This window comes from Microtus pennsylvanicus, chromosome 10 (assembly GCF_037038515.1).
Source record: "Microtus pennsylvanicus isolate mMicPen1 chromosome 10, mMicPen1.hap1, whole genome shotgun sequence".
In the NCBI taxonomy this organism is placed as follows: Eukaryota; Metazoa; Chordata; class Mammalia; order Rodentia; family Cricetidae; genus Microtus; species Microtus pennsylvanicus.
Genome location: NC_134588.1, coordinates 27,144,141 through 27,208,831, shown reverse-complemented (window position 1 = coordinate 27,208,831; position 64,691 = coordinate 27,144,141). Strand labels below are relative to the sequence as shown.

Here is a 64,691-nt window from a genome sequence, read left to right as displayed (position 1 = left end):
CAGAGGTTTAGTCCATCACCATTGGGGCAGGGGGCATGGTGGTGTGTGGGCAAGTGCTGGAGCAGTAGCTGAGAACCACACCCTGATTCACGGGGGGAGAACAAGACAGGCAAGGGCTTCTGAAACCTCAAAGCACACCCAGTGGCACTCTTCCTCCGACAAGGACACACCCCCTAATCCTTATAATCTTGTCAAACAGTTCCACTCCCTGATGACTAAACTCACAAATAAAAGAGCCTATGGGGGCCAGTCTCATTCAGCTGGCCGCAGGGATTCATGGGTTGATAGGATCTCTGGCGATGAAGTCCCCTATAAAAGCTGAAAGACCACAAACAGATGCAGCCCTGACCTTGGACCAGAACTGTGAGGAAAACAAACCCTTCTATTGTATAACCCACCAGCCTGGTAGTCCATTATTAGCAATAAAAGTACTCTAAGACACTGAGCCAAAAGGCTGAGGTGCGTAATGAAGGAGAAGACAAAGGGAAGGGAGGGAATGGTGTCTGAAACTGTGAAACACTACAGAAACAGAAGAAAGGAAACGGATAACAGACCATTGGGTGGCTCTGCAATAGTCTATAGTTACACAAATATTCACAAAAATGTAAACCTTGTGCTGGATTTAATCTTCAAGAACTAATCCATTAATAAAGCATGGAAGACCTGATTATGCTTAGAAAATTAAAATACAAGTGTTATTATTTTAAAAAAAGGACAGGGCAGGTGAGACGGGTCCGTGGGTATAGGAACTTGCCATACAAGCCCGACAGCTTGGGCAGATCCCAGGGGGAACTGCGGAACCCCAAAAAAATGAGAACTGACCCCCAAAAGTTCTCTCTCCCTCCCTCACCCCTCACACACACATGAGATATATATACTATATATAATATATATAGTATAATGTATGCATATATATACTTATATAAAATAAAATTTAAAGTGAAAAACCTTTAGGAGTGAGAGTACACATCTGTAATCCCAGAATTTAAGGGGTAGAGGCAGGAGAATGGCAAGTTTAAGGTCATCCTCAGCTACATAGTGAATTGGAGGCCAGCCTGGGCTGTGAGACCCTATCTCAAAAGAGAGAGAGAGATTCAAGTGTATTGCTTGAAGTGACAAAGATAATTAACATATTTATTTTAATTTTATTTAGAGGAACTAAATAAAGACAGCCATCTAGTCACATGGTGAGTGGGGGCTGCTGTTTGGACGGTGCGTGTAAGCTCAACCTTCAGTCTCATAGACACAAATCAGTGCAGAATATTTAAGTATGAGAAGACAGGGAACAGCGGCAAGAGCCTGTCCTCACTAGCAGTTACCCCAATGTTATGACCTTTAACACAGTTCCCCATGTTTCGGTGACCCCCATAAATTATTTTTGTTTCTACATTATTACTGTAATTTTGCTACTGTTGTGAACCATAATGCATATTTCTGTGCTTCCCAATGATCTTAGGTGACCCCTGTGAAAGGGTCGTTTGATCCTCAAAGAGGTTGGGACCCACAGGTTGAGAACAATTGCCCTAGCGTAAGCACTGAGAATTGAGAACAGTTGGGAAACAGAGAGGGTGGGCAGGACGGGCGGGACTTGTTTGGTGAGCTCTTCTGTTCTGATATATTTTTAACCATGTGCATGCATGACGTTGATATTAAAATGAAGGAACACTATGAGACAGAGGAGAAGGCGGAGGTGAGAGCTTGGGGCTGTGGCTCAGCCTGGGGGCTGGATTCACATGAATCACACGCCAGACTCAGGAAAGACCAGGCCAGGCGGAAAGGCGATTCAGGAGGACCCTGGGCGAGCAAACGCTCTGGTGGGGGCACTGGGCGAGCAAATGCTCTGGTTTTTACAAGGAGACGGAAGGTATTTCTGGAAACTATAGACCAAGTGGCTCAATATAGAATCCTGGCAAAATTCTCACACAGATTATTAAACAGATGGTTCGGGAGTTGTTGGGGGGTTATTTTTATTTATACTCTGCCTCATTCCAAAAAGAGACTTTTGCAGTAGCTTATAGAGCTATGCACAGTACAACAAGACAGAAAAATTAGTGAGCACAGGATCTCAAAAAAGCTAAACACGCGCCCGCAATGACAACACTGGGGACATAAGGCAGGAGCATAGCCATGAGTTCGAATGTGGCCTAAGCCGCATAATGAGAGCCTATCTCAGAGAAGAAAGGAAAGAAAGAAGGAGAGAGGAAGGAAGGAAAAGAGGGAGGGAGGGACAAGGGAAGAAAGGAAGGAAGTAGGGAGGAAGGAAGGAAGGAAGGAAGGAAGGAAGGAAGGAAGGAAGGAAGGAAGAAAGGAAGGAAGGAAGGAAGAAAGGCAGGCAGGCAGGCCCACGTGTGGAGCTGCATGCCTGCAACCTCAACAGTTGTGAAGCAAATGCAGTAGGATCACAAGTTCATATCATCCTTGGCTACACAGTGAGTTTGAGGCCGGTCTGGGCTGCATGAAACCCTGTTTCCAAAAGCAGGAAAAAAAGGAGGGGCGTAGTTCATGCTATAACATGGAGGAAATGTGGAAACATTAGGCTGAGTAAGATAAACTGGGCCTGAAAAGCTGCGTGCTATTTGGTTCCACTTCTGTGAGACTCTCAGATCAGGGACTGGAGAGATGCTTCTTCAGTCAGTAAAATGATTGCACCTCACGCATAAGGACCTGAGTTCAGATCCCCAGGACCCGGGTAAAAGGCCAGATGCTGTGATGCACACCTGTAATGCCAGTCCTGGGGAGGAAGAGCCAGGAGGATCCCTGGGACTTATCAGCCAGCCAGCCAGCCTAGCCAAATAGGAAGCTCTAGGTATAGCGAGAGGCTCTACCTCAAGAAACAATGTGGAGAGTTACTGAACTGAAGAGCACACCTACCATCAACCTGTGACCTATACACACACACATATTCACACATACATACACTCACACACACTGTCACACACAGACACACACACACACTCACACACACACACTGTCACACACAGACACATACACACATACACACACACACTCACACACACTGTCACACACAGACACATACACACATACACACACACTCACACACACTGTCACACACAGACACATACACACATACACACACTGTCACACACAGACACATACACACATACACACACACACTCACACACACTGTCACACACAGACACATACACACACACACACTCACACACACTGTCATACACAGACACATACACACATACTCTCACACACACTCACACACACATGCACACACACACCACATACACTCCAAAATCATGACAGAAAATAAGGCTAGGTAGTGGGAATAGATCACTCAATCTTACAAATATAATCAAACTCATGACTCTAGACACTTTAAAAGGTGAATTTTGTGATATGTGAATTATCTGAACCCAAAACAAGCAATCAAACAAACAAAAAAACTACCACTACATTGAAGGGGGAAAGAAGGGCAGAAATAAGGAGAACTAACTTGATATGCAGCGCATATATCATAAAGTGCTGCGCAGGTGATTGAGAGGGTCCACAGCTTTGACCGTGAGCAGTTACTACAAGGTTGGAAACAGCATGAGTTAAACGATTCCCAGAATCCTTTAGTTAAACACCAACTGGTTGCTCAGGGGACCGCAGTTTTCTCTGGTCCTTATGCCCACTGGAAATCTCTCTATGTGCTTTCCTAAGGAGAACCCATTGCAGTGACATCCCTAGAACTCCAGGAGCCACACAGCTCGCTCTGCCCTGGGGACACTCAAGCTAGACATAAATTCCTAGGGTAATTCACTGAAGACATCTAATGTGGGACCTCAATGGTATGAGACACACAAGCAGGTCTCTCGACATGACTGTGGATCTGAAGCTTAGGTATGGCTCTAACCCCAGCAGCATCGGCTCCTGCCAGTTGTTCTCAACCTGTGGGTCGTGACCCCCTTGGAGTCAACCGCCCTTTCCACAAGGGTCACCTAAGACCATTGGAGATATCAGATATTTACATCACCATTCATAACAGTAGCAAAATTACAGTTATGAAGCTGCAATGAGAATAATTTTATGATTGGGAGGGTCACCACAACACGAGGAACTGTGTTAAAGGGTTGCAGCAAGAAAGGTTGAGCATCACTGGACCTAGACTGTGCAGAGGATCATTGAAGGGCCCCAAAAGTAACACCCAAGGGGCCTCCGCTGACCTTCACAGTAGAACGGAAAAGGGTAATTTAGAGCCACTTACTCAGTCTGGAACACGCTCAGGTAAAATCCTGGTGTCATACACAGCAGGGGAGCCACAGTGAATCAGAGACAGGGCTCTAACAGCCACACCAGCTGTCAACAAAGGATCTATTCAGAGCTGGGAGAACAGCTGACAAATTCTTACAACTTTCAGCCACACCTGTAGCTTCTTAACTGGCAGCCACAGAAGTCCTGATTCCAAGCAGCCCCAGCTCCTGCAGAAGGCATCCAACAGGTAGTCTCGGCAAACTGCCGTGATGCCATTTCATTGTGCATTCAAGTACATAGATCTCCGAGCAAAGATCTGGCTTCTCATGGGGGTGTCTACCTATGGGACAAAAATGCCAGTATAAGTCTAGCCACTAAATGTTGCTTGCTTTGAGCTACAGCCCATCTGGTGTCCTCTCAAACCTTGTACACCGGAGTTACTCAAAGCCAGTCACCGTTATGACGTTCTCTAGGTGTATCAAGTCAAGGCCGGATGCCAGGTCCGTAATCAGGGCTCTAGCAAGCGCAATGCCTAAACAATCCAATAGCCAGATGGTGGCACACACACAAAAAGACAGCTTTGTGTGGTTTCCCGTCAAACTGGATACCTGTCTATACTCCTCTCTATGGTTTATAATACCTTCTTATTCCAGGATTAAACGCCGGACCTCTTCTGAAATTGTTTTTATATAAACACCAGTGAAGCAATAAAACAAGGAACCCATAGGCTCTTACAAATACAACCTAAGCCCAAGACGAGAGTAAGCTCCCCCACCCGAGTGCACCGGAGCTAGAGAGACCATCAGCTCCCCTCTCTGGGGCAACTCCAGCGAGGTCCGCGAAGGAAACAATAGCACAGTGAGTCACTGGCTGGCCTAAGGCTCATTAAGTCCCTTGGCCCATGTCTAATTTCATTGACAAAACAGAGAAGGTCTGTCTGTTCCTGTTAACCTCCACTTGTTATGACTGGCTGAAGACCCCACGCAGACAAAGGTTAACACCAAGGGAGAAATAGAGAAGCTAAAAGTCATTGTACATATAACCAAAAGGGATGCCATAGAAGACGGAAGATTTGTGCCAAACCTTGCTCAAATTCTCTTTGCTGCCACCACTTCGGGAACTGTTAGTCACCATTCTCTAACTTTTGTTTTATGTCTCTTGTCAGTTTGGTTGGTCTGTGTATGTCTGGTGTATGGGTTTGCATGTTAGTGTGCACATGTGTGTGTGGTGGATGGATGCGGATATGGAGGCCAGAGATGTTTTGCTTTTGTTTTTTTAAATTTTATTTTTATTTTATATGCACTGGTGTTTTGCCTGCATGTCTGCCTGTGTGAGTGTGTCTGATCCCCTGGAACTGGAGTTACAGACAGTGTGAGCTGCCATGTGGGTGCTGGGAATCGAACCTTCTCCTCTGGAGTACTCTTAGCTGATGAACCCTCTCTCCAGCCTCCTCTTTTTGCTTTGTAAGACAAGGCCTCACACTGTAGCTCAGGCTGGCCTAGAACTCATTGTGTAGCCCCAAACTTTCGGCAACCCCACTGCCTCGGCCTCCTGAATTCCAGGGTTACAGCTGTAAGCCACAACACTCATCCTCTTTCAGTGCTAAAACGCTTACAAGTTCATGTCTTCCTGACTCCACCAGTTCCAAGTCAAACTAATGCTCACTGGGGGTTGGCTTTCTTTCTTTCTTTCCTTCCTTCCTTCCTTCCTTCCTTCCTTCTTTCTTTCTTCCTTTCTTTCTTTCTTTCTTTCTTTCTTTCTTTCTTTCTTTCTTTCTTTCTTTCTTTCTTTCTTAAGATTTCTGTCTCCTCCCCGCCACCGCCTCCCATTTCCCTCCCCGTCCCCCAACCAACTCCCCCTCCCTCATCAGGCCAAAGAGCAGTCAGGGTTCCCTGCCCTGTGGGAAGTCCAAGGACCTCCCACCTTCTTCCAGGTCTAGTAAGGTGAGCATCTAAACAGCCTAGGCTCCCACAAAGCCAAAGCAAAGGACACTGTCACTAAGACAAAAAGGCAACCCACTAACTGGGAGAAGATCTTCACCAACCCTGCAACTGACAAAGGTCTGATCTCCAAAATATATAAAGAACTCAAGAAACTAGACTGTAAAAGGCTAATCAACCCAATTATAAAATGGGGCACTGAGCTGAACAGAGAATTCTCAACAGAAGAAGTTCAAGTGGCCAAAAGACACTTAAAGTCATGCTCAACTCACCGGGGGTTTTCAATGCTCTTCAGAGACTAATGCCGTCAGTCTGGTCCCCAGGTGAAGAGAAATCACTGTCTCCAAGGAAAGATATGGGCAATGTCCATCTATTAACAACATGGATGATGTCCATCTATTAGAGACATGGGTGATATCCATCTATGTTGCTATCCATATATTAGCAACATGGGCAATGTCCATTTGTTAGCGACATGGGCAATGTTTGCCTATTAGCAACATGGACAATGCCCATCTATTCGCGACACGGACGATGTCCATATATTAGTGACATGGACAATGCCCATCTATCTGTTAGCAACATGGGCAATGTCCATATATTAGCAACATGGACGATGTCCATATATTAGCGACATGGGCAATGTCCATCTGTTAGCGACATGGACGATGTCCATCCATTTGCGAATGGGCAATGTCTATGTGTTAGCGACATGGGCAATGTCCATCTGTTAGCAACATGGGCAATGTCCACCTATCAGCGACATGGACGATGTCCATCTATTCGCGACATGGGCGATGTCCATCTAGTCGTCAGAAATAGCCACAAAAGGCTAGAGACCTGTGCTTCTTTGTGTCCTTTAAGATTAAGGAGGAAGAACTCTGAGGTGTGAATGAAGAGGCAAAGATGCTCGCAGGGACCATTCTAGTTTGAAGTCTACTTCTATGATAAACACCATGACCAAAATCAGTCCTGGGAGGGAAGGGTTTATTGTACCTTTTAGTCTTCTAGTCCTTCACTGAGGGAAGCTGAGGCAAGAACTGAAGTAGAGACCATGAAGGAACGCTGCTTCCTGGCTTGCTCCCTCTAGCTTGCTCAGCTTGCCTACACAGCTAGCCTAGGTCTGACACCATCCACAGTGTGCTGGGCCCTCCTACATCAGTTAGCAATGAAGGAAATGACCTCCAGACATGCTCAGAGGCCAATGTGATGGAAGCCGTTCCTCACTTCCCAGATGTATAAAGTTGACAACCAAGATTAGCCATCATGGGTGCCTCTGAGCTCTTAACTCATATTCTGTAAAAGGAAGATATGTCTGCCCACCTCTCCGGTTGATAGTGTATGTATGAACTATGTCTTTTCTAGACTCCTGCTCTTATTGTGAGGACGAAATTCTTCCAGAAGCAGGATGATGCTATTCGGTCCTTAAAGAACTGGTCTGTGTCTTACACAAGCCAATCTTAAAATGTAAGGAAAGAAATGTCTTAAGATGCCATCCTGGGGCTGGAGAGATGGCTCAGTGCTTAAGAATACTGGCTGCTCTTCTAGAGGACCCAGGTTCAATTCCCAGCACCCACATGGCAGCACACAATTGCCCATAACTCCAGCTCCAAGTGATTTGACACCCTCACGCAGACACACATGTAGGCAAAGCACCAATGCACATAAAAATAAATAAGTCATGTTGAAAAAAATATGCTGGTCTTGTTATTCTTAGAAAATGTGCGGGACTCCAGGCCATCACAGAAACCTGACAATGGGGCCTGTGTTTCTGTTGATGTGCAGCAGACTGAGCCCATCAGACTGATGTGCAGAGGTTATACCCAAGCCTCTCACCCACTCAGAAAAAAGTGTGCTAGGGTCATACTCTGTAGCCTAGACTGGTCTAGAACTCACTGTGAAGCCCAGGCTGGCCCAGTGATCCTTCTGCCTCAGTTTTCTGAGCATTGAGCCCCCATGTCAAGCCTCCGTTTTCATTTTTGTTACTACCAGGACAGAAAGTCTTTGTCTTCCTGGATCACCAGGGGCTTTCCAAATACCAACACAGGGCCACACCGAGTGACTGCTGCCAAGTTCTGAGCCTACCAAGTCATAGATAAATGCAGCTCAGCCCACTAAATCCTCCATGGTGAATATGGGACCTCACTATGTTGTCATGGACACAGCAAATGGTCAATACAGGAAAGGGCAGTGAGGGGCTGGAGGGAACACAGGCAGGCATCAAGGCAGCCCTGTGCTGAGGTGGAGGCTCCCAGATCTCCTACATCAGCACAAAAGCAGAGAGGAGAATACACTGCTCTGTTCAGCGTTTCCTCAGAACTTGGATGAGTAACAGTTTCATCCCTCAGGCCTGTGAGGTACCATCCTCACTCCAGAGCAGCTGGAAGGGCACCCACTGATGCATGGCTGACTGGCAGAGGAGAGGAGCCCTAAACTAGACGAGGCTGGAGCCGGGCAAGGTGTTAAGGACAGGAGCCGGAAAGCCGAGTGCTTCCAAAGCACACACTCTTCTTCATCCCCCACCAACGGTCAGAGATGAGCAACTAGGCTCCTGATGCCAAAGTGGCAGCCCCGAGTTGGCACAGCAAGTGTGTGGCCACCCAAACTCCATCCCACCTCATTCCATTGCTCCACACGGGTCAAGCCCTGCGCTGTGATTGAAAACATGGGCTGTATATAGACCAGGCAAGAAGGCTGATTCCATGGCAACTCCTGAGGAGGATGTGTTAGCGGCTACCACTTGCCGTAGGTTTGTAAACTGGGGCAGACTGAGAGGCAGACGGGCTCCTGGGAAATACCTAGATTTGGAGGCAGATCTGGTCTCAATACACAGCTTCAGTACTATCTGGCTATGTGACTGCGGGCAAGGCACTCTGCCTTCCTGAGCCTCACTTTCCTTGTCTATGATAGCGATAATGATTGCTACCTCACAGAATCACTGTGAGGATTAAAGATCGTATTTGTGCAGACAAGAAGACATTTGCGATACGTGTGTTCTGGCTGGTTTTAACTGTCAGTTTCACAACCTAGAATCATCTGACAAGATCCTTAATGAGGCATCATCCGGATCAGGTTGACCTGTAGGCATGTCTTCAGAGAACGGTCTTGATTGTTAATTGATGTAGGAAGACCCAGCCCATGGTGGGTGGCGCCATTCCCTAGGCAGGAAGTCCTGACCAGCATAAGAGAGAAAGCTAGCTAGAGCAAGCAAGCAAGCAGCATACTTGGTTCTCTTTCTCTCTCTGTTCATGACTGTCAGGGTGCAAGTTAAGTTCCTGCTTTGACTTCGCCACAATGAAGGATTTATAAGCCATATAAATCCCTTCTCTCCTGGGTTGCTTTTCCTCAGGGTGTATTATCATAGAAACAGAAATGAAATTGGAACATGTGAATTTCTCAGAGCAAGAATATATCACAAATTAAAGTAGATATCAAAGGGGCAGGTGCTGTTAACGTATATTTGTCGAAGGCTCATGTATTAAGGGCAGTGTTGGAGGCATGGCTTTAGAGACAGGGTTTTGTCATAAGGGTTCTGCCCTTATCAAGGTATTCATCAACTGATAGACTCAAGATTAGAACAGACAATGGGCATGTGTTGGAAATACGGAAAAAAGGTCACTGGGAATGTGCCCTGGACAGACAAGTCTTGTTTCCAACCACTGCCTGGCCTTACAAAGTAAAAAACTTTGCTTTTGCACAACCTTTAGCCATGATGCTCTGCTCCACCTTAGGCTTGAAGCCCCAGAGCCAGTTGGCCACAGACAGAGACCTCCAAAACCACGAGCCAGGTGACCACAGACAGAGACCTCCAAGACTGTGAGCCAGGTGATCACAGAGACCCCCAAAATCACGAGCCAGGTGACCACAGACAGAGACCTCCAAGATTGTGAGCCAGGTGACCACAGAGAGAGACCTCCAAGACCATGAACCAAGATAAACATTTTCTGTTCTGGATTGTTTCTCTTGGGTGTTTATTACAGCCACAAAAATACAAATAACACATACAGTCTGATTTTAAAACTATGCAAAATGTTTAGCCCAGACTGGCAACACGTATTACAGTCTGAGAATCTGGATGAAGCAGGAGGCTCATGAGGTCAAGTCACTCTGGACTACATAACAAAACCCTGGTTTTTTATTTGTTTGTTTAAAAAAATCAAGCAAGCCGGGGGGGGGGGGGTGGCTCACGCCTTTAATCCCAGCACTCAGGAGGCAGAGGCAGGCGGATCTCTGTGAGTTCGAAGCCAGCCTGGTCTACAAGCGCTAGTTCCAGAACAGGAGCCAAAAAGCTACAGAGAAACCCTGTCTTGAAAAATCAAAAAAAAAAAAAAATCAAGCAAAAGCAATTTCTATAAAAATACCAATGGTATTCTTTAGAGATATGAAAACACTCCTAAAATTCATATAAAACCATGAAGACCTTCCCAAAGACAAAGCAATCCTGAGCAAGGATAATAAAGGGGAGAATCAAAGCCCGACTTCAAACCATACAGCAGAGGAATGACTTTACTACCAGCATGTGGAAGCCGGAGCTAAAAGATAATTAGTTTAAGGCTATAAAGCAAGAACCTCTTTCATCAAACACCTCAAAACAAATTACAAAGCCATAAAAAGCCAAATAGCATGACCTTGCCATAAAAATGGGTACGTAAGTGAAGTGTGGTAAACATACGCTTATAACCCTAGCCCTTGGGAGGCTGAGACAGGAGGATTGCCAGAAGTTCAAGATGCCTTTGGATTACCTACACAGTAGTAAGTTCCAGGCCTGCCAGGACTATAGAGAAAAATGAGATCCTGTATTTCTAAATAAAGAAAGAAAAATACTTTTTAAAAGGTTATGCACAGAAATTTCACATGTGTGGCATTGCAGGCACACACCAGCATTCTCTCCAACACACAAATAAATAAATATAATATAATATTACCTTTTTAAAAAAGAACAAAGAGCTTATAGTCCCTTGTGAAGGGAAGATGGCACAGTAGTTCAACGCAGAGGATTAGAGGTAGGGCCTAGAGCAGAACTGTATAGCATACTGAGCTTGTTTCACTGGACCAGGCTGGCCTCAAACTCACCTCTCGATGCTTGCCTCTGCCTCCTAAATGTGAGGGTTAAAGGTGTGCATTCCTATACACAGCCTCCAGCTTGCTTTTTCATTCAACCCAGCATCACCTGCCCAGGGGTGGCACCACCCATAGACTGGACTTCTCACATCAATCATCAGTCAGGAAAATGTCCCACAGACTTACCTGCAGACCAACCTGATGGAGGCTCCCTTCTCCCGTATGACCCTACTTTATGATAAGTAGACCAAAAACTATACAGCACACTACATTGAAATATCACAGCATACCTTATAGCCGTGATACTTAAAACAGAAATTGAAGATTCTCACATGCAAAGAAGAAGTAGGTAGACGTCTTTAAGGAGCATTTCTTAAGAGATGTACAAATAGCTAATATGCACAGAAGGCACTTGGTCTTATGAGCAGAAGGGAAATGAACACAAAGAGCCCTGAGACTTCCGTGCTCCCCAGAAAAACAGCTAACGCTAGCATGACTTCAAATGACAAATGTTGAGAAGCCCGTGGGACAACTGGAGTACCAATAAGCCATGACAATCTTCACATTAGTATAGATACTTAGAAAAACCACGGTGGCATCTGACTAGGCTGTATATTCTGACCTAACAACTCCATTTCTGGGCATACCGTCCTGTTGTAGGAGAGAGGCTGCTAGTTAGTTCCTGGTTGCTTAGCCCCAAAATAACCACACAGAAACTGTATTAATTTAATCACTGTTTCACCCACTAGTTCTAGTTTCTTATTGGCTAACTCTTACATATTAATTTAACCCATTTCTAGTAATCAGTGTATTGCCACATGGCTGTGGCTTACTGGGTAAAGTTCCCAGCATTTGTCTCTGATGGTGGCTCCATGTCTTCTCTCTGACTCTACCCTTCTTCCTCCCAGCATTCAGCTTAGTTTTCCCGGCCTATCTAAGTTCTGCCCTGCTACAGGTCCAAAACAGTTTCTTTATTCACTAATGGTAGTCATAGAATACAGAGGAAAATCCCACATCACCTCCCCTTTTCTATTTAAATAAAAAAGGAAGGTTTTAACTTTAACATAGTAAAATTACATATAACAAAACAGCTATCAAGCAAGAATTGCAGTTACAATATTTATATCTATTTTATCTTTTATCATGAAAATTATAACTATATATTCTTGAACTCCATCAAAGACTCCAGAATGATGTAATGTTATCGAAGAAAACGGAAAGTGCATTATAAGCAACTTCCAAAACTCTAGAATTGACAGAAACATCTCACTGCCTGGACAATCACCCAAAGTTCTTCTGTATTGTTGGGGCATCAATCTTCAGCCTAAAGGCCCATTGTATCCATCAGACTTTTCCATGAAGCAGGAAATTTTAATGATAGTTCTGCCTATATTGGCAGTTTGTCAGTCACTTTCTTCTGTGCCCTGCATAATGTCTTGCAGACTCTTTCATGAAGCAGGAACCCTGAAGGATGGTCTCACCTTTAGGCAAGTTCAGCAGTCATTTCTCTGTGGGTCCTGCATGTCCAGTTCATCAAGCAGTCCAAGCAAGAGCACTTTCTTTCCCAAATGGCTAACCAACTCCATAAGGAGCCTCTTTAATGCCCATCATCCACTTGAAGTAGCTTGGTGCTGCCAAGAACAGATGTGTCTCACTGTCATAAAAAGTCTTAAGTTCCTAAACATTTTAAATGCCACATTCTGTAGATTTTAGATATATTTCTAACTGAAATATATCTGTATATATCTAGAAAACCTAACTAACATGACTACAAGCTTGACTATTATAGATGACTCTCTACCTATATTTCTCAATTATACACTACATTTTTTAAATGAGCTGCACAAACACAATACCTTAATCAAGAGAAGAAATATACATATAACAAAATTGACCTTAAGTTTATATCAATAAACCAAGATCCATACCAATGCAAATCTCTTTAGCATATCCTCCTTTAAATGTAAAGAAACATTTCCAAACAATATTTGAGAATATGGGCATAGTTATTCTCCAAACTGCTTCCTGCTGTTTATTGGGAGAAGTAATTTTTTGAGGGTGTTCAAGGCAACCTTTCAGGGAGTCTTGGTCCATCAAACCATATTAGTCTAGAAGCAACCCATAGGTTCTCATCCTCTGTGGAGACAAAAGAAGAACCTCTTTTCCAAAGCAACACATCCTTAGACTCAAATTTTGAATTCAAAATACCTTTGAAATATATATGTTGGCTTAGCTTAGCAGTCCCCAGAATCAAATGTCTCTCTGCAGTCAAAAAATTCAAAGAAAACACAATAGTATACATAATCCAGATTCTCTGTGAATTTTCCATCTTTACATGGCTTGTTTTTACTCTATTACTTTTTCTACAAATTTAATATTTATTTTATTATCTTTTCTCCTTTAATCTATGACTGTCTGTACTCTGTCTGTCTTTAAGAACTTTGATTTACTTTTAAAACAAAACATTTCCTTCGTTTTATAACCCTCTACTCTTTTTCTTCTCTCTCCTAAGCCTATGTACATTTATTCAACACTGTGACCCATTTAGAGGTCTTTTATGTCTGAATCTGTCCTATTGTGTACCTGTAATTCTTTATTGTCTTGAAGAGCTTTTAAAATGTTAAGCAGCTTGGTTGCAGTGGCTCTATATGCTGGCTCCACCTCTCTCCACTTTCAATGCGGTGGAGCTACCATTACTGCCAGCTCTGGGACCACCAGGTAGGAGCCCTGCTAAGCACTTTTACTCCGAGCATGAGCGTGCAGCACATAAACCCTTTTTATCTGAGTAATAGCTAGATATGCCATGCAGAGCATTTGCGTGGCCTGGAGATATCTCTGTGTATGCGAGCAGGAACCCACCATGCTTTCCTGCCTGTACACTCCTAGCAGTACTGACCCCACTGCCTGCCCAGGTGGGGTTGCTGAGCTGCGGGCATGGTCCCAGCTACTTTCCCAAGTGGGCATACAAGCACCCGGGCCCACAAACCCCATTCAAGTGTTCCATAGCTGGACCTCCAGAAAGAGTCAGCGGTCACACTGGCAGCATGGCCCAGAAAGCCGGCATTTCAAAACCGATGCTTTTTTCCTGATACCACTGAATCAAAAAAAAACTTTCTTTTTTTTTATTTTTAACATTTTTTTTATTGAGAAAAGGAAAAAAGAAAAGAAAAAAGTTTCCGCCTCCCCCCAGCCTCCCATTTCCCTCCCCCTCCTCCCACCCTTCTCCCCCTAACCCCACTCCTCTACCCCTCCCTCTCCAGTCCAAAGAGCAGTCAGGGTTCCCTGCCCTGTGGAAAGTCCAAGCTCCTACCCCCTCCGTCCATGTCTAGGAAGGTGAACATCCAAACTGGCTAGGCTCCCACAAAGCCAGAACATGAAGTAGGATCAAAACCCCGTGCCATTGTCCTTGGCTTCTCATCAGCCCTCCTTGCTCGCCATGTTCAGAGAGTCCGGTTTTATCCCATGCTTTTTTCAGTCATGGTCCAGCTGGCCTTGGTGAGCTCCCAATAGATCAGCCCCACTGTCTCAGTGGGTGGGTGCACCCCTCGTGGTCCTGACTTCCTTGCTCATCTTCTCCCTCCTTCCGCTCCTCATTGGGACCTTGGGAGCTCAGTCCAGTGCTCCAGTGTGGGTCTCTGTCTCTATCTCCATCCATCACCAGATGAAGGTTCTATGGTGATATGCAAGATATTCATCAGTATTGCTATAGGATGGGGTCATTTCGGGTTCCCTATCCTTAGCTGCCCAAGGAACTAACTGGGGTCATCGCCTTGGGCTCCTGGGAGCCACTCTAGGTTCAAGTGTCTTGCCAACCCTAAGGTGGCTCCCTTACCTAAGAATTGTGCTTCCGTGCTCCCCTATCCAACCTTCCTATATCCCAATCATCCTGTTTCCCCAAGTTCCCCCCATCCTCCCCATCTCACTATAAATGGGACCTACTAAAACTGAGAAGCTTCTGTAAAGCAAAGGACACTGTCACTAAGACAAAAAGGCAACCTACTGACTGGGACAAGATCTTCACCAACCCCACAACAGACAAAGGTCTGATCTCCAAAATATATAGAGAACTCAAGAAACTAGACTTTAAAATGCTAATTAACCCAATTAAAAAATGGGGCACTGAACTGAACAGAGAATTCTCAACAGAAGAAGTTCAAATGGCCAAAAGACACCTAAGGTCATGCTCAACCTCCTTAGAAATCAGGGAAATGCAAATCAAAACAACTTTGAGATATTATCTTACACCTGTCAGAATGGCTAAAATCAAAAACACCAATGATAGCCTTTGCTGGAGAGGCTGTGGAGGAAGGGGTACCCTCATCCATTGCTGGTGGGAATGCAATCTTGTGCAACCACTTTGGAAATCAGTGTTTCGGTTTCTCAGGAAATTCGGGATCAACCTACCCCTAGACCCAGCAATACCACTCTTGGGAATATACCCAAGAGATGCCCTATCATATGACAAAAGCATTTGTTCAACTATGTTCATAGCAGTATTATTTGTAATAGCCAGAACCTGGAAACAACCTAGATGTCCCTCAATGGAAGAATGGATGAAGAAAGTGTGGAATATATACACATTAGAATACTACGCTGCGGTAAAAAAACAATGACTTCTCGAATTTTGCATGCAAATGGATGGAAATAGAAAACACTATCCTGAGTGAGGTAACCCAGACCCAAAAAGATGAACATGGGATGTACTCACTCATAATTGGTTTCTAGCCATAAATAAGGGTCACGGAGTCTACAATTGGTGAACCTAAAGAAGCTAAATAAGAAGGTGAACCCAAGGAAAAACATATAGTTATCCTCTTGGCTATGGGAAGTAGACAAAATTGCCGAGGAGAAAATTGGGATCTTGGGGGTGGGGTGGGATGGGGATAAGGGGAGATGGGGAGAAAAAAAAACTTTCTTAAAGGGGCCACAGCATGCTGCCAGCAAAATGCTGGCTACCAAGGAGCTGTGCTTAACTCTGTTCTTTTGTTACTAGGATTCTTTTCCAAGCTTTCTCAGGTTTTATGTAGATTTTAGTCCACCACATTGGTGCACCAATCTGTTGTAAGGTGATGTGGGATTTCTCTCTGTATGCTGTGATTACCATTAATGAATAAAGAAATTGTTTTGGACCTATAGCAGGGTAGAACTCAACTAGGCAGAGAAAACTAAGCTGAATGCTGGGAGGAAGAAGGGCAGAGTCAGAGAGAAGCCATGGAGCCACCACTGAAGACAGATGCTGGGAACTTTACCCAATAAGCCACAGCCACGGGGTGATATGTTGATTACTAGAAATGGGTTAAATTAATATGTAAGAGTTAGCCAATAAGAAGCTAGAGCTAATGGGTCAAGCGGTGATTTCATTAATACAGTTTCTGTGTGATCATTTTGGGGCTAAGCAGCCAGGAACTAACTAGTGGCCTCTCTCCTACAACAGATTGGTGCCCAACATGGGGCACAAACTGATGACCCTGGGATTAAGAGTCCCATGCTCTACCAACTGACCTAGCTGGGTGGCTGAAAACCAACAAGCAGCCTCTCCAACACTGTCTACCACAAGACAGTGTGCAGGTATTCAGAAGAACCTTGTGCATTGTAGATTCTATTTGGAAACAATCTGAATGTCCACCAAGAATAGTGGGCGAGGAATATGGTGGGGCCATAGAACAGGCAATGCAGAGGAACCAGAGACTCTCTCACAGACATCACTGAACATATGTTCTGGCACTTCTTGGGTGGGCACTAGAATTGTCCTAGACTTCATTCTGAGCAAAGATCACAGGGATGTGTACACACATCAAAATTCACCATGTTATTATTCTTGATACTTGCACATTTTAGTATATGTAAGTGTAACTTCATTTTTTAAAAAAAACAAGCTTAGGTATATAACTCAGTGGAAGAGAGCTTGCCAAGCATGCACAAGACTCTGGGTTCAGGCACTTCCAACAAAATGAGACCACCCAAACCCCCAAAACACAAGAAGTTGCTGTATGCTGCCTGTTTAGAACAGAGAAGCCCTGAGAGTAGTACTTGTCATAATTTCCAGAATAAAGGTGGAAGCGGTGATATACACCTGTAATCCCAGTACTCAGGAGGCTGAAATAGGAGGACCTTAAATTTGAGGCTAGCCTGGGCTACACTACAAAACCTCATCTGACAAACAAAAGACAAAAGCAAAGTACAGGGCTGCAGATGTAGCTCAGTTGGTAAGAACTGAGCTAGTGTGGGTGGCCATCCTCACCCAGCACAGTATAACCAGAGCATGGTGGCACACACCTATAACCCCAGCACTGGGATCCAGGCCATCATATTCAAACAAACACAATAACAATAAAATACCATCTCACTGGAATTTCCAGAACAAAGGAGACAACAGTCGTTAGGAGCCCTGGGGACGTGGCTTTTGAAGTCACTGGCCATCGGAGCACTATTCGAGGACTAGATGATATGAGAGCTGTGGTAAATGGGTGTCTGCCGGAAGTGGCAAGGGTGGTCTGGGAGGCAGAATAGCCAGTGTCTTCAAATAGTGACCGCCATCACTGAATAGTCGATGGGAAAGACTTCTTCTTCCTAGCCTAAAGCACTGATTCTAAACCTCAGCCACCTCCACGCTCCTGGAAGGCTGCTGAGGCACGACTACTGAGTCCATCCTGTTTCTAACTCAGCAAGACCTAGAATCTGCATTTCTGGCAAGTTCTTTGGGCATGCTTCTGCTGCTAGGCCGTGAATGCACTTTGCTAGTCTTTAGTATGCCAAACCAGTAGGGCTGTTTGTGATGCTGTTGACAGTAAGAATTCACAGGGATTGCTGGAGATATAGCCCCAGTAGCAGAGTGCTAGCCTAACACACACAAAGCCTTGAGTTCAGTCCCTAGCATTGTTTAAACCAGGTGCAGTGGTGTAAGCTGCAATCTTAGCATTCAGGAGGTGGAGCAGGAAAATCAGAAGGTCAAGGTCATCCTTGGCTAAGTGTTAAAAAAAAAAAACTAGAAGGACTGGCTTCCCACAGCAGAGAAAGGATTTCTGCTGCCCAATGACTTACGAAAGAATATTTTCTTCATCTCCTCCTCCAAAAAGAATTCATGGGGACTGGCTGCTATGCTGCATACTGGTGACATTTCCTCTCTGTAGGAGTCACCACAAGTCTCCCCATTTTAGAGAGGAGTGCACTGAGTCTCCGTTCTTGCAGATGAGACGCTCCTGGCCATAATCCTGGGCATATTCGAGCTGAGACTGAGTGACTCTGCAGGGTGGAAGTTCCACTTTCCAGTGGGAGATTACATGAGACAATTTCAGACCCTTTGAACTCTTCAAGGTGGGCTGTCTACAGCCAGTACGTCTAAACCTGAGCACATACTAAGCACCAACAAAATAGCAGCTCCTGTACAGTCTCTCCAGAGGGTCTTCAGCTCTCTCTCTATCTGGTGCTTCCTGGCCATCTCACTTCTTCCCACCTCTCCTGTCCTCTGTGGCACCTGCGACCACACCCTCCCCTTTCCAGGCAGGCTGGGTACTTGGACTTCACGTGGATATTTGGTAAAGGAGGCTCTCTGTGCACACACCTGCCTCTGCTCTATTCAAGTTCGTGTGTGGTAAGGTGGCCTAACTACCAGGGTAATGTTCTTGGCACCCAGCTATCTCACCTACCCCCCCCCCCACGCACAGCCTATGCACAGCTTGTTCCACGCTGCTGCCAGCAGGGCAGTGATGTGGCATTTGTGATGACAGCATTGAAGGTGTGGACAGGGTGACCGCATGCTCCAGGTTAGCCACAGAACGGCAGAGTGTACTGACTGACCTTGAACTGAGCAGACCTCTTGGTGCTGCTCCACCAGGTAGGGCCCTGCGACTCTACAGGGCTTCAGGATCGTGCAGATGACCCAGCCGAGCATAGTGACAGGTCCAAGCCTGGGCGCACAGACCTGTTCTCCTTGTATGATATTTTTACTTTGAAGAGTTTCAGTTCTAATAGAAATGGTAGCAAACCCAAGCTGGGTGGTGCGAATTTAGACACTAAGGAATCCGGCAGCAGCGGTGAACATAAAGGAGGGTGGCCAGGGTGTGGTCAGTTTCTCCACCTCCCACCAACCCCAATCCCACCCCTGTGTAAAGGACTGCAGATTGACGCAGCTTCCCAATGAAGTGCAGGATTTCAGTGTGAAGAATTAGGAGACCCGGGCACCCAGCAAGGACCAAACTCCACATCCTTGTCTCCAAAGAGAAGCAGTGAACAGGTAGTAATGGTGGAGATAGTTTACCAGTCCCATGAAGGGACCCAAAGGAGCTTTAGGTGACTTTTGAAAACCAACAGATTTATTTCCAAGCTAGAAACCCTTCACCCCTGAGCACTCTTTACTCCCAGATTCTTCACATTTGGGGGGGGGAGGTATCCTAAATTCCTCCCTGGAGCTTGTGAGGGGTGGGGGCAATTTCCTTCCAATTTATAAGAAAGAGATCACAGGCAAGGTCTTTTGTTTTTGTGATGCTATGGGTCAAAACCAGGACCTCACACATGTCAGGCAATACTCTACCCCAGCCCGAAGAATAGACGTTTAAGTACAGAACCGAGAGCTGGTGAGATGGCTCAGCAGATACGGGCTGATAAGCCTGAAGATCTGAGTTCCATCCCTGGAACCCCCAGGCTCACCAGGATCAATTAAAAGGTTTAAACATACAACATAATGAAAAATAGAGTCAGGTACACATGCTTGTAATCCTCGTACTTGGGATCCTGAGGCAGAAGAGTGGTTGTGGGTTCAAGGGCAGCTGGGTCTGTCTCAAGAGTCATCAAGACCTGTCTTAAAACACAAAAATGATGACAGCCTCTGTTCTTAAGGAACTTGTTTTAGTTGAGCGATAAGGTATAGAAACATAAAACCAAAAGTTGTAAAGAAGTTGTGCAAATAACAGCTCTCAGCTGTGTATCCAGTTCTTACTGTCCTGCTGGCAGGCAGGGCATCCTGGGAAAGGGGAAGGAGCAGGAAGCTGGAACTTAGGGTTCCAACCCTGGGGCCCAAGAGCTCAAGGGGCAGTTCTGAAGCTCTGAAGACCGCCTGTGCAGAGTCTGCAGAAGCTGGAGCGGTCCTGAATGAGAGCAGTAGGAAGAAGTGTAGGGTGGAGGGGAGTCGGGCAGAGTTTATCTGGGAAGGTTCCTAACGGAGCATGGAGTCAAAGAGAAAATTACCATGAGACTAACTTTGGTGGAGATGGGGGTTTCTTTCATTTGCATTTTGTTTTTATTACATCTTCACGTTTTATGTATTTATATTAGTGTGAGGGACAGTGTGGACACATTTCTGCCGCTTATAGGAGCCAGTCTCTCCTTCCACCATAGGGGCCTAAGGATCGAACCCAGGTCACCAGGCTCGGCAGAGAGTGCCTTTACCCTCGGAGCCATCTCTCCAGCCCCTCAGTCTGTTTCTCTTTAAGGCTTTTCATTTTTATTTTATGTGTATGAATGCTTTGCCTGCGTGTCTATCTGTGCAACGCTTGTGTGCCCATTGCCTGCTGAGGTCAGAAGAGCGACTGGAGTCATAGATGGTTGGGGGCTGCCACGCAGTACTAGAAAACAAACCCCTGGTTCTCGAGAAGAGCGGCCACTGCCCCTAACCACTGAGCCATCTCTCCAGCCCCCCAGTTTGATTTTATTTTAAATGCAGGAGGAGGGCACACCTTCGCATTCTAAGTAAGCATCACAGACTAAAACATTATTTTCTCTTTGAAAATAATTTTTATTATCATACATTAGTTGTAGCAATAATGGGTTTCATTATGACATTTTCATATGTGTTCAAAACGCACTTTAACCATGTTCATCCTCCCTATTATTCTCTCATCCCCTCCACTCCCTTAGAACCCTTTCCTCTTCCATATTAGTCCTCCTGGGACTTTCCTGTGTGTGTGTTTGTGTGCATGCTTGTGTGGTATGTGTTTGTGTGGTGTATATGTGTAATCTATTGCTTGTGTGTGTTTGTGTGTGGTGTGTGTATTTGGTGTGTTTGTATGTAATATGCATATGTGTGTTTGTGTGTGGTATATGTATGTGTGTGTGGTAGTAGTGTTTGTGTGTGGTGTGTTTGTGTGGTTTGTGTGTGGTGTGTATGTTTGTGTCATGTGTGTGGGTGGGTGTTGATCCAATGAATTTAACTAGGGTTACTTACAGGACCCCGGGAGGGGGCTATTTATAGGAACATGAGTGACTTACCAGAAGCCACATCACTGAAGAAAATGTCTCTTCCACCTCCTTAGTTAGCAACCACTAACTCCCTAAGGATCCTCAAGGAAGAATGGAGCCTTGTGAGCCTCCCTTCCTCATAAATGCTAACTCTTGAGGAGATTTTAAAATAAAATTGGAACCATAAATCAAATGTGGTGGCACACATCTTTAATCCTGACACTCAGGAGGCAAAGGCAGTCAGATCTCTGTGAGTTTGAGACCATTCTGGCTTACAGAGTGAGTTCCAGGGCAGCCAGGACTACACAAAGAAACCCTGCCTCAGAACAACAATAAATAAATAAATAATAAGATGAAATTGGGGGGACTTTAAGGAACTACTGATCTATGCAAATATTGGGCTGCCGCATAGGTATTGATTGTTTAGTTTTTGAGGTAGCCTAGCCAACTCTCTATGCATCCAGGGTGACCTGGAACTCCTCCCCCATCCTTCAAGTACTGGGAACATAGGCATTTGCCTCCTGGCAAGGGAGAGAGAGAATTCTTAAACTGGCCATGAAAATGGCATGGGAACGAGAACTTTGAGCTGGGTAAAGGCCATGGAAGGTATTAATGTCTTTTATTGGATAAGGTAGCTGTAACAGGCTCATAAAAGACTAACGAATTTTATACCTGTGCATACAGCTCAGCCAATCATGTGCAAGCCCGGAACAGTAGCCTGGGGGGTGAGAGGCCTGTGTCTCTGACAGCCGCCTCCTCCCAGGTACCTGTGGCACTTCCTCTGTCCTTAAGGTCTGTCAGATGAGTCGCTTTGGAGCACTCACAGCTGTGGGATCCGGGCTTTCCTGGCTGCAGTTCTTAGACCCCAGATGAAGTTGCCTGGCTTTTACAGTGTCCGAGCTTGAATTCTTCAGGAGGATGTGGAGAATGTGTGAAGTAGAAGACAAGAAAGAAAGAGGATGAGCCTGACCCTGCTGTCCCCAGTTCATTTTCTGGATCTGCTTCCATCACCTCTGCATGTCCTCTTCCCAGGCAGAGCTCCTCTGGTCTCTAGTTATCCCCCCTGCAGAGTGCATCCCCTAGCTGCCCACCTCCACGCCTGATATCTCCACCCAAAGCCTCGTACAGCAGAGCCTCCAGTGATGTAAGAGGACTGAGCACAGACTCGGTGCAGGGTGTTCCCCTGACTCTTGCTTACTCTCTTCTCTGACTATTTTACTATAGTACAAATTACATGGGATAAAGTGCTCACTTCGTAAGTGTACAGCCCAGTAAGCCTCTACAGATGTTTCTGATGGGTAATGTGGGGGTAAAGGGAGATTCTCTCTGTCCTTTGAAAGCTTGCTAGAATAAACTGAGGAACATTAAATGGGATAAAAAGTTGAACCCTGACACGGGTGAAATCACAGGGGTGTGATAATTTACCCAAATGACATCACTTGGAAGCTTAGATGTCTCTTTCTATAGAGGAGGAGTGAAGAGACATGGACAATTTTAAGAGCTTCTTAAGGGATTATCAGGAAGTATCTGGTTCTGGAGTTCAAATGGGCACAGGGACAGTTGCTATTCTGTGTGCGTTCTGGTCCCCAGTCTTTTGAGATGGACAATGGGCTCCCTTTGTAATCTGGCCTTACTGCTGATAAGGGATTTCCACAGAGCTCTCTCTGTGTGCTTAGGGGAGAGGGGCAGGGAAGGGTTCAGGGAAGGCTGGGGTTAGCTCAGTGACAGAACGTGCATGTAGTATGGAGTGGGGATTGCCCTAACACATCTCAAGGGCCAGCTGTAGAGTGTGAGGCAGAGGGACACACAGAGGGACATTGCCCTGAGTTTGGTCCTTAGCACCAAGTGGGGAAACAGACAGGCAGACAAAAACAAAAGACGGAAAGAGAAAGAGAAAAGGAAAGGGGTGAAGAGGGGAAGAGAGGGGAAAGGGAAGGGGAGAGTGGAAGGGAAAGGGAGAAGGGAGAAGAAAGGAAAGTACAGGCTACAGGGTCCTGATTTCAAACACTTTAAGACTTTTGCTTTCTGTTTAATTTGAATTGCTCAGCTTGCCAAAAAAAAAAAAGCAATATATTGGAGGTATCCTCTAAAAGTCAACAGCAACCTCTATTCAGATCAAACTATAAAATATTTTTATCATCCCAGACACTGGGCTGCTTCCAGTTATCAGGGTCATGGCCGTTGTGGCAGAGAAGCCAGCTGGTAGGTAGGGCAAGGCAGTTGGAATGCACCATCTGGAAAAATCACGAAGAGCTCCAGGTAACCTGGTTGGAGAAGTGAAGTTCCCGTGTCCAGGTCACGTGTGAAATCCCTGCATCCAGATCCCATGTTGGAAGGACTAACAGGTGCAGAGCAGGAGGGTCATTCTGTGTGAGGCTTTGGGGAACAGCTAGCTACAAGAAGGACACTTCGGCTCAGTGAAAGACAGCCTCCCCGAGAGCTGACTCACGATGAAAGCTGGTCTCCAGGAAATGACCAGCAGGAGCTGAAGAGATGGCTCGGCAATTCAGAGCACTGGTTGCTCTTCCAGAGGACCCATATTAGATTCCCAGCACCCACACGGTGGCTCACAACCATCTGTAACTCCAGTTCCAGGTGATCTGACACCCTCTTCTGACCTCCACCGACACCAGGCATACACATGGTGCACAGATATACACGCGGGCAAATCATACATAAAATAAATAAATCTTTTAAAAACATTAAAAATGAGAAGAAAATGGCAAGCAAAGTCTCCATCAGTAGAAGTGTCAGTCAGGAACAAAGCAATCAAGCTATCACTGGGACAACGAGAGGAGGCAGGGGTCTGAACCCGAGGTCACCCTCCCCATTTCTGAGCTTCACTGCTCTAGAATGTTGCAGCAGTGGCTGAGAGGACTCAAAAGCTGGTGATTATGACATTTTTTTCTAGATGGTAACTTTGTACTTTATAACAAGTATTGCAAAGCCCACCCTTACCACCATTAAGTTAGTCCCTGCCATCACCCACACAGAGTGACTGAGACAGCGGGACACTTCCTGGAGCCTTCCTCTGATGAATACAGCCCAGGACAGGACGTGTCCAGGACAGGATGGAACAGGTATGGGGTAGCATTTTGAGGCAGTGTGCCTGCAAGAGAAACTGATGGTCTCCACTTCACGCCAAGTCGCCATGGGGGTCACTCAGCCAATCGCTGTCTGGGAACTTTCAGTCCTGGTACCCCTAGATACAAGCGGGCAAGATGTATTTACCTCCACCACTATTAGAACATGTGGCAAGAAAGACACCAAAGGGCCTTACTGCTCTGCTCCTAGATTCTGGTACAGGTACATCCTAGCTCCATCAGAGGCGGGACCACACACAACCATCTAGGGTTACTGGGGTCTGCAGCAGGGTCCTGGAGCCTAAACAAGCCCCTCCACCACATGCAGACCTTTTCGAGAACGAAAACTCTGGAGGATTATCTCAGAATTACTCTAGAAGTCCTAGGGTTTCTGCCCTCCCTCACTGCACTGGGAAGAAATAGTCTTCCTGCATGTCACACCTGCTATCGGACAGGTGCCGGTGCTGGCCCTCCTATCCCAAAGTTTAGAGTGGAGAAGACCTAAGTTTCTAAGACTGGGGACACTCGCCTACCATGCTGTAGGCCTTAGAATCAATCCCAGAACCTAAAAGCAGCAAAACTATGGTCCAAGTGTCTAGGGGTGGGAAAGGGGGCTCCAAGGGACAATATGCTAAACCCCTTGAGGTTACAAATGAAAGCCACAAGAAAACAATGTACACACGAGACTACTTTTTCTCTCGGGGTGGGGTAGAGGGAGGCACTGGCAGATCCTCGAAGTCTACCTGCGGCACCCCCAGGATCAACTGAAGAGAATTCAGGTCTCCAAGAGGAAAGGCTGAAGTGTGGGGTTCGTGGAGCGTTTGGCGCTAGCCGGCGGGTCGTGCCCGGATGGGTTCCAGCCCAGGTCCCCGGGGACTCGAGGCAAGGCGGGGCGAGGCAGGGCGGTCCCCGCGGCGGGACACGTGCGTCCACGGCGCCCCCGACCGCCGGGCGTCCCCGCGCTGGCCGAGGGCGGGGCAGCCGCTTGGCGCTCCCCTCCTCTCTTCTCCTCCTCCCGCCCGGCCTCCTGTCGACCGCCGCACTCGGCCCTGGGCTCGCTGCGAGCAGCCGGCCGAGTCATGGGCTGCGACGGCCGGGTGTCGGGGCTGCTCCGCCGCAACCTGCAGCCCACGCTCACCTACTGGAGCGTCTTCTTCAGCTTCGGCCTGTGCATCGCCTTCCTGGGGCCCACGCTGCTGGACCTCCGCTGCCAAACGCACAGCTCGCTGCCCCAGATCTCCTGGGTCTTCTTCTCGCAGCAGCTCTGCCTCCTGCTGGGCAGCGCCCTCGGGGGCGTCTTCAAGAGGACGTGAGTGTCGCGCCCGCGCGCCCCTCCACTTCCCCGCAGCTGCGACCACCTGCCCTGCTGGGCTGGGTCTTAGCCCAGGGGCTGCCTCCCTCCCCCACCACATGCTCTCCCGGAAAACTCTCCCGGGACTGAAGGTGACTTCTGGGCTATGTATTTGCCTTCACTCACCCCTGAGAGAGCTTAAAACCGTTCCGCCCTCGCTCTCCGTGCCCACCAGCCAAGAAGTGATGGAATGTACAGAGATGCGTAGGACCCTTATTTCGCTGCTCCTCTTGAGGTTTTGTAGCCCCAGCACTGGAGGTGGAATTGGCACTGAGATGGGAAGACAGTTGGTGGTGCCAGTTCAGGGAGCAGTTCTCGGTGACAGGACTGGCCTGTGGGTTTGAACAGGCACCCATTGTTGGCTCTACTAATAGTAGCTCTGCATCAGTTGGCACAGGTGGTAAGCTCCTGGGGTCTCCTGAGGGAGCCAGCGCTGGTCTGCGGAGGTTGAGCCCTTGGGCCTCTGAGACTGTATAGTGAGAGCCAGGTAGAGAAATAAAAAGCTTCTCATCCATCCTCTATCTCTGGTGCCCAGGGTCCCCCCTCTCTACCCCTCTACCTTGTTACTCCTCCCTGGCCTCTGCCAGGACAGAGCTCTGATCTCTCTCTGGCACTCGGAATGACACCCTTTGGGTGCCACGCAGAGTGTTATTCTCCTGGCTAACTGTATAGGAGTCCCTCTTCCAGAAGGGCAGCAGCCTTCCTTCTCTGTTCAGTCAGGAACAGAGAGACCTAGAGCTGAGGCTGCTATGTGGTCCTCCAAATTCCACCTGGACCGTAAAACCACGGTTGGGAGGTCTATCGCAAAATAAGTAATTAAAATATCCGGGTGTAGAGACCATTCTGGGCCTGAAGGCTCTAAGTGCTTAATCCTCCAGCTGTGTGTGCAGCAGCCGTGGGAAGATGCAGTACAGATGTCCACAGAAAGTGGACCCCAGTCAAAGCAATCCAGAGCCTGCCATACCTCAGAATTGGAAAGTGACGATTTTCATTTCCCCCATATTCTCTTGCAAATGCAAGAATTTTCCAAAGCAAGTCTTGTACCTATCAGTGGTTTGTTTTTTTGTTTTTGTTGTTGTTGTTATTTTATTTTGTTTTGCTTTTTGTTGATGCTTTTTGATTTTTTGGGGTTTTTTTGTGGGTTTGGGATAGGGTCAGATATACAGGAATTTTAAAGACCTGTTCAACCTAGAAAATTAATGAAGAGAAAGAGGGAATATCTCTGACTGTCAGAGGAGGGGAGTCTGTCGTTGTGTGGGGGTGCTGGGCGTGAAACCCATGGATGCATGTGTGTCAGGCAAGCTCCCTGCTGCTGGGCCACTCTCCTGATCCTCACGGATGTGACTTGGAGAAGCTCTCCTTCCTAGGACTTTTTAGGAACACATGTAGTGCAAACAGGAAGGCGAATGAGGATCATTCTAAGCCTGTCTTTCTGAAATGGGAAGACATACACACTCAACTGGGCCACCTCTCCCTGGCTTTGCTCCTGTCTCTAGGTTCCTTATCCACCAGGGCTCGGGGAATAGGCAAGAGAGAGAGAGCCCTGCAGCAGGAAACCATGGCCATGTCAACAATAGTTACTAAACCATTGTGCAGAAGGCCTGTGCCAGGGCTATTCTTAGTTCTTGTATCAACCCATTTCATTTTCACTACAGCCCTGCAAAGTAATAATATTGTCTCTGTTTTATACACGAGGAAGCAGAGGCATAGAGTGGTTATGAAATTCACCTAGGTGTGGTAATCCCAGCTCTCCAGAGGCTGAGTCAGGAGAACCTTGAGTTGAAGGCAAGCCTGGGCTACATAGCAAGACCTTATCTCAAGCAACCAAAACAAAAAACAAAAAAAAAAAAAAGGAAAAGGGAAGAAAGAAAGAAAGAAAAGGAAAGGAAGGAAGGAAGGAAGGAAGGAAGGAAGGAAGGAAGGAAGGAAGGGAAAGGAAGGGGGACTTTGTCCCACATTGCACAGTTCCAGGGTTTGCATGTGGGCGTTTGTCCGTAGTCCCAGGTGCCTTGGAAGGGGCTCCCGCTCTGTTGTGACTGCTCCGTTGCTAAGGTCTGTGCAGGAGATGGAGATACATAGATATCCTGTCGGTCTTCATGAGCTGAGTTTTCTTGAGCTCTGTCAGTCCCTGGGAAGGCAGTGTGGACCTCTGGGCTCTTCCAGAGCCAGGCAGGGCTCTCGGGGTTAGCCTTTAAATTCTAAGTCTCGGCCCTCACAGCTTCAAGACCAAGAACTGTTTTCTTTGGTACAGAGCAAAGCAGGGTTCTGGTGGGGAAGAAGGGGAAATTCTGGGTGTCTGCAATGATGGCCCCCACCTGGCTAAGTCTGAGCAGTCTCCCCATTCCCACCCCGGAAGTGAACAGAAGCCCAGCCAATCCTGACGTGGCCTCTAAAGTGGGGAGCACAACCTCCCCGTCTGTTGAAATGCTAATGTCCCTGCAAGGAAGTGCTTTTCAGCTTAAGTGATTACCAGTCAGTGCGCCAGGCTGGCACTCAGAATTGGGGATTGCCTTAACCAATCTCAGGGGCCAGCTGTAGAGAGGGGGGCGGGAGAGACACACAGATGCTTTGCTTTAGGGTTGTGCTTAGATCCTATCTCCTGCCTAATCTGAGGGCCCTGGGCCACAGGGAGCCTTCTAGATGCCTCTGTAGGGCAAGTGTTGGAGTGGGACCCCAGGGCAACCCAGCCTTCCTCCGCTCCCCTTTAAAGAAGGCCATCTGCAGGGCTAGCAGAGGAGGAACAGCCACTGGATCCTGAACTGGAGCCTCCCTAGGAAAATCTTTTTTTTTTAATATTTATTTATTTATTATGGATACAATATTCTGTTTGCATATATGCCTGCTAGAAGAGGACAGCAGACCTCATTACAGATGGTTGTGAGCCACCATGTGGTTGCTGGGAATTGAACTCGGGTCCTTTGGAAGAACACGCAATGCTCTTAACCGCTGAGCCATCTCTCCAGCCCCCTAGGAAAATCTTGTTGAGCGCAAAGAGGAAATCTAGAGAAGAGACATAGAAAGCCACGTGGCTGGCAGGCTGAGGAGGCATGTGAATGACAGGACAGATAAGGGGTATTTAGACAAAAGGTTTTTTTTCTGGTTTTGTGGGACCTGTCTAATCACCCCAGTCAGCTGGGAAACCCCCTTATCTCAAGACATCAGTAGATTGACAATCTAAGATCGCCAGCATCTCCTTGGCTTCTCCCCTGCACTAAGTGGTCGAGGGCTGGATAGCTACATGTGCCAATTGTCACCTTCCTTATCTATCTTTTTAAATCTTAAGTCCCTCTTATCATCAAGTCTCCTGCTGCCTAGACCCAGCTAAAAATCCCTCCTGCAAACCCTTAGAGCTAACTGAGTCTTCACACCTTCCTCATAGCCAGCTCCAAGTCCACTTGGATCTCGAGTCACTGGCCCCTTGCAGACCCTGGACCGCAACACCTCCAGTTCCCCTCTCTGGGCTGGGCTCTGACTGACCTCACTTCCAGAAGCCTCTGTTTTTCCCGTCAACAGCTTGTCCACCATGTGCCAGAGTCCTACTGGGAGTTCAGCACCAGAAAGGTTCTTGTGTAAAAACATCTGAAAGCCAGGCATAGGGGTGTAAGCCTGTAGTCCCAGTCCGTGGGAGACGGAGACAGGAGGATGGAGATTCATAGCTATCCTTCACTACATAAGGCCTCTAAGGCCAGCCTAGACTACCTGAGAACCTGTCTCAATCAAAATAAGACAAGCAAAGCTTCAGCATGGAGTTAGCATGAACCCGACAGTTCTGCTCCTCAGTCTACGCTCAAGAGAAGGGAAAACATTTGCCCACACCAAAATGTGTGCCTGGATGTGCACATTACTCGTCATAAATAAGTGGAAATAACCAGATTTTCACAAGTAGGCGATCAGGTAAATGAAACGATGCATAAAAAAGGGGCAGGCAAGCCTATGGGACCGTCTTTACAAGGGTGTCTGATACAGCAAAAGAACTGCCTCTTGAGAAACAGGTCAGGTATGTCAGGAACTGGGGGAGAGGTGTCTGGGCAGACAGACCTAAGGTTTGGCTCTAAGGCACTTCGCAAATGTTCAGCACCCAGAGAGACACTGGGGCAGGGTGCAGCCACAGCCTGGGTCAAGCAGGGCAGTCCTGCCTCCCCAACATGGGGCCATGAACATCCATACGGAGGCTTGAGGTGACTGCGGTATAGGGAGCCCTTCTTGCCCCCACCAGCCTGGCTTCAGAGAAAATTGCCAACTGATCCTAGTTCCTGAAAGGACTTTCTTTCCCTCAAGTAGGTAGGTGAGGCTTTTCCTGGGACTCCCACCAATCTGTCCCCATCCCTTCCCTGGGTCTTCTATAGAAAGAGACGGGTCCATTGGAACTGGGAAAAGAGAGGCCCGAGCATCTGGCCATGGAGAGGGAGTTCCTGAGGAGAACAGCAGTATCCCAGACCCTGGGGTGACTCCAGCAGAGTTCTCCCCAGCTGCAGACAGAGAGCAGAAATGGCCCTGCCTGACTTTTCAGGGCACCAGGTGCCCAAGGCAGGGACACACCAAGGTGGTCACATGTACACCTGGCAACCAGTGCTGAGAGGGGTTAGAGCAGCTCACTCAAGGTCACAGAGCCAAGTGGCCCAGCAGGCAATGCCTCCGTAATCTCAGCCAACTTGAAGGAGGATGCTGGCCCCTCCTTCTCTCCACTCCCATTTACGGCTTCCTGTGAAGTCATTAATAAGTAACTTGATCATTTATCAGGCTTTCTGGCATATGTTTCTTAGGCCCTGGAGGAAAGAGATTCATTTAACATTCATGTCTGAGTTCCAGTGGAGGGCAGGTTAGTGGTGCTCTGCTGGATGTTGGCCTCAGTTGGGCGTCAAGCCCCTGGGCTCAGTTCCACACTACTGCCTTCCCATCTAGACCTCAGCTTCCTGGTCTGTAAGGTGAGAAGGTCCCTAGGTGCTAGCTGAGCTGCTCTCACTGGTACACACCGTGTGGCCAGGAGGTGGGCTCTTGGGGCATTCCCGGATCGGCCTACAAGGATCACTCACGAGAAAGGTGAGGAAGACACCTAGAGCTGGCACTGGTCCCGGCCTTCTCGCTGGCACATATCCTGGGCCCTGCTGAGGAAGCCCAGCGCTGCAAGGAGGGATGAGAACTGGAGAGGGAACCGCATGAGGCCTTAAGATGGAGCACTTGGCTATCCTCAGTTAGAGGGGAGGAAACCGAGGCTCAAGAGGGGAGAGGTAGTGACTTGCCACGGGTCAAACTTTGGGCAGAATCAGAGGTGAGCCTCGAACCAAGTGTTTTCATCACACAGTCTACTGTATCTTTGATGTCAAAATCTTTTTAACATTACTCTGTAATCTCCAGTTACCCACCTTCCTGAAAGGGATTTAAAATCGGCAGTGCATATACTTTAGCCTGGCCCTGGGAGCCACGCTCCATTCTGAAGGATTTCTGGAATGTCTACACGCAGCCCCTGCAACACCTGCAAGACTGAACGGCTGGTCTACTCTCAGGACAAATGTGTGGGTCAGCCTTCCAGACTCTGGTAGCCAGCTTAGCCTCCAACTACAGCCCAAGTCCTGGCAGGAGACAGAGGGAAGGGATTTTCCATTTCCGCTTCCTCCTAGCCTGGGTTCACTCATGAGTCAAATGGGCACAGGCGTGAGGTCCACCTCCCAGTATGCCCAGCTCACGTGTACTAAAAGTCTGTACCACTGTGGATGAATGTCGGTGGCTTCTGCACACATGGCAACACCAGGCCTTACCCTTCCTCCCCGTGGTTTCTTCTGTCACAGCTTGTTGGTCTTAGATTCCATGCCCTCAGGGTTTTGTGAGAAGCCTGAGGGCTGTCCTGGACCACTTCCACACAAGCCGTACCCCAGGACACCTGATAGACACACACTAGACACACAGTATGGCCACTCCTCCAGGTCTCATCCAATTGTTTGGTTTCTTTTGCATTTTTGATAAATGGTCTCGCTGTGTAGCCCAGGCTGTGCTGAACTCTCTGTCTTCCTCCTTCTACCTCAGAGTGCTAGGAGAGCTGCCATACATAATGGGTTAATTCCTCAGAGAGTATTTGTACTTGGCCTGTGAGTGAGGTCATGGTAATGGGTCGGTGAAGGTACATATAGAAGTGACTCTTGCTATTCCCAAAGTTGGTCTGCAAGAGGTTGCCTGTCTGTCTTAGACAAGGAAAGGAAGTGTGGAAGGAGATAGAGAGGGTGGAAAGTTAAGGTCTACCATTTTCGTCAGGCCTGTGTGCATAGGCATCCCCTCTGAACTGGGTTAGGAGGAAGAGGCCAGTGAGATGTGGTATCACAGAGCAGGAACACAAGCAAGCACCGGAGTAAGGTTAGCTGTGTGGTCAGGGCTGGGGACTGTCAGAGCAGGGACCAAGGGACAGCCGTAAGACTGCAGCCACGTTGTAGCCACCTTCCCTCTACCCTCCTCAGTCGGGCCTTGAAACAAGTCTACCCCCAGGTTCTGAGTGGGAACAGACAGGGGTCATGAACAGTGATCTCCTCAGCAGATCAGCCTGGAAATGAGAAAATAACAAAATAATGAACCGCTACTATCAACAGAACTCCTCTGATAAAGGCTTTAATCAGATGCAAGGAGATGAGGTGGCTGAGTGCCCGGGAGACCAGAGTTGAGTGCTGGCAAAAAACAGTCTGCTCCACCTCTGGGGGTCCCCTCTGCCCTTCCAGTGTTCTGGAATCACCCCTCTCCCTTTTCATAATCTGAGGACATTCTTCCACAGCCTCTAGAACCTTCTTGCTGCCCAAGCTCTTCCCCCAACCCAGCCCATTAGCATATAGAGTGGTCCTAAACACACAAGCCTGATCCTGTCGCTAGGCACTTGGTTATAAGGTAGAACTCCCTGCCAAAAGGATCTTGACATCCATCTCTCATGGGGATAGCCCTCCGCATGTTCTGATGTCTGTCTAAACCAGGAACTGCTCACACTGGTCTCCGTGGGGATAGCCCCTGACCTCTGTCCTTGAAGAGGCGTACTGAATAACCCAGATTCTGTGCTGTAGCTTTGCTCCTGGCAGCTTGGCTCTGCCTGGAAAGACAGCCCTAGTCAATTCCTGTGTGAAGGGTACACGTAGCTTACCTGGCCCTACTCTTGCCCAGCTGAGGACTTCCAGGCTCAGGCTCATCCTGGGTCCCCAACCCTTATCTGTAGATGTCCCTTGAAGATGCTCAAAGGAGCCTCCCTGGGGGGGACAGGAATATTGTCTCACAGAATTGCTTAAAGTGGATAATTTAAGGTTTTAGCAACATAACATAGTAGCTGAGCTTAGTGAGCACCAGTATGACATCCGGAGTACTCGTGGCAGCCATGAGAGGCTATTGCTGCACTTAGGAATCGCTTACTCATGCACCTGCCTGCAGCCCACAGCTTGTGAGCAGTTCCCTTCCCACTGGTAGCAGAGCAATGGGGAGGAGCAGGGGCCTTCCAGGGAGGCTCTGGGCTCCTCTGCTGACTCCAGCTCTCCCCTGCCCAGCCTGGCCCAATCGTTATGGGCCCTCTTCACCTCTACCCTGGCCATCTCCCTGGTATTTGCTGTCATCCCCTTCTGCCATGATGTGAAGGTATTGGCCTCGGTCATAGCGCTGGCGGGCCTAGCCATGGGCTGCATCGACACCGTGGCCAACATGCAGCTGGTGAGGATATACCAGAAGGACTCAGCCTTCTTCCTTCAGGTGAGCTGCACAGGGGGAGGCTGGGTACTGGGCAGAGCATAGGGAGCTCCCAGGCTGTCTCCAGGGATGGTGGTGGCTCAGCCTGTCCTGATCACTTACTAGCTGGGCCACACACTATCAGTAACCTAATACCTGGGTTTGGCTTTCTCCCTCTCTCCAGGGGTGATCTCTGCCTGCCTTGTTGGCCTCTCCCAGGAATCCCGGTGTTAACTAAAGTTCTCTAACGAGGAAAGGCAGTGTTACTGAGGGCTCGCTGTCCGTTCTCACATCTCTCTCCTCCTCTCCTCTTTCCTTCCAATCACCCAGCATTTGTGGCTGTTACCAAGTACCCAAGGAAGCAAGTTAAGGGAATAGAGTTGATTTTGGCTCACAGTTTAGGGGGATGCAGTCCATGATGGGGGGGGGGGAACGGTGTGGTCAGGAATGGCTCAGTCCTTGGCACCAACCAGGGAACAGACAGGGGAATGCCAGGTTTCGGCTGTCTCCTTTTCCTTTTGTGACTCAGCCTCAGCCCCCAGCTGATGGAATGGGGTCACCCATATTTGGGGTGGGTCTTCCCTCATTAGTTAAGCCTCCCTGGAAATGCCTTCACAGACATCCCCAGAGGGGTGCTTTCCTAGTGCCCCAGCTGTGTCTTAGTCCAATCAAGCTGGTGAAACTGACCACCATAACAGGCACAGCACCAATGCCAATAGAGTTGGGGAAGGGAGAGGGGGAGGAAGGGTTGACTCCTGCCACACCAGTTACCCCAGGTATCGAGTGTGGCGCAAGGGGGCTTTTCTCGACGTTCTTCCTTCTCTCTCCTGCTTCCTGAGTCTTCCTCCCAACTCTCGGGCCAGGCAGGGGGACCCTGGCTGGGACACCAGGTAAAAGGTGAGGGGAGGTTGCACCCTCTGGAAGCAAGTCCTGAAGCAGGCTGAGTGGTACCCACCCCCCACCCAGGTCCTCCATTTCTTCGTGGGCTTTGGTGCTCTGCTGAGCCCCCTGATTGCTGATCCCTTCCTGTCAGAGGCCAACTGCTTTCCTGCTAATAGCACAGCCAATGCCACCTCCAGAAGCCACCTGTTCCATGCATCCCCGGTCCTGGGCCAGCATCATGCAGCAACCCAACCTTGGTCAAACCAGACGATCCCTAGGCTGCCCCCAAAGGATTCGACAGAGAACCACGTATCCTATGCCTTCTGGATCATGGCTCTCATCAACGTAAGTGTCCCTGGTGCAGGTAGGGTAAGGAGCTGGGGACAATGCAGGCCTCCCAGTCCAGCTTCCCAGCACAGAATCTTCAGACCCAGGAAACATGCCTGGCCCCAGTCAGGGGAGAGAAGTGACCTGTAGGGATCATCTCCAAAGTCCCTCACTGTGACTCTGTGTTGGCAGTTCTCAAGAAAAGAAGGCTGTGGCTATGTTTACACAGTGAAAATCAGGGTCAGCTTCCAAGTTCTCTGAGGCTTGTGGAAAATCGTTTCTGTTCCTCCATAACCAAGAGGCCAATCATGGCAGATAGTGGCTTCTTCTCTGGGGTCCTTCATCACTGATGGGGATCTCCTGGGCCCTGCGCCTTGAGTTCCTGCTTCCTGTGGTAGAAACGACAGAGAGACTGTCTTCATTTGGTTTGTTCTGTGACCATAGCAGCTAAAGGGGAAAAGGGTTTATTTTGGCTTTCGCTTTATAGCCCATGATGGAGGGAAGCCAGGGCGGGAACCTGGAGGCAGGAACTGAAGCGGAAGCCATGGAGGAACACTGCTTGCTGCCTTGCTCCCCGTGGCTTATTGCTTGCTTTTTTTTAATAATTTATTTTTATTTTATGTTCTGTGGTGTTTCACCTGCATGTATGTCCGTGTGAGGGTGTCAGAACCCCTGGAACTGGAGTTACAGACGTGTGTGAGCTGCTATGTGGGTGCTAGGAATTGAACTGGGGTTCTCTGGAAGAGCAGCCAGTGCACTCAACTGCTGAGCCATCATCTACCCAGTTCCCCGCTCCCCCCAGCTCGCTTTTATAAAGCAACCCAAGACTATATGCTTAGGGGCAACACCACCCACGCCAAGCATAAATCAAGAAAATGCCCGACAGACGTGACCTCGGGCCAATCTGATGGGGCATTTTCTCAATTTAGGTTCCCTGTTTCCATGTGACTCCAGTTTGGGTCACTAACAAGACACTAGACAACACAGAGACCACTGACCCCGACCAGCTTAGCCGCTCGGGCCCCTTTCGTGCACATGGCCAAGTCAGCATTGATTCTGGCTAACACCTAGAACCCTCCAGTGCTCTGCACTTCAAGAGGATCCCCTGGGAACCCAGGGGAGATTGTTGGTCCCCAACCCACCAGGCTTGGGAGTGACCCAAGCCATCTTAATGACTGGCCTCATCATGGGCCGGAAGTGAAGATATTCCAGGTGGCCAATAGCCTGGCTGTGGGAGAGAGTCCCTGTGTGAGCCTCCTTACTTTCGCCCAGGGCCTCTCTGCCGTAGGCTACTGCACTGTTTCAGAGGAATGCCTGCATAAAGGACTGAAAGGACCCTAAGCCCTGACCAGATCAGTGCTGGGCATGCAGAGGGGTGTCACACCTCACTGGCCTGAGGCCCTGATAGGCCTAGTCTGCTCCTTTTCCTGGGCTGGAAGGTCAGTGATGCCCTCAACAAGGTACCACTTTTCCTCTCTTCTGTCCCTTTTATACCCGTGGCCACCATTTTGGATCAAGGCAGCTTTGAACCTGCATCCCTGCTTAGGGAAGGATCCCTGCTATGACTCTGCACGCAGGAAGCCCTGCATAGGCCCAGGGTCTGTTCTCCCCACAAAGGTGCAGACTGGCGAGGCTGCTTGCTACAAGATTTCTGGGAATTTCCCTATTTGTGTGTGTCTGAACATAAATAGCCCGCGGCCGAAGGAATTACAGCAGTAGATGGACTGGCTTCCTTATGCTCACACACATACACACCTGCCCGGCACTGGCTGGTCTTCAGGGTGGCACCGGTGTCCCTGAATGAGATTCCTGTAAAAGCGAGGTATGTTCCTGCCAGCTAATCTGTCGTGAAGCCGTTTCCTTCACCCACCTCCTCAGGCCTCCCAAGTGCCAGGCCTGGGGTTCAGCTGCTTCCCTTTGGCTTTCTGTCAGGCTTTCTGCTGCTGAGGCCTCCATGCCTGCTTCCTGCTTCCCCAGTTGCTGGAGGGAGGGCTGAGTCTCCCCAGCACAGAGACACAGGTCTCTTGCCATGCAGGTCTCCGTGTGTGGCTTTATAACCTCCAAGGGCTGTTTGAACTTGTTTGTTGTTGTAAATTGTGAGTTGGGGTTACACTTGGAGTGCCCTGGGCTGATCTTCAGCTCCTGCCTTCTGAGTAGCAGAGACTGCAGGTGTGTGGCAACACACCTAACTGTGACCTTGGCTGCCTTTCGAGTGTTGAAATAGGCTCTCAAGAGCACCACAGGGAGGTGTCGGCGTGGGGTTGGGTGGCTTTTTGTCTTCAAACTGGTGTGAGCATCTTTACAGCCAGACCAGGAAGAACAGCAGTTAGATTTCATAAAGTTTCCTGGTAGTGAGGGTGATTGGGCCTGGGCAGGAACACTTGTGGGAGGCAGTGGCTGCTTCTCCAGGCAACCTCAGAAGTAGGAGGAGTTTCCTACTGGGTTAGGGAGCACCTTTGGGACTAAATGGCTCCGTGTGGAGAGCATAGAGCTGGGCAGGGGGAGGGGAAACCGGCACTTTTCCCGTGCCGGTGTTTTCTAGCTTAGTCATCTAGCTCCTAACAGAGCTCAGTACCCTCCAAAGATACAGCATCACTCGAGCAGCCCAGAGGTAGGAACATGCATGTAGGCTGGAATCCGAAAACCAGTGCTGGCCATGTGGGGGAACCTCTGTATCTAGTCGACCTCCCAGGTCTCCTTCAGTCCTAACAGTTTGTGGCTGTATAATAACTTTGAACCTCGATTGTCCCATCTGGGAAATGTGATAACAAATCTTTTCAGCACATTTTTCTCACCCCTTGATAGTACCAGAGACAAACCCTGGGGCCTTATGCTTGGTAGACAGGTACCGTCCATTGAGCCGCATCCTCTGCACCCTGATGGCACTTTCAAAAATGACATGATGCGTATGAGTATTTTGCCTGCGTGTCAGTGTATCTCAGGTGCATCTAGTGACTGCGAAGGCCAGAGAACGGTGTCGGATGCCTGGGAACTAGAGTTATAGACAGTGGTGAAGCACCATGTGGGTACTGGGAACTAAATCTAAGCCCGCTGCAAGAACAGTGAGTGCTCTTTCCAGACTGCCACCCCCAGTCACATTTTATCGGGCTGTGACACACAGAAACAAGAGGCACTGTGCTGTAGCAGTATTAGGAGTAAGTGTGTTAGTAAGCCGGTCACCGGCACCTGGCCTAAGTAGTCAGGACCCTTGTAAGTCTAGGCTTTGAAAGGCTTCCCTATCTCCTGTGAGAAATAGGTGTGGCCAAGGCCAGCAGTGCTCACACCAAGCCTAGATGGTACCCAGATGCTTGGCTCATGGGTTGGCAAAGGCTCTTTGGTGAGGTGGGCACCTTGGACTGTGAGCCTGCCGCATGGACCACATGTAGCAAGCCAGACCCTCCTGCCCCCTCTACCGCCCTCAGCTCCCAGTGCCCCTGGCTGTTCTCTTCCTGCTGTCCAAGGAGCGGCTGCTGACCTGCCCCCAGCGGAAGCCACTGCTCCTGTCTGCAGACGAGCTGGCACTGGAGACCCGGCCCGCTGAGAAGGACGACACCTCCTCACTGGCCCCCAGGTTTCAGTCACACTCAGGTGCGGGCTCTTGTAATCTATTCTGGCGGCCCTAGAAACCCCACACCCAGAAGATGAACCTAGAGCACAGGGCTAGGGGTCAGAAACAATCTTTGGTCCTGGCAGTTTTTGTAAGGTAAGTAAGAGATGGAGCTACCTGGCAAGAAGAATGAAAAGGGAAGATTGTCTCCATCCTCTCTACTCTCTCCCGGGTTACCTTAGGGGAGTTAGTTAACCTCTGTGAGCCTGAGTTCTACCAGGAGTGGGCAAAGAATAGTGGCTGCTCCTCACAGGTACCTGAAAGCTGGGGAGGTGGAGGCGGCAAGCAGCCCCTGCTGACGCCCCTAACTAGGCGAGCAGAGGGGTTGGAGCAAGGGTTGACTCTCCCCACCCTTCTGTGCCTCCTTCAGGGCAGGAGGACCTGTTCAGCTGCTGTCAGAGGAGGAACTTCCAGGGTGCCCCGTGCTCTTTCTTCGCCATCCACATCACAGCCGCTCTGGTCCTCTTCATGACCGACGGGATGATGGTGAGCCTTCATCTTAGCATGCTCTGCTGAGAGGCCTCTACCATGGTACCCAGCCTGGACTGGGAAGAAGATAAAAAAGCACTAGGGGTCCGCAGAACTTCGCCTACAGAGCAATGAACTGGTGTCCTGCCCATCTTCTACAGTGGCCACAGCCCGTGAGGACCAGGAATCTGTTCTGTTCTCACCATTCCGTTTTTTTTTTTTTTTTTTTTTTTTTTTTTTTTTTTGGTTTTTCGAGACAGGGTTTCTCTGTGGCTTTGGAGCCTGTCCTGGAACTAGCTCTTGTAGACCAGGCTGGTCTCGAACTCACAGAGATCCGCCTGCCTCTGCCTCCCGAGTGCTGGGATTAAAGGCGTGCGCCACCACCGCCCGGCTTCACCATTCCGTTTTATTGGTGAATTCTAGAAAGAGCCCTGTCTGGTGTTTTGTTTGTTTTATTTCCAATTCTATGTGACCCAAGATTTTTCAGTTCTAGTTGCTTTGCTCTGTTTTGATCAAATGTAGCCTAGGCTGGCTTTGAACTCTTGGTCCTTCTCCCAAAAGCACCATGCCTGGCTGTGACCCACAGTTTTGACAGCTCACAGCCCTGTTGCCCTGTGAGAGGCGACACTATATAAACTCTGGTGTGCTGTCAATGGGGCTTCACAAGCTCATGTCATAAACAAGCCACATTCCAGCCTATCTGTCCATCCAGTGGGTGACTCTGTCAACTCTATTTAGTGCCCTTTCCAGAAGTCTTCTAGGTTAGGGACGTCCTGATTGGCTGTGATTGACTGCTGTAGGAGGGACTTTCCTAAGAGAAGGCCCTATTCACAAGCCCCAGGCCACAGCAGACCGCTCTAAGGTGAACATGGACCCTTTTCCTCTCTTTTTTTCATTTGTAAAGCAAGAGGCTAAGCCCTTTTCCTTTTAGCCAGGCCTGTCTGCCCAAGCCTTGTAGGGATTCCCCATGGAGACCAATGTGGCACCATTTCTGTCCTCAGCTTGGGTGTGAGTGTACCACATGATCTTAGCTCCCAGGGCATCTTGGGCTGAGCCACCAGGGACAAGACCAGATGGCCTCTGCCCGCCCTTCCCCAGCCTGTCCCAGCTGAGGCCCTGGTGTGCTCAGTGAGGCTCACTCTCTCCACTCTTCACACAGGGTGCGTATTCCGCCTTTGTGTATAGCTATGCTGTGGAGAAGCCACTGTCTGTCGGACACAAGACGGCTGGTTACCTCCCCAGCCTCTTCTGGGGCTTCATCACCCTGGGCCGGCTCATCTCCATCCCTGTCTCCTCCAGGATGAGGCCAGCCACCATGGTGTTCATCAACGTGGTAAGTGTTCTTAGGAGTACAGACTTTGTTTATTCCTGCCCTTACCACTGCCGAGACATTTGTTCAGGACTATATTCTGCTGGAACCATGAGGAGGTAGAAATGGAGGAGGGGAATGCTGGCAAGGGAGGGTGGAGATCAAGGAAGAGGAACCTGCTGTGTATCCTTGGCAGAGTTCCTTCCCCTGCCTGGGCCACTGACTTTACGTCCTTAAACACCTCAACAGAAGAGACAGTGGGTGATTACTATGGCATGGAAAGTGGTCCCTAGCTGACATCTGCCGGGATTATGAGGGATGTAGATCTCAGCCTTGGTCCTCCTGCACTTCTCACCGTGCCCGGCTGTTCGGAGCCTTCTCACCAGTGGAGCAAGGCTTTAGAGTCAATGCTTCTGGCCTGACCTAGGATTTGCCTTTGGCAACTCTCCAGGAGAGTCTTGGATGGCCAGACTACCATGTAGCCAGGCAAAGGAACTAGCTTGGCTGGGAACAGGGTCTGGGCCAAGCACTAGATAAAGGTTTGTGTCCTGATGTACGTCCATGTCGCCATCTATGACAAAGGACTCCAGATTACAGAACCCTTAGGGTCCATCTCTGTCAAACTTCCCCCGAGTCTTGGATCACTTCTGCGACATCCCTGCCAGTCTCTGTTTTTAAACCTCCAGGGATTGGGAACTCACGGCTTTTCCAGGAAATCCACTGAAAGAAAGCACTTCCCAAGCTGCAGTGATGGCTCAGTGGTTAAGGGTACTGGCTGCCCTTCCAGGACCAGGTTCCATTTCTAGTACCCATGGGATGACTAACTAAGCTCTGTAAATCCAGGTCCGGAGATCTGATGCCCTCTTGTGTCCTCCTCTGGCATTGCACACAATTGGTGCACAGACATATATGCAAGCAAAACACCCATACACATAACATTAAAAAAAGATGGGGGCCGGGCGGTGGTGGCGCACGCCTTTAATCCCAGCACTCAGGAGGCAGAGGCAGGCGGATCTGTGTGAGTTCGAGGCCAGCCTGGTCTAGAAGAGCTAGTGCCAGGACAGGCTCCAAAACCACAGAGAAACCCTGTCTCAAAAAACTAAAAAAAAAAAAAAGATGGGGGCTGGAGAGATGGCTCAGAGGTTAAGAGCACTGACTGTTCTTCCAAAGGTCCTGAGTTCAATTCTTAGCAACCATATGGTGGCTCACAACCATCTGTAATGGGGTCTGGTGCCCTCTTCTGGCCTGCAGACATACATGGAAGGAATGCTGTATACATAATAAATAAATAAATTTTTTAAAAAAAAAGAAAGAAAGAAAAAGAAAGAAACAAAGAAAGACTTCCCAGCTAGGTGTGGTGATGGTGCATCCCTACAGTCCCAGTGACAGAAGGGTTAAGTTCAAGGTCAGCCTGGGCAACAGAGAGAACTCACCTATGAATAAACAAGCAGCAATTAAAACGCTTCTGATGGTAGTCAGGGAGAGGTCGTTCATTCCTGCAGAATAGCTGAGAGAGGGCAGATCTAGGCAGAAAGGTTCTCTGATGTTTCGTGGGGCAGGGGGGACAGGACTTTTCTGAGTGAAGGAGGAAGAAAACAGGACTCAAGGAGGGGGCTAGAGCGATCACATGGATGGGGCCCTTCCATCACTACAGTGACATGCGTACGGTAACTATAAAGAGAAAGGGGTTAGTCCGGCTCTCACTTTGGGGTGTTCTAGTCTATGATCTAGTCTATGGGGTGCTGGATGGCAAAGGCTGGAGTAGGCCTGGGCATATTGTTAGTGTCATAAGCCGGGGAAAAGGGCAGAAGGGAAGGTGGGATTGCCACAGTCCCTTCCAATGACATGCCTCCAGTGACCTAGGGAGTCCCACCGGGTCAGGGTCCTACCACCTGTAAGTTAAAGCTACAAAAATACCCTAAAGACCCAGCCTGTACCTGTGGGTCTTCTGAAATCCAAACGACGACACGGAAGTGTTCCCCTGCCCCTCAGAGCTAAGTATTTCCTTTGCTCATTTCCTGTGCGGAAAGTCATCTTTGGTGGCATCTTGAGGTTACTCTTTGCGCTAGTCTTTAACCAGTACACACGGCAGCAGCTGACCACCCTGGGGGTTTCCCCAGCCCACCAATCCTCTCCTGTCTCCTAGTCACCAGGTTGATGTGCCCAGCCTCAAAGGCTTCACCACCTTGACAAACGCAGCTCCTCACAGTTAGGTGCAGGCGCACAAAAAAAGGCACTTGGTGCTAGTCAGAGGCTTTCACAGCTTCATGAGTTCCAAATGTTGGGCCACCAGGGGTCAGGATGGTTTTCAGCACCTCTTGTTCAGCACCTCCTCCAATGTTCAGCAGACTCCAGAACAATGTCCTCTTTGTTTCTGGGTTACAGGTGTGTGGAGTCTTGTTTTTTCAGGGGGTGGGGTGCTAAGGATGTGCTAGACTGCTGAGCTATACCAGCCCCTAGAGCCAACTCCTAAACACGACTGGTGGACAGCAGAGAATGAATAGGGTTTTCAGTTAGCTGCTGGGCAGGGACAGACAGGTAGTGGAAAGTCCGAGTTCAGTGGGGATCACACTGTCGGTGGTCCAGGGGATAGCTGTGTCTGTGGAGCAGTTTCTTACATGTGTCTGGCTTTTTTGGACCAGCATCATGGTTGTAAGGATAGTAAGTGTCCCTAGCATGGAGACATTTGAACCTTGTGACTGCAGCAAAGGGGATGTGGATGGAGACCCCACAATAGAATTCTGGTCACGCCCAGGAACTGAGCAGAGAGGAAGAAAGAATAAACAGAGCTGTGGGGTCATCGAGCCAAAGAAATGTGTTATATTTGGAATCATAGATATACCTGTGACTTCTGCTTTTTTTTTCCTTTGACAGGGTTTCTCTGTTGCTTTGGAGCCTGTTCTGGAACTAGCTCTTGTAGACCAGGCTGATCTCAAACTCACAGAGGTCTGCCTGCCTCTTGAGTGCTGGGATTAAAGGCGTGCGCCACTGCCGCCCAGCAACTTCTGCTTTTTTAACTTAATTTAGTAGTAGTAGGTGTGTGTGTGTGTGTGTGTGTGTGTGTGAGAGAGAGAGAGAGAGAGAGAGAGAGAGAGAGAGAGAGAGAGAGAGAGAGAGAGAGAGAGATGTCAGGAGGTATACCTGGACCATGCTAAGTGTGTAGAGGCCACAGGACAACCCTGAAGAGCTGGTTTTCTCTTTCCACCTTTATGAGGGTTCCGGGGTGTTGTGTATGGGTGCTTTCCCTGAATATATGTCTGTGCAGGTCCCTTGCCTGCCTGGTGCCCACAGAGGCAGGGGCAGGGAGCGGGGGAACATCAGACTCCCTGGAACTGGAGTTACTGCTGCCTGTGAGTCATCATGTAGGTGCTGGGACTCAAACCCAGGTCCTGGGAAAGAGAAGCCAGTGCTCTTTAACTGCTGAGTGATCACTCCAGTGCCTGCTTTTCTGGTTTTGTTTGGTTTGTTTGAGACAAGGTCTTACTGTGTAGCCCAGGCTGCTTCTAATTCATAATTCTCCTGCCTCAGACTCCTAAACCCTGGGATTACAGGTGTGCACCGCCATAGCCCGCTGCCTTTGTGTTTTTACCACATGAAAGAGGCCTTGAAGTTGCCTCTCCATGGTGAAGGGACATGTTCATCTTCAGCCTCTATTTCCTGATGGCTTTCTCTCGGGCAGGAGGGGGGAGGGTGATTCTAGAACACCTCACTTCTGAGAGATCTTGAGGCCGAGCTAATGGGGTTCATGTGCTGGGGTCACTCACTTCCCTCTCCCCAAGGTCTGTTGTGACTCTGTGAAGGTCCCTTCCTCTCCGCCTGTCCAGTCCTTCATCTGCGAGTGGAGGAATGGTTTCAGGACTGGCTGTGATTTTTTTGCATGACTTTTAGGTCTGTGTATTTATTGTCCTAGAAACAGGCATACAGGCACATCCTAGGATATGATTTGCTTTGTGGTGCTGAGGATCAAACCCAGGGCCTTGGGCGCCCGGGCTGAGTTCTCTAACACATGAACAGCCCCCAATTCAGGGACATTTTCCCATCAAAGCTAGGACTTGGCATAGAACATGGAGTTTTTTTAGAGCGCAGAGCTGAGGCTGTAGCTTGGGGGTGCAGGACTTGCCAAGTGGGTACCAAGTCGTGGGTTTGTCTCCCAGCCTTCAGGGTAGGGAAACCACACAGAAATCCTAGAGTAATCGAACATTCGTTGGAAGCTCAACACTTCCAGTCTCAAATCATTTCACCACCAGCCTCGTCATCCCCTTGCTAGCGCCTGGTGTAAAGATGAAGACTATAGGGTTCCACACTGGGAGACACTCAGCGTGGACCCGCTCCTGGGGCTTTGGACTCCCAGCCTTGTGCTGCTCTGCTTTCTTCCCAGTTGGGTTTCGCATAGAAATCACCCAACACTTACATAAAAAACATTTTTGAAGAGCATAGAAACTGGGTTATTTTCGTGAAACTCTGCCTGTAGGGCAGAGACTTGGCTGAGCCACAAAGATGTCTGGGCATGCAACCTGAGCTATCCATTTCTCAGCTCCAGCCATGGGATTTAAGAGAAATCTAAGAGGCACCAAGCTGGTTGCCACCACCATTAGTCCTCCTGGGTGCTTGTGTTGATTCCCAGAGGGTGGGGACCCAATGCCCACCACCCATACTGCTGGCTCATGGCGTCCTCACTCTGGACCCTGGAACTCAGGTGTCAGGGGACAAGAAACCATGCTTCATGGAAGAGTGGGGTGTTACCCCCTCCACGAGTGGGAAGGAGAATATTGATGACCCAGATTCATAGAATACCCTGGGGACCAGCAGTGCTTAGTCCCTGTGTTCACTGTATGCTGGGCGTAGGAGTGCGTGATTGCCCAGGTGGCAGTCTTTCCCGGACCCTGCACTAGCGATGTTGCAGGTATCAATGAGACCACAGGGTGGCGCATGGGCTACACCATTCTCCTGGGGCCAGCGAGGATGCGCCTGCCTTTCTCTAAGGTGCGCAGCCTTGTGCCCTCTCTAAACTGCCTCTGCCTCCGCTGTGACAGGTGGGAGTGGTGGTGACATTCCTGTTGCTGCTTATTTTTTCCTACAATGTCATCTTCCTGTTCGTGGGGACCGCAAGCCTGGGGCTGTTTCTGAGTAGCACCTTCCCCAGTATGCTGGCCTACACCGAGGACATCCTTCAGTACAAAGGTGAGTGGCAGAGGAACACAGAAGCATGTTCTCTGCAGCTGATGGCCACCTCTCTCCTGCTCCCAGCCTGCTGTGGTATTCTAGGCCTGGACTTTCTTTTACCAGGAAAATTAAAACGCCCCCTGGCCTGTGAGAGCAAGCATGTTTGATCACGGGTGTCCAGTCTGTGACTTTCTATGTCTCCTGCGTGTCCAGTCCGTGGCTTTCTGTGTCTCCTGTGTGGAACTGAGGGCAGAGTCAGCACCCATTCTGGGAACACGCCTGTGTGCTACTGAGGACATCATGAAGAACAGGGGACAGGCCCAGGAGACACAGTCCCTTCGTGGCAGCAGGGAGGGCAACTCTCCGGGAGACCAAAGTTCTCAGACTGTAACTCAGGAGAGTAAATTAAGTGATGGAACAACATCCCATGTCAATTTTGAGAGATGAACTGGTGTGCCAGTATGGCAGTAACAGGCTCTGCAGGATGACAGCCCCATGGCGGTAACAGGCTCTGCCGGATGACACTCAGCCCCATCTGCCTGTCACTTCCCACGGTCCGCGCTTAAATTCAGCCTGTCTCATCATTTACTTGCTTGATATATTTAATAGTGCTGCCCTTTCCAGTCACCTCCTCTGCCTTTGTAAGTCTGGACTTGCTTGTTGCCCCTCAATCTTGCCCCCATCTGACCCACTGGCTCAGCACTGGGATTCCCTGGAGTTCTAATCGACAGCCAGAGCCCAGGCTCCTCTGAGTGGGATGTCACAGAGCAGGAGGTGGCCTGCTCTGACAGCATCTAGGTGTGGGAATGTCACAAGGCCACTCTCTGTGCTGCCGTAGGGGACCCTCTGAGTGACAGGCCTGCAGTCTAGCCACATTAAGTACTTGGAGTTCCTTGATGACACAGCAATCACCTTGACCCATCATGCTTTGGCCATAACCACTCTCCATCTGGACCGCCTCCATCAACTCCTCCACCCTGTGCCCTTCCAGGAAGTATCTCTGATCTCCTCGGAGAGGAATGGCCGCCATCTTTGTGGATCACTGACTCAGGCCCATCCCTGTTGTGTGGCCCGTCTCACAGCTTCTGTATCTAGGCTGTGTCCTCTCCAACACAGTCCCAGAAAGGGACAACAGAAAGTCTAGGCTTTAGGGACATTGCAGACACAAGTGTCAGTCCCACCTCTTTATTTTCAGGTCAGTGACCTCCAGTGACCTCATTTCTTTCTTCTCACTGAGCCTCAGTTTTCTTGTCTGTCATATGGTGCTCACACCTGTAATTCTAACACTTGGGAAACAGAAGCTGGCAGAGCTACATAAGGTCTTGGCCAGTTAGTGCTACATAGTAAGACCTGACCTCTAAAAAGGAGGAGGAGGAAGGGAGAGGAGGAGGGAGGAGGAGGGAGGAAGAAGAGAAAGGAGAAGAAAAAGGAGGAGGAAGAGGAGAGAGGAAGAAAAAGAAGGAAGAAGAAGGAGAAGGAAGAGGAAAGAAGAAGAAAGAGGAAGAGGAGGGAGGAGGAAGAAGAAGGAAGAGAAGAGAGGAGGAAGAAGAAGGAAGAGAGGAGGAAGAAGACGGAGGAAGTAGCAGCAGCAGCAGCCTTCCTCCGCTGGGCTGGTTGCACCTCAATAGCAGAGCATTTGCCTTGCATGTGGAAGCCCTGGGTTTGCTCCCCAGCACCACGAAAATAACCCAGAGACAGATGCTGATCCCGTAGGAATGTGCTGCATGGTAGAAAATGGAAAGCTCTTGGTTGATTGGCATCACTGACGGCTCACAGGGCTCCCTAGCTGCACGTTTATGACACTGTTGCTGATGTGCAGAAGGGTCCCAGGGTGACTCAAAAGAACACACACAACAGTGGGGAGCCCTTGGAATTCAGAGAGGGGAGTGAGCAGCGTGCAGTTTAGAAATCTGATGGGATGTGAGCTGCCCTGCACGGGGAACAGGGTGGGAAATAAAGTAAGATGCGGAGGAAGGATGTGCAGGCACAAGCAGGACAGGGATTGACTTGAGGGAGAAAGGGCTGGAAGAGGTAGAGCCCTCAGGAGATGTGTCATCATTGGCCATAGTGCCACTGATGAGCTCTGGCATGTGTCAGGGAACCAGAGAGGCAGTCAGCCTCCCGGAATAAATAGTATCTGGTAGCCAAGAAAGACCATCAGCTAGTGGGGTCAGAATGTGCCGGGAACGGGCACTCAGGGCTAGAGAAGAAGCTGCCATCCTATGCATAGGGATTGTGGAAGATGTACGTAAAGGAAATCTAAACTCGGGCGCAACACATGAGCTGGCGGAGGGAGAGGAATCTTCTGTGGGTCAGTAAAGGATCGCATCCGAGACAGGCCGCAACACAGGTTATGAAGTCAGTTTATCCTGGTTGAAGGGTGGCTGGGGAGCAGAAAGTGTGAGAGACGGCCTTACAAACCACATAAAGCATTCAGACTTGTCCTGAAGTGGAGGGACCTGGCCTCAAGTGTCTGTCCTGGACGAGCATTCTAGAGAAAGCACGCAAACCTGGCGAGGGGTGTTATAACTGGCCTTGGGCTTCGGGTTCTGATGCTACGCTGGTGCTCTGAAGGTCTCAATCTCTCTGGAAGGGCAGGCAGTGGTCAGGCTGAGAAGAGTCCCGAATGCCAGGCTACACAACTATGAAGGTTTGAGAACAAGAAAGAGACATAGGAATAACCGGAGGGAGACCACCCTGAGGTAGTCACAGATCGGAGCCCTAGATGTCTTAACCCACAGTCCTCTCTTAGACCTTCCAGAGGTGTCCCAGGATTCTCTGGATTCGGATAGCTTCACTTCTGCATCCTTGGCTTGCTCTCACCCAACCTCCTCTTCCCATTTGGCTAGGCTGTGCGACTACAGTGCTGGTGACCGGGGCAGGAATTGGCGAGATGGTCCTGCAGATGCTGGTTGGTTTGGTAAGTGGGGTCCTCTCGGGGTGGGAGGGGCAGTGGTTGGGGAGCACTCCCCCAAGTAGATGAGAAGATTCAGCCAACCGCCTTTAAGTCCAAGCTCTCACTTCCTGAATCCCACCAGGCTGGAGCTAGCCGTTTCCCATTTCCACGCCAGCCAGACTCAAAAGCCAGGCCTCTGGATGTGGGATGCGGAGACCTTAATGACCGAATGCACGAATCCAAAGCAAACACGGCTGTCTGGGCCTGAGGCCAGGGGGGCCCCATGAGAATGCTGTTGGCCCTCAGAGTCCAGATGGTGTGCCCTGAGTCTGGCAGTGTTGTTTATCCATCTGCCCAGGTCCATGTCTCCCAATCTGTGGCCCTGCTAACCAGGACCCCCGCTCACGTCCAGCGTCTGCCCTAGCTTTCCTTCAACACGCCCAGGTTACATTTGTTTCCCCGGAAATCAAATGTTAAAATCAACACTGCTTTCCTTGACTACCATACAGAGAGGCCAGGCTTTTCACAGCACAGGACCCCGAAACATAAACAAACAGAGCAGCTTTCCCTAGGTCAGTTGGCTCTTAGTAACAGCCAGCAGGGGTGTGTAGCCTAGGTTGTATCCCTCCAAAATTCCTGCCAGCTCCTGGAGCCTCCTTTCTCTTCCTTCCATCCTGATGAAGGCGAAGAATTGATTTTGTTGTTCTCTGCATTGAAATGCCATGTCTGGGGTCTGATTTGGTATGGTTTCTTTCTTCCTTTCTCACTCTCTTTTTTTGAAATCTTAGTTTCTCTATGTAGTCCTGGAACTTGCTAGGTAGACAAGGCTGACCTTGAACTCACAGAGATCCACCTGCCTCTAGCTCCCGAGTGCTGGGATTAAAGGTGTGCACCACCATACTGGACATGGTGTGGTTTCTTAAATTGGTGGCCTAGGAAAGTTCTATTTGCTACTTTGACATGTTCTAAATTTCCATAATAAAAAATCAAAAGATCCCCCTCCCTTTCTCTCTCTCACACACACACCCCTTCAGCAAAGTTTCAGTTAGACCCATGGGTATAGAAACATCTCATGTGTTTGGAATTTCAGTTATCATATGGAGTTTTCCAGAAAGTTCTAGAAGATGGAACTGAAAGAGTATATGGGGGTATAGACAGGTCCAACCCTGGCTTTAGAGCAGAGCTTTTGTCTTCACCAGACCTGTAACCTTGGGAAGACTTCCCCTACATTCTTGTGTCTGGTAGGATGGCCCCAACTTGACTGAGAAGCCTACCAGGGCCCAAGGTGGCCATTTTATTTTCTGGTGCACGGTCACGTGGGAATTTAATGGCCACTCTTCTGTTCCTCTCTGGCAGATCTTCCAGGCCCAGGGCAGTTACAGTTTCCTGGTCTGTGGGGTGATCTTTGGCTGCCTGGCTTTTATCTTCTACATCTCGCTCCTGTTTTTCCACAGGATACACCCTGAACTCTCATCAGGTAAGGAGAAAACTTGTTTCTGCGTAGAGGGGGGAAACAGCGGGGGCGGGGAAAGAATGTGATTTTAACAGTCAGAAGAGCTGTTCTGTCCCAAGTGAAGTGCAAGGAAGTGTTTATTTTCCTACCGCTGCCCTTTCCCCTCTTCCTGCTTTCCTTGATTGTTCCCGCTGCAGACTGAAGGCAGCCGAGAGTGGAACAGGCTGACTCACGGCTTCCCTGTTAGCAGAGGGGCATGGACCGTGAACCTGTCTTCCTGCAGTTCCTTTCACAGTAGGTCCTGGGGCCAAAAGTCGAGAGCAGGAGAGGACAGAGCTTGCCTCCCTGGCTGGAGCTTGGCCCAGTGGCCTAACTGACCACTTCCTTGCAGTTTGAGGTTTTGACTCTTGTCCAAATTGCTTCTTCAAAAAGAAATCATTTTGGCCAAATGGCAGGGAAGAGTTCCTTTGGGACAGAGACACTCCTAAGAATAGTCTCCCTCCTGAAGACCCCGGGCCAGGGTAGTATGAAGGCTATTTTTGTAACTCTGCATGTCCCTTGCCCAGGGACTTCAGCCATGCATTGTGCTGTTCTTAGCAGAAGGTGCCCAAGCAGAACCAGCGTTCTTTCTGTGAAAGCAGAATAATACACACAATACACACACACACACACACACACACACACACACACAAAACCCTGAAGAACTACTACCCTTTCTTGCTAAGTAGCCATGTCCACTCTCCACTCTACATACTAAGCACTGAGCCAGGCATGATGGCATATGCCTTTAATCCCAGCACTTGGGAGGCAGAGGCAGGTGGTTCTCTGTGAGTTCAAGGCCAGCCTGGTCTACAGAGTGAGTTTCAGGTCAGATGAGACTACATAGTGAGACTCTGCCTCAACAAAACAAAACAAAAACCAACAAAACTTAACTATACAGGCCCAACAGGAGAGCAGACACCCTCACCCCCAGAACTATAGAGGCCCCAGCAGGAGAGAGGACTGCCCACCCTGCAAGAACTATAGAGGCCCAGCAGGAGAGAGGCCAACACACACAAATATCCCAATAAAGACAGTGCAGAAGAAGAAGGAGGAGGAGAACGAGAGGAGGAAGGAAGAAGGAAAAAGAGGCACGCCATTCTGTCAAACATCCAGTGACTGACAGCCCCTGTGTCTCCCCCAGCCCCAGGCACTAGTCTCGCTAGCTGCCCCTATCAGCACTTCACCAGAACTTGGTCTGACTTCCCACTGTGTGTGCTACAGAGCCCCAGAACAGCAGAGAAGCAAAAACCTAGTTCACTCTCTAGAGCGAGCTGTTGCGGAGCAAGCTGGGGCCACCCACATCTGCTACCTGTGCTGTTTATGTTTTCTTTCGTAGTCCTTACCCAAGACAAACCCCTTGGCGTGGAGAACCCTGAGAGCTACCAGAGGTGAAGACCTCAGCCTCCTGAGCGACAGGGTGACCAAACTGACACAGGAGGCCAAGGGTCACAGAGGAGGTCTCCCCTGCCACCTCGCTTTTTATCTTTTCCTTTCACACTTAGCCAAGAAGTTGGGTCCTGTTCCCTGAGTGTTCCCTGGACAAATCAAGCACCTGCCTGGTACTTTAGTGTCTTCTTCTCTGGTTCAGACTTACAGCCACGGTAACCAGATGGGAGGGCAAAAGACAGCGCTCACACCTCCCCGTTCCATCAACTTGTGCATGGGCTACACTCTGGGCTTGAGATCACTTTTAGTTGAGGTTTGACAAAAATGCCGAAATCATAAAGCTGAATCATTGCTAGGTGTAGATATATTTAGATATATTTTAAATGAATCAAAACCCTCTGGCATGTTGAAAAGGATTTATGTGTTCTTCCCTTACCCATGGTCCAAAGTCCCTCGCATTACTCCTGCAGAAACCAAGAGGTCACTTGTGTCCTAAGACAGCAAAGGAAATGCTGTATCTTGTTTTAAGACCCTAGGTCAGCGGCACACGGGGCTAACTCGGACCAGCTTTATACAAGCCGACTGTTAAATTTTCATTTTGAGAGCTAGTCGTGTAGCCATGATTTTTAAGTAAATTAATTTGCAGATAAACGGAGGTAATACTCAAAACACCACTTTCTAATTTTACATGGCCGATACCCCTGAGGTCACTGTGTCTAGGACACAGAAGGGGTGGTATTTCTATGTGACAGAATGCTGCCGCTCCTCTCAGCTGCTCAGTGACAGTCCGAGGTCAGCCACGGCACAGAAATGGCAAAACCTACACATCGCGACCGTGTCCCCCTCCCCGGGAACAGATGGTTTTACCAGCATCTCACTGCTAATAAGCAAAGTTTAATTCTTTCAGAAAGCACAAGGAGAATGAAATGGACATCCTGTTTTTCCTTACTGACATCTACACAGTGCAGAAGCAGCGCTGAGAATTTTTAAAAAACAGCTCATTGAAGTTTTGTACCTTTTATAGAGGAAAATTTTATACGGTGTCAAAGTCTTTTTTTTTTTCATAGAAATCTAGGCCTACTGAATAATTCAAGCCATGCAGTATACAGAGAGCGGTGTCTGTCAGGAGTCCGCAGTTCTATACAGAACACAGAGGGTTAGTAAGGCAGAGAATACAAGAATGCAGGCTCACCAGCCTGGACAAGGCTGAGTGCAAGGTTTCTGGAATCATTGGTGTGGCTGTTACAGACTTCTGGAAGGAATGAAACATTCCGTTACAGTCATGTGTTTACCTGTACATTCTCTGTGCGTAGACATGTGTTTATGTGAAAGCCCCAAGGGCTGTTCACACACCAGACACCAACAGAGCAGAGATCTGGATCAAGTACCAGCCTCACCTTCGAGCTGTGAGCCTGACTCCGCCCCCGCCCCGCCCGGCCCCGCCCCGTACAGCTCCGCCCCCTGCCCCGCCCCAGGCATTACCAGTATGGTGGCGTTTCTAAAAGCACCCTACCTCACAGGAGTTCTGAGAGAATTAAGTGTGTATGGAGTATTTGCTACATGCCCAACCTGGGAACTACCTTCCGAGTGCTCAAGTTTTCACGTTTATTACAAGCCTCATGAGCAGCTTAGACGCCATTCACGTTTGGTACAAACTGTAACACGAGGAGCAAAGGCCACTTTGAAACGCTGATGGCCTAGCAAATCCTTTTAACTCTATTTATAAATCCTTTCAGAAGCACCTGATACTAGCCAAGTTGAAATGTGCAATCCAACTGTAGTAACTGACCTGGGCGAGGAGAAAAGCAGTTGTATTTTTTCTTGTAGTTTTTCAAGAAAACATCCTTTTTATACAGATTTAGAAAGAAAAATCACTGGTTATATCTACATTGGTGACGATTGATGTATTAACAGAGAAGATTAAACAAATCTAATACTTTCCTAAAATAAACTATTTTAAAATTAGGTGTGTGATCCATCATGAAAGGCAGGTGACCCTTTTTACAGAAGCTCGACTGGTCTAATGCTCCCCGGAGACAGGTCTCTCTTATAGGTTCACACGGTGCACACACATGCACACACCTCCTATCTGCGACACATACATGACAAGTGCGTATGTATGTATGTAAACACTGGGGGTCTGGGGCAGTGCTAGGGATTTCTATGCAAGCACTATTCTATTCTAGGCATGCACTTACCCATGAGCCACACTTCTAGCTCTCAAAACTTTTGTCATTTCAGAGGGTTATGGAGTCTCCCTGTTCCCAGATTCCTTTTGCAGACATGAGAATCTAACCCGCCAGCACACCTAGTTCCCTAGAGGAAGGCACAGTAACATAAATGAGGGTTATTATTATTATTTCATATATTTATTTTTTCTTTCATATATGTTTTTTTCAAAGTGTGTTTCTTAGGATGGTACCGACTCATCTTGAATCAGGTGTTTTCAGTGCTGCGTCCTCCTGAAGGAGCATCTCTTCTGTCAGCCTTCTCTTCCGCCTGTAGGCTGACAGGACAGTGGGGCAGCCAACACCACCATTTGTGCATGGCTAAATACCAAGGTGATTTTATAGCATCCTGGGCAGTTCACATCCGTAAACTAGGAGCTGGGGCTCTGCTCCAGGCACGTTTTCTTGTGTTTCCTCTTCTCTTCTTCTGGAGAGGGATGAAGGAGATCTTTGCAAGAGGCAAGTTCTAGGGAGGTTGTCTCCACTGGACAGGGTCTTTCTGTTGAAAGCAGTCTTACATAGCCTAAGATAGACTAGATCCTGCTATGTAGTTCAGATTATCTTGAACTCCGGATTTTTCTGTATCTACACCCTGAGTGCTAAGATTACTGACATGCCTTACCACAGTCAGTTTACGTGGGTGTGGGAACCAAACTCAGATTGCACGAGAGGAGAGAGGTAGGTGATCTACCAGAGGGTACCAGAGGGGTTTAGTTTCTTAGAGACTGCATTTACGAAAGAAAGAAAGAAAGAAAGAAAGAAAGAAAGAAAGAGAGAGAGAGAGAGAGAGAGAGAGAGAGAGAGAGAGAGAGAGAGAGAAGACTGAGCACCCACCATGGCAAAGCAGAAGCTGTTACCCAATGAAAGAAAGGAAGGAAGAGGAAGGGAGAGAGGGAGGGAGGGAGGGAGGGAGGGAGGGAGGAAGGAAGGAAGGAAGGAAGGAAGGAAGGAAGGAAGGAAGGAAGGAAGGAAGGGAAGACGAGCACCCACCACGGCAAAGCAGAAGCTGAAGTGCGGGTTCAGCAGTGGATGAGGAAAGTCCCTGCCTCACAAGGACTGAAGGCCAAAGCCACAGAAACAGCAGATAAACAGATAACATGTGGATGGTGGAGTAAAGAAAAAGCAGGGAAGGCGTAGGCACGGAGATGCCTAGAGATGCTCAGGCTACCTTGCAAAGAGGACAGCATTTGTGCTACACAGGAGCAAGCCAGCTGGGTATCTGGGGATAATCCTGCCAGGCAGGGGCTACAGCAGGGGAAAGAAAGGGCTTTGAGTTGGAATATGCTTCATAGAATGTGAGAAGTTACCAGCAGGCCGGTGTGGACCAGCTGCGAAGAAGACAGACGGTGGCAAGAAACAGGATGGCATGCTAGTTGGGGCCCAGATCACACATACCAGGCTAAGAATGTTGGTTCTTCTGGGGAACATGCGGGGATCGGCAGAAGGTGACAGGGCATGATTTCCGTGTTTAAAACGGTGACTTTGGTTGTCTGACGACTGCGGGGCTGAGTTGAGATCAGCTCAGGTACAGCGCAGCTAGAGAAGTGACAGTGATAGCGTGGGTAGCTGGAGTGGTGAGAGTGGATTCAGTCTGAAGGTCAAGCTGGCAGAATCTGCCGATGCCCTGGGTGTGTCTGAGGAAGGTGGCAGTCCCAGATAAGCCCCAGGTGTCTGGCCTGTGCCCGGGTATGAGCCCATTTTTGTTTTAAGTTTAAGTTCCATTTTATTTTTCCAAGGTGTTTTCTTCTATCTTTATGAAGCCACTTTACATGGGCTTTGGTGGAGGTCGTGGTGCAGCACCAGCAGGTCTAAATCGTGGTTGGGGTGTTCGGTCCTTCTGAGCTTCCCGAGATCGATTCCTGACTACCTTGCTATGAATAGCACAGCTCACACAGTAATGCAGCTTGACATAGAGTTTGGGGAGCACATAGGCGTCGAAGACACTCGCTTCGGATACGTCCCTGATGGCAGCCGCCTCTACGATGTTCCGAATGACGAACTTCTTAATGGCCTTGTCCTTGGGCACACAGCGGGCACAGTTAGTGCAGCGAATTGGCTGCACATGGCCGCGGCCCTTTTTGGCATGACCGTTGTTTCTCCTTTTTTTGGTCATCTTGGAGCCAAGTCCCCATGAGCCCATTTTGAGGCAGGCACGCAAAGGGAAAACTCCACTTAGCTTGAACTATACACGCGGCACTTACCAATGAGAGCCTGCCAACATGGAGCTGCACACCCCTCCCTAAATAAAGTACCTAGAAACACTGACCTGGAGTCTGCTAGCAATGCTTAGTAACCCCCCTTCTGTGGCCACACAGTCTGAAACATGTCTGGCTGGGAACGTGAGGCAGCCTGGACTGGTTTGGAGTACATGTAGGAAAAAGCCCTACTTACCGTCATCATACCTATCCATGAGATTAAAATCAGATGCATCATGGGAAAGGCATGTACAGTGCATGCATCCACACACGCCTGTGGAGGTCAGAAAGCAGCCTTCAGGTGCTGGTCCCTGCCTTTCCATCCTGTCTGAGAAGGGAGGGCTCTTTGCTGCTGCATAGGCCAAGCTATCGGATCTAAAACTTACAGTGGATTCTCTGGCCTTAGCTTCCCATCTCTGGGCAGAGCAGTTCTCAACCTGGGGATCACAACCCCTTCGGGGTCACCTATGACCACTGGAAAACACAATTTCTGATGGCCTTAGGAACTGGGACACTGCTCCTCTCCAGGCGGGTCAACCCTCATGCAGACACACCTACCTGTGAGTAACAGGAAACGTATCAAAGGGTTGCAGCGATAGGTTAAGAACCACTGGGGTAGAGGAAGCTAGGATTGTAAATGTGGCTTTTCTTTGTATTCCGGGGATCTGAACTGAGGTTGCCAGGCTTGTGCAGGAAGCACTGCTACCCAATGAGCCATCTCCCTGGCTCCGTATATCTAGGTGTATCTACTCCGCGCTCACTTAGCTCCCCAACACACTCACTGCCTCACTTGAACTCTCTGAAGGATGCCATGGAGCTAGAAACGCTCCGTCCAGACAGAGACCGCTGGTAACAGTTCCAACACTGGAAAGCCCAGGAACACCCAAGAGCTGTTAGGGCCAGAGAGAGGTCAGCAGTTGAGGACACTTGCTCTTCCAGAGGACTCAGGTTCAATTCCCAGCACCACCTGACAACCCACTGTCAGTTCTAACTCCTCCCAGGGGATCTGATTATCGCTTCAGGTCTCCGCAGGCAGCAGGCACCTGTGTGCTACATTTATACACACACAAGCTAAACACTTCTACACATAAAAAGTGGAAATATATATCTTTCAAGAATAGCTACCAGAAGTCAGATTAGCTGATATGTGTGGTGGCGCAACACTCAAGAGAGAGAGAGGTTGGCAGATCTGTGAGTTTGAAGCCAGCTTGGTTTACATATTAAGTCAGGCCAGCCAGAGCTACATAGTGAGGCCATGTCTTTTTAAAAATAATTTTGCAAATGGATGGAGCTAGAAAACATCATATTGAGCGAGGTAACCCAGATACAGAAAGACAATTATCACAAGTACTCACTCAAGTGGTTTTTAAACATAAAGCAAAGAAAACCAGCCCACAAATCACAATCCCAGAGAACTTAGACAACAATGAGGACCCTAAGAGAGACAGACATAGATCTTATCTACAAGGGAAGTAGAAAAAGACAAGATCTCCTGAGTAAATAGGGAGCATGGGTACCTTGGGAGAGAGTTGAAGGGGAGAGGAGAGGCAGGGAGGGGAGCAGAGAAAAATGTAGAGCTCAATAAAAAAAAATCTATTAAAAAAATTTAACCCCCCCCCAAAAAGTTTTACACATCCGTTTATGATGTTTTATATACGTCATATAACTTATAGTGTTCAAAGCCAAGGACCAAATGAAATCACCTAGATAGTGGTTGTAGGGACTGGGAGAGTTTGAACCCTGGCAGTTCTCCCAAAACTAGAGAGTTAGATGCAGTAGAATAAAAATGAGAAACCAGGGGTAGAGACATTTCAGGGTTAAAGTGGTTTCCTGGTAGGTATGCAAAGAGCATCTCAAGGAGAGGTCATTAGAAGGACCAAGCCACCACTGGGCCAGATGAGGGCGCTTTAGTAAATGACAGCAGTGTGTTCAAATAGGTGGGATCAACACACTTCCGCTCCAGCAGCACCGCCAGCTCTGCCAGGCACCTACACTGCTGTTGAAATGCCCACTCCTGGGCAGTCTCGCTGACACACCACTGTACTTCCGTTCAGGTGTACCCTGGTCTGTTGTAATAGGAGCGGCGGGGCTGTGTCCCCAGCACCCCGGTCGCCCACATGGCTAGCTCTAGCTTATGCCCCGAAATAATTACACGGACACTGTATTCTTTTAATCACTGCTTGGCCCTTTAGCTCTAGCCCTTACTGGCTAATTCTGATATACCGATCAACCCATCTCTAATAATCTGTGAGCACCGGTCTTACCGGGAAGATTCTAGCCTACGTCCATCCTGGGTTGGAGCTTCATCTCGTGTGTCTGCCCGGGAGCGGGGCATGGCATCTCTTCTGAGGCGTCTGCTCCTGAGAGGAGAGCTGTCGAGTCTCTGAGCTCACTTCCTCTTCCTCCCAGCATTCTGTTCTGTTTACTCCACCCACCTATGTTCTAAGCTATGAGCCCAAGCAGTTTGTTTATTACTTAACCAATGAAATCAACAGATTGATATATGACACTCCCACATCACTGGTTGGCGAATCGCTAGGTAGTAACGATGAATGTGTGATCTTATGACTCTCAAGTATCGTCTCTATCGTGGTTTGAAAGAAAATGGACCCCAAAGGGGGTGGCACTGTTAGGAGGTGTGGCTTTGCTGGCGGAGGTGTGTCACTGTGGAGGTGGCCTCCAACCCATCTGTTCCATGCCAACAATCATTTTGCCATCTCCCCTTCTCACTACCTCTTCTGACCTGGGCTTTATAAACACTTTCACAGAGACGTGTCAAGCAGCCGGAGACCAGGTTTCAACAGCACCCACTGAATTCAGTCCTTACCCAGTCAGTGTGATGAAAATATCAGCGATACTGTGATGGATGTGAGGCAGGGGAAGGAATGATCAACTCACGTCATTTTGTTAAAAATATTTATTTTAAAAAAATACGTTGTCCATATCTAGTTGCACATATATCTATAAACAGATCTCTACAGCTCTGGACTTACAGTAAACACGCCAGAGTGCTTCCTCAAAGCCAGCTTCCCACAAACAAGTAAATCCCTCTGTCAGTTCTTACATAAAAGTTTTTAAAAAATGTATCATTTTTCTCAAAATACACATGATCTTTATAGAAGTTAACAAAGCTTTTGCATAAAGCTTAGAAGCAACAGAAGTAAGGTCCCTAGCAATGCCTGCAGACGGCACCCAGTGGACCGCCATCTTGTTTTTGAACAGCAGTGCGTTAGAAAGCCCTCAAAGTGCGCATGCGTCCTTCACCCCCCTCCCTCAACTCCATGACATTTCTGTCACCCCAAGGCAGAATTCCAGACTCCACACCGGCTTCACCAGCCTGAAAACAACACCCCTTTATCTCTGCAGTTAAGTGTTACTACTCTGTAGCTGGGTGAGATGACGCAGTCTGTCCGGGTCTAAGAACCACCAGTGTTAATTTTAAGGACTGTTAGCAGTTACCATTTCAACTGCTTTTCCTGAAAAGAACAAAAAGTGATTTAATACTCTGCAGATCTCTTTAATATAAACTAAACTAAGTTAAGACATGTTACTAGTATCGCCCTGACAGTTCTTCTTTTGGGCAGGTGTTGCTTACACCCATCTAAGATCTACTTATACCAAGTGGTGACATTGAGTAATATGAGATATAGATATCAATAAAATAAGCAAGGAGGGGTGGACACACAGGCAACAGTTCCTCTAAGGAGCTGAGTGCCCTGCCAAGTCCTTTACCACCCACCCCAAACTCACACACACAGGAACCTGTCCCCACCCACCATCCTGTGCAAACACTGGTGGGTATACATCGCAATCGCTCTTTGGCAGAACACATGCTTTTTACTAAATTACAGATGAACTGAATGGAAAGTAAGAGTTTGTTATTTAATGTCATTTACCTTTTAACTCACGTTCACTCCTTATACTGCAGCAACTGCCAGGTTCACTGGGACTCAACCACCTGGCACACGTCATTTAAAATAACCTGTGGTTATTTCCCATTAGTCATAAGGATCTTGTACCCCAGGTTGGCCTTGAACTCGCCACTTGACCTTGGACTCTACATTCCTAGTGCTAGGATTACAGGCTTTGCCTCTGCTCCCAGTTTATGACAAGCGGGGATCAAACTTTGGGCTAGTGTGTCAGGCAGGCACTCTACCAACTGAGTTGAAGTCCCAGCTTAAGAGGTCCTCTTTACAGAGAAGTTCTAGTAGGACTCACGGGAAATCATTAGGTTGTTCTTAATGCAGACTTAAGACAGATGTGGTAGCATGTACCTGTAGTCCCAGCTACTCAGGATGTTGACTGAAGAGACTGTTGTAACCAGACAAGCAAGACAAGACCCAGCACATAAAAACAAAATCTACTTTTTAAAAAAGTCAATTTAATTATTTGGTGAATAAAGGACTTAATTCTAATAAACTAATTTTAACCCAGAATTTTATGTTTAGACCCAAACTAATCAGTATCAAATGAACCAAGGCTTCTTAAACAAACAAACAAAAAAAAAAGGTGGCGTGTATTCAATATGTGTGCAGATGCCCACGGAGGCTGTAAGAGGGTGTCAGATCCTCTGGCACGGTAGTACAGCAGTTTTGAGCCACCTGCCATGGGTGCTGAGAATCGTACTCTGCTCCTCTACACGAGCACCCAGTGCTGTGAACCACTGAACCCCCCGCCTCGTCTTTTTAAATGTATTTTTAGGCAGGCTGTCACATGACTCAGGCTGCCCACGCACTCTGTAGCCAAGGATAACCCTGACCTCTAGAATCCTCTTCCTGCACCTCCCAAGCACTGCCCACAAAGATACATGAAACCACCAGAAGCAAAGGAAAGAACCTAGGCCACACTGGTAAGCAGGCCTCCAGGAACTCAAAGACCTGCCTAGGTGTGCTTTTGAGCTGATCCCCGGAACGCCCGACGGGGAGGGCTGGACACACTGTTCCATCGCACATGCCAGCAACAGCAGCAGCAACTGCTGTCACACAGAGCCCACTGGTAATACTGTCCTCAAGCAAACAACGAAATGTCTCAGAAGGGACTGTGTTCCCTACCTAACAGGAATAAACAAGGAAGGAAAGCAACAACTAGAATCCCTTGCAGCTGTATACTTTTTTAATTTAAGTGCAATCTACCAATGCAAATCTTTCAAAATCATTAAATTTCTACAAAGAACAATATTAAAAGTCTGTGAGTCATTTACATCCTAGCTGGAAGAGGCTGCCTTACGGAGCCTGGAAGAAGACACATCAGGTAATCCATTTCTCCTTCTCCAGACACACCTAGGTTCCCAAAACTAGAAATGAGAAATGAACCATATTTCCCTGACCCTCAATGTCCTGAAGCTGAAATCAAGCAAAAATAACCATTAACTGCTTCCAGTTATTAAAAACAAAAACAGCTGGCATGATGGTGCATGTCTTTAATCCCAGCACTTCGAGGCGAGGCAGAGGAATGAGGATCTATGTGAGTTCAAGGCCAGCCTGGTTCACATAGCAAGTTTCTCAGAGCTACACAGTGAGACACTGTCTCAAAAGCCAACCAACAAAAAACAACAAATAAGCAAACAGTGCTAATATAAATCCCGAGAAAGTGCCAAGTGATTTAATAGCAGTCCACAGAATTCCCACTCCTGAAGCTGGCAGAGTGAATGACTCTATTGGCAGGACTCGAGGGCCAGCCGCCAGGCACACCATCTCCCTCTCTCACCTTATCAAGAAGATTCCAGACTCTGTGGACACAGCTCACATCCCTAGAGGGATGGGAATTGGTGGACCTTACTAAGATGGGAACAAGGCAAAGCTGAGGCCATTCAGCCTGACCCCCTGGGAGGTTTCTGCTAATGCTAATATAGGGTTTAAAGGGTTCTTTATGCCAACAAGCCAGGAGTCCTCCCTCCACTTATACCCTGGACTCCTCATGAAAAACTTCCCAGATGACCTAGGAGCAAACAGACGTGCAGAGAGCTTTAGGAAAGATGTCCTTACACTTACTGATGAAGAGAAGCGTGCAGGGTAAGATGACTGTTGAGAGTAGTCTAAGATCGGGGTCTCAACACAGCGGCAACTGATCTGTAACAAGGCGTATGATTCTGTGCACTAAAAACTGAACAGAACAAGGCACTGTCTTTAGAAGTGCCACCTGCAGGATAGCAGTAAGGGGTTTCCATCCTAGGGGAGAAATACGCCTCTCCTGGAAAAAGATTCACACAGCCCAATCAACATGGTAGTACAAGATGTACACAGCCAGTACCCCGGCAGGACCTAGAAATGTGCTTGGTTCAAGGTCAAGGCAACTTCCTGAAACTTCCCTAAGTGCAGGTGTGCAGTACACTTGACCTTCAGGAGACTGCTGTGTTCTGCAGGAATTTCCTGGTGAAGCTGCCAGTTAGTTAAGGGGTAGGTGTTGCTAGGACGCAGGTCACTTCTTTAGCGTGTGTGAGGGCCGGGTTCTGTCCCCAGCACCACAGCATCTAACACGCAGAGTAACTCTCCCACGAGCCACCTGCATTTCCACCTTTCACAAGGGCTAACTACAAACAGCAGCACCTAAGAAATGGCTTCCTTTTGGCACTTTCTGTTTCAGCAATGGCAAGGCAGCTTGAAGGCCTGCCAGCTCGAGATGGAGCACTTGCTGGACTTGCAGTCTAATGACAACTGACCTTTCCCATCTGCTGTTTATAGGTGAAGACATGACCCTGATAGTGACCAGTTCCACCGAGCACAAGACACACCATCACCCCTAAGAGCCCGCTCAGAGACGGAGCCCACGCCTGCAGTAAGTAGTTCTGATAATGTAAGAGAAGACGGGGAAGCACCACCACTGACAACAGCAGACCTAGAAAGAAAAGGAAGAAAGCGCTTCCCACAGAAGCCAGTGTCTGGGAGAGTCTGCTGGAGACAGACCATGTGTCTGTCCCTTCCCAGCGCTGTGTGTCGAAGACCCCGCCCCCACCCGACAACAGACTACAGCATCAACACTCTCAATCTTGTTGGTTTGGAATCCACTCCGAGCCTCGGGTCTCTGCTCAGGCCTGCACTTGTCTCCACACCTTCCCAAGCCAAAGAATGGCACCATGGCATGACTCCCAGTTCTCGGCACAGGCTAATGACACGTATGTAGTAAATAAGTGATAAACAGAGCAAGCCATTGAGTAAACTATTCCTTCAGATGCTTAATGTCCCAAATAAAAAGACACAACAAAAACAGCACTTTCTAATCCAGCAAGAGCTGAAGCTGGCACACACTTTAGCATAAATGTCCTAACGTAATCGTGAGGCTGCTGATAAAATACAACACAAGGCCAAAGAAGTCTGTAAGAAGACTATACAAATAAAAATGTCAGTCATGCGTAACACAGAGATGAAAAGGAAGAGCTGTCAGGACATGCACGGAATCCAGAAAGCATTTGGGAATGAATCCCCACGAGAAAGAATTACTGGGAAATTTGAAAAGCTATGACAAAGCTCCAGAAAATCTCAAGCTGGAATTTCTCCACATTAAAAGAAAAAAATCTGTATTGAGAACCAAATGAGCACCTGCACGTTGAGTCGATGATTTGGGAAATTGTTTGATTCTAGGTGTAGAGGCATCTGCTGGGTACAGGAAGGGCTCAGAGGCCTGGATGCTTTATAGATTTTCCTTCTTATGCTAAACCTCCATTTTGTATGTACAGTAGAGTAGGACTGTGACTTTAATAGAGTGAGATATGTATATATATTTTTTGAGAGAAATTTCTGTGTTGACAAACTTCTACTGTGCCAAACAGTAGCTCACTTTCATAATCTCAGTACTTGGGATGTCAAGGCAGGAGAATTGCTGAGAGTTTGAGGTCAGCCTAAACTAAAGACTTAAACCCAGTCCCAGAAATCAAAAAAGAAAATAAACCAAAAAGAAAACCTTTTCCTAATCAAGGTGTGTGTCCAGAAGACTGCTGACTGCTCTGCACCTCCACTGAGGGCCTGCACGGTGCTGAAGACTTCACGCACAAAGCTGCCTGTCAGATGCTAAAACCACAGGCCTCAGAAAGAGTACCTGACCTCACACGGCACAAGGCCAAGGTGAACGAAATAACACTGGCAATATCAACAACTGGCATTAAGCCATGAACACCAAGCCTCCAGTATTGGGCCAGCTACTCTGCCCCTTTTGATCTCTAGTATAGTACACATCTGAAAGGAATTTTCCAGGGTAAGAAGAAAAATCCAGTACTCTATGCAAGTTCATGGCCTTACTTTCTCCACCAAAATTTGAAAAAACAGGCCTGGTGGTGGACACTTGTGCATTTGGGATTCGGTTCACAGTCAGCCAGGGTGATAAAGAACGATCCTATCTCAAAAACAAAACAAAACAAAAAAACACAGTAAAAAAAATTATATTTTAACTGTTAAAATGTAAGGGAAAATAAACTTATATTTTAACTTGATGAAGCTTAAGGTCGGCCTTTTGAGGGCTTCTAGATTCAATTATATATTATATACTTTTTTAATCAGTGGAAATTTCTACCCTTATTCAAACACACAGACTATGGCACAGAGACTGTAACATCACAATAATACTCTAAGAAATCATTAAAAGATTATTTAAGTTAGACCTGACATTTTCATTTTGTATTTTAAGAAAAATCAGCATGAGTAAGAGCAAAAGTAAAGGCCAAGTGAAAACACACCCAGAGACGTATACACAGGGGGGTGTGGCACCACCGCACTGAGCCACAGAAACCAAGGAAACCAGCAGATCCTTCAAACCCAGGCATTCCCAGGACCTAGAGACCACGCTCAGGCTACTGAAGGTCAGCACCATTCGCCTGGCAAGGTGGCTGGGTGGACACCAGATGTGAGCCGAAGGTCCAGAATTCTCCCTGAATACTGATCTTTTGACACTAAGAATTCTATTGCTATTCCATTATACAAAGCTCAAACTTTTTCAGGAAGGAGGTAGTCTACAGAAAGAAATGTCTGCCTCACACACACAGCAAGGCGGAAACGCACACGCACAGAGATCAAGCACACACTTCCTGGAATTCACTCATTTCAAGAAGAGAGCAGGTCCATCTACCCCCCAAGGCCTCATGGTTTCTTATTAACTTGCTCTGAGTTTTTTGCTTCTGTTTTTTTTAAGACAAGGTCTCATGTAGTCCAAGCTAGTGTCAAACTCATTATGTAGCTGAGGCTATCCCTGATTCTTGATCCTCCAGCTTCCACTTCCCAAGTGCTGGGATCACAGACCTCACTACCACACCCAG

At 48.4% G+C, this 64,691-nt stretch overlaps 1 protein-coding gene and 2 pseudogenes across 2 annotated transcripts; 1 reads left to right on the top strand and 2 right to left on the bottom strand.

Moving 5' to 3' along the window:
- Nucleotides 1–25,432: 25,432 nt before the first annotated feature.
- Nucleotides 25,433–62,403, top strand: Slc60a1 (solute carrier family 60 member 1). 2 transcript variants are annotated; one of them, XM_075987884.1, is made up of 10 exons: nt 25,433–25,772; nt 33,320–33,518; nt 34,461–34,721; nt 38,126–38,291; nt 38,681–38,796; nt 39,938–40,111; nt 45,121–45,268; nt 48,100–48,170; nt 49,503–49,623; nt 62,131–62,403. In XM_075987884.1, the coding sequence occupies exons 1-10, from the start codon at nt 25,543–25,545 to the stop codon at nt 62,190–62,192; spliced, it is 1,548 nt and encodes a 515-aa protein (XP_075843999.1). In that variant the 5' UTR covers nt 25,433–25,542; the 3' UTR covers nt 62,193–62,403. The 2 variants fall into 2 exon arrangements, with proteins under 2 accessions (XP_075843999.1, XP_075844000.1); XM_075987885.1 differs by lacking the exon at nt 62,131–62,403 and adding an exon at nt 50,978–52,992 and having other exon boundaries at nt 25,437–25,772.
- LOC142859178 (small ribosomal subunit protein eS27-like) lies at nt 53,363–54,683 on the bottom strand (annotated as a pseudogene).
- LOC142858224 (small ribosomal subunit protein eS26 pseudogene) lies at nt 54,953–55,378 on the bottom strand (annotated as a pseudogene).
- Nucleotides 62,404–64,691: the final 2,288 nt, after the last annotated feature.

What these genes read in the sequence shown, in the direction of transcription:
- Slc60a1 (XM_075987884.1), top strand. Translation starts at nt 25,543, where the DNA reads ATGGGCTGCGACGGCCGGGTGTCGGGGCTGCTCCGCCGCAACCTGCAG. An exon ending in CAGGTTTCAGTCACACTCAG is followed by an intron (nt 38,292 to 38,680) that starts GTGCGGGCTCTT and finishes TGCCTCCTTCAG; the next exon opens with GGCAGGAGGACCTGTTCAGC. An exon ending in TGCAGATGCTGGTTGGTTTG is followed by an intron (nt 48,171 to 49,502) that starts GTAAGTGGGGTC and finishes CCTCTCTGGCAG; the next exon opens with ATCTTCCAGGCCCAGGGCAG.